The following is a 72,089-nucleotide window of genomic DNA, read 5'->3' on the forward strand; positions in this document are numbered from 1 at the left end:
AAGGGGTTGATGCCAAGGATTCGCCATAGACCATCCGGCTTCAGTCCCACGGCTGGGGAAAACCTCCGAAGAAACCAAAGTCCAAAGGGGGATCCAGCAGCTCCGGATCAGCAGCCCAGCGAGTCTGCCGACTGAGCTACATCGATGGCTCTACTAAAAGTATACAATACATAGCCAATCAGATTATTAAATTTACAAACGCAAACGATCATTCATAAGTTGAGCTATATTATAATACAAAACAATTTAATTGAATTTAAGGCATAAACAATTCACCCAGTTGTGATATACAGAAATTGATAATACATATCATGCAAACTACTTCAAATTACAAACACAAACAATTAATCAGTAGAACTATATAGATTACTATTCAATTTAAAGCATATACAATTCATCGGCCAAAACTATACAAATATATAAAATACAAAGTAGCATACTTTCATTAAGCTATACACTCAAGCTGTTACACTTACTCACTTACTTACTGGCTTTTAAGGAACCCGGAGGTTCATTGCCGCCCTCACATAAGCCCGCCATTGGTCCCTATCATGAGCAAGATTAATCCAGTCTCTATCATCATATCCCACCTCCCACAAATCAATTTTAATATTATCTTCCCATCTACGTCTCGGCCTCCCTACAGATCTTTTTCCCTCGGCCTCCTAACTAACACTCTATTTGAATTTCTGGATTCGCCCATACGTGCTACATGCCCTGCCCATCTCAAACGTCTGGATTTAATGTTCCTATTATTATGTCAGGTGAAAAATACAATGCATGCAGTTCTATGTTGTGTAACTTTCTCCATTCTCCTGTAACTTCATCCCTCTTAGCCCCACATATTTTCCTAAGCACCTTATTCTCAAACATCCTTAACCTATGTTCCTAAGTTTCACAGCCATACAGAACAACGGGCAATATAACTGTTTTATAAATTCTAACTTTCAGATTTTTTGACAGCAGACTGGATGATAAAAGTTTCTCAACCGAATAATAACAGGCATTTCCCATATTTATTCCGCGTTTAATTTCCTCCCGAGTATCATTTATATTCGTTACTGTTGCTCTAAGATATTTGAACTTCTCCACCTATTCAAAAGTTAAATTTTCAATTTTTATATTTCCATTTTCTCAAAACCTTATTCCTTTGCTGTGGTCGTGCCAGAGAATCAGTCCCATTCCGAGGCGTATTTGAAGGATTCGTAACAAGCTTTTTCTACGCTGATGGGTTGTTAGCCCTTCGCCCAACCCCCAAGCTGGAGGACCACCCCTCATCGGCTGTCCGCGACTGCTTATTCAATATATTCACAGCTACCAATATATGAATTACGCTGTTATATTTTGTTTAATATTTCAAAGCCACCGGCGTAGCTCAGTCGGCTAAGGCGCTTGCCTGCTGATCCAGAGTTGCGCTCAGGCGCGGGTTCGATTCCTTCTTGGACTGATTACGTGGTTGGGTCTTTTCCCGAAGTTTTACCCAACCGTAAGGCGAATGTCGGGTAATTTTTGGTGAATCCTCGGCTTCATGTTGCAAATACCATCACCTCATCCACGCTAAATAACCTAGTAGTTGATTCAGTGTCGTTAAATACCCAACTAAAATAATATTTCAATACTGATAGGTATTTTTTTGTTCATAATACGGCATGGCATGTTGACAATTTAAAGTACGGTATGCAATTTTTTTCTACAAAATATACAGGTTTGAAGGTTGGCAATAATATCAATGTTTCGACTTTCTTTCTGAACACGCCCTCTGTTTTGAGATTTTGAGATAGAAATACATACCCCTGTACTGTTAGTCTCGCCTTCAATTAAGCTGAGGGACTGTGGTTTCCACTTTTGCCAAAATTGGTGGAGGAAAAATATACAGTCCCTCGGTCTGATTAATGAATATAGACACAATTCAGAAAGTAGAAGTTTCCTTTAAGTATTTTTGTGCGAGATCGTGCGTATTTGCTTGTTTTCCGCACGGAACCAATACTCGGTAAGTGTGAAATACCACATTCAGTATTCCCGACGTAACACACATAACAATTTCCCTCTTCTTACCGCTTAAGCGCGACATTCATTTTACTGCTTTAGACTTTTAACATATTATTTTTAGAGACCTTTAACATAGTAATAATTATAAATTGGAAACTTACCACTGCAATTTCACCTAAATTGCAATGTTAATTACTGTTTTTAAATATTTGCAAAAATTAAGTAAAGTCTACTACTCCACGAAACTTATTGCATTCCTGATACAAGTAACATTAAGGAAGCCCTGAAAAAATCAACGAGATTCCAGATGCCGATGTTATTACTGCAATATGTTATATAAATAATATTGTTAAAATATTAAAATGAAAAATAAATCATTACATAACCTTACCGTTTGTTTTAAGTTCGCATTTTTAGACTGGGGGGGGGGAAGACAGACGTATATCACGGCCTGCTGGAGTATAGTAAACACAGAAAACATTTTATAGCAACAATGTTGAAAAAAGATATTTTGGTTTTCCGAAGTTGCCGTCATTAAACAGAAACCAACATGGAGATTTCATTGCAACTAATTAGAAATTCGTCTTTGAGGTATATAATAAACGATCTTCGCACAAAATAATGTACGATACACGAGCGGTATGTTTGTTTTCATGTTGTCGGAAATTAAAAAAGCTCAACTACGTTTCGCTTTTTCAATCTTTTCTTCGACCATGAAAAGTCAACATACCGCTCTTGTAACGCATATTACTATTTCCTGTTTCCGTTCTTGCATTCAAAACTTCGAGGAATGTTTCACTGACGATCCAATATCTATTCAACCCTAAGACTTAAAATTCAGCTGTTCACTGATTACGTCTTTGAGAGACATATCACACCAGATGCTCTATTTCCACCATCCATTGGGGTCGATTTCGCAGCTACAACTAGAACATGAAAAAAACTTTATAAATAATATCAATATAACATTGATATGTTTAATTTGTTATTGAAATTAAAAACAGGAAATATTGACAATTTACGATCTATTTTAACTATGGAGTTACATAATTTTGGACCAAAACTAATACTGTGTTTTAAACCTGCAGTTTTGAAAAATTTTTGGTCTCTTAAGGATAAATTAACGTTTCGTCTAATAATTAATACATTAAAAATTTTAAGCCCAATTTATAGATGAGAAGAATTCAAAGTAAATGATTAAAGACAGGAAAATTAGTATAAATTGACACACAAAATGAACGTATCGTAGATTTATATTAAGTTAGGATTTATTTTGAAGAAATTAATTTCCCTGACATGTCTCTATTTGTGAAATAAAAAATAATTCCTTTAGCTGCAATTGGATGGCATGTCAGTAGGCAAATAGTGTTGACACTGATTTGTGTGCCATATATCCACTCTACAAATAATTGTTTGAAAATTCGATAAAACAAATTAGCGAGGAATGTTAACTTCAAAATCAGACCGACACAACAAACAAAACAGCGACATATTGCACACCAGTAGATAACGTAGCCCGTTATCCAGGTCATGTCCCATTTTATAAATTGCGTATTTCCTAAGTTTATTTTTATTCTATAAATGTAGCTGCTACAATTTGTATTGAAATGTGGTTCATGTACTGAGCGTACGATGAACAACTGACAGCATTTAACGAAAATTATTTTGTTTGGAAAATTATGTGATGGAGTTTTGAGCATAGTCGTAAACTGAAGATATATTCAAATTTTTCACCAGTAGCAGCAGTTACAGATGATGCTCAGATTCCAAATATTCCCGGCCCTATGTCGATATGAATTATTCTCATTTCCTACGTAATGAACTCATTCCTCAAGTTCGGTAGGCAGTCTGTAGGCCTAATTATATTTCTGATTCAGAATGTAAATTATGTCATTTTAAACCCCGGTGATATTTATTTATTTATTTATTCATTTATTTGTTTTTTTAATTATTATTTAGTTATTTATTTATTCAGTTGTTTAAATATTTAGTTATTTATTTGTTTATTTATTTATTTAGTTCTTTATTTATTTGTTTATTTATTTATTTATTTATTCTTCTTTATTTATTTATTTATTTATTTGTTTATTTATTTAGTTATTTATTTGTTTATTTATTTATTTACTTCTTTATTTATTTGTTTATTTATTTATTTAGTTCTTTATTTATTTGTTTATTTATTTGTTTGTTCATTTATTTAGTTATTTATTTAGTTAGTTATTTATTTATTTATTTAGTTTTTTATTTGTTTAATTATTTATTTAGTTCCTTATTTATTTGTTTCTTTATTTAGTTCTTTATTTATTTATTTGTTTATTTATTTATTTAGTTCCTTATTTATTTGTTTATTTATTTACTTATTTATTTATTTGTTTGTTTATTTATTTACTTATTTATTTGTTTATTTATTTACTTATTTATTTACTTATCTATTTATTTAGTTATTTATTTACTTATTTATTTGTTTATTTATTTACTTATTTATTTATTTGTTGATTTATTTAGTTATTTATTTATTTATTTAGTCATTTATTATTTGTTTGTTTATTTATTTAGTTATTTATTTATTATTTGTTTGTTTGTTTATTTGTTTATTTATTTATTTGTTATTTGTTTGTTTATTTATTTAGTTATTTATTTATGTATTTGTTTATTTATTTATTTAGTTATTTATTTGTGTATTTATTTATTTATTATTTATTTACTAAGTTATTTATTTATTTCCTTATTTATTTACTTATTTATTTTAATTTAATTATTTATTTATTTATTTATTTTTATTTATTTATTTACTTACTTATTTATTTTTATTTATTTATTTACTTATTTATTTATTCATTCATTCATTTATTATTATTTATTTATTTATTTATTTTTAATTATTTATTTATTTACTTATTCATTCATTCATTCATTCAGTCATTTATTCATTCATTTATTATTTATTTATTTATTTATTTATTTATTTATTTACTTATTTCTTTATTTAGTTATTTACTTATTTCTTTATTTATGTCTATAACAGGGCAAAGTCCCAATTTGTACGGCATTTGAGTAATCACCATTGGTTTAGATTTTTAGTCAGGTTTGGGACCTGATATGTAAAAAGAGATTTTCTGCAGGAAATGTAAATTATGTATCAGCTCAACTTAAAGGTCCCGTGCCGTAGCTCCGTGGTCTATGTTATCATGACAGGGATTCACGTTATAGAATGGGCGCTTTTTGCAGTCCTTAATGGGAAAGGAATTTTGACATGAAATTTCTACAATCATAGCAAAATCCCAAACTTATTCTTTTTCTTTTTTCGTTAAGCAACGAAACATTCGCTGCAAGTATTGCAACTAAGGTAAAGCTGTGTTATGTCTTGTTGCAAGTTTGTCATAACATAAGTAAGTCCCAATTCACGGTTTAATAATTGAAATTCCAAAGAAATTGCTAGAAATTGAACAAGCAATCCGTAATATGTGTGAATGAAATCTTATGTTCATGTAATTTCGAAGTCACACATAGGACTTTGAGGATGGAAAACGAAATGATTTTCACATTAAGCTTTCAGGAATAACTCCCTGTAAAGTTAATTTGAATAATTTCGAGGGAAAAATTGTTCCGGGGCCGGGTATCGAACCCGGGACCTTTGGTTAAAGTCACACAGAGTTAGTGTGCACTCAAATGTTGGTTGCTTGACTGTTGTCAGCCCACTTTGAGGTCTGTGGATATAGAGGGAAAAATTGGATCAGTGTCGGGTAGAGTTCCCGGGTAGCTCAGTGGGAGAGCGTTGGTACGTTTAACCAAAGGTCCCGGGTTCGATACCCGGCCCCGGAACAATTTTTCCCTCGAAATTATTCGAAATGATTTTCCACTGCGAAGCTTGAGTTGGTAGCTGGTAGTGCAATTTCTTTCAGATTTGAGAACTGGCATTGTTTGAACTAGAGGAAACATGGTTAGAAACATTCTTTAAACATTACACAACTGAAATAAACTTCCTTGTATCGGTACCGAAGGGTGGGCCTAATGTTTCAGTCGCAGTAATGATAGTAACGTACTCTTCATTACAATAAGTAGTGTGAATCATTTATTCCACTGCAATGTAAGGTAATTTTTGATAGATTATAAGGATGATTAATTTTAAAATATTGCTAAGTTCATAGTACGACTTGTCTAGTTAGATTTTGTTCCAAGTTCACCATATCTTTCATCGAACTTCTGTCTTGCAAATTTACCAGGTATCTCATCATTCACATCTCCCATGCTTTCGCCCAAGATGCCAGAAGGATCAGTGTTTGATAATCTTCTGCCCATATTCTTGACTCTCTCAGCAGTGCCTTTCACATGGACTATTGCACCATGAGGAGGTTTCCATTTGTGCAGGATGATGTTATCCTGGTCAACGTTTCTTATGCGTCGTACATTAAACGTCATGCTGTTTTCCAGTATCTTGTGGTGTGATCCCTGTTGTACGAATGATGGTGATAGGAAAATATCTAAAAAATGAAAGTGGATTTATATCGTTTTGTCATTAATATATTTAGAGACGTAGTCACTTCAAAAATATCAGACTTAATCCTAAGGAAATATTTTTGCAATGCCCGGAAAATTTTATTGTTACTATTGATGTTACCATTTCATCAAATTTCTGGACGTAATATGATACAGAATTTAATTATTCATCTTGATTACATAACTTTTAACACTGTATAATTTCGGAATATGTATGATAAGACTTTTTTGTGTTAAATTATAACGGACTTTGTTTACATGTCCCGACTTATTTTGGCCACCGGCGTGGCTCAGTCGGTTAAGGAGTTGCCTGCCGGTCTGAAGTTGCGTTCGGGCGCGGATTCGTTCCCCACTTGGGCTGATTACCTGGTTGGGTTTTTTCCGAGGTTTTCCCCAACCGTAATATGAATGCAAGGTAATTATGGCGAATCCTCGGCCTCATCTCGCCAAATATCATCTCGCTATCACCAATCTCATCGACGCTAGATGTTAATGTTATGTTTTATTTAACGACGCTCGCAACTGCAGAGGTTATATCAGCGTCGCCGGATGTGCCGGAATTTTGTCCCGCAGGAGTTCTTTTACATGCCAGGAAATCTACTGACATGAGCCTGTCGCATTTAAGCACACTTAAATGCCATCGACCTGGCCCGGGATCGAACCCGCACCCTTGGGCATAGAAGGGCGACGCTAGATAACCTCGTAGTTGATACACCGTCGTTAAATAACCAACTAAAATTAAAAAAAAATCGACCTATTTATGGGTCATCTTCAGAACTGGTCGTTGTAGGTCTTGGCGCCTCTTGTTCTTTTGCATTGAAACTTAAATTGAAACAGAACAAGAGGCGCCAAGACCGACAACGACCAGTTCTGAAGATGACCCATAAAAAGGTCGAAACATGTGAACAAGGTACGTACGTTAGAATTTAACACAAGAAAGTCTTATCATACATATTCCGAAAGAATTTAATTTGTAAGCCAAGAAGTTTGAGCTCTATAATCATGAGCATTTGTTAAGCAGAAGAACAGTTTTTGGCATTTTTGGACGAAAAACATTGAGTGAAAATTTCTGAAAAATTTTATGCAAAATTTGACAGAGCTAGAAATTTGTGATGACTTATTTCAGTTATGGTATTCTGAAATTAAGCAATGATCACGTTCATATATCGCACTGGTACTACTCTGGAATTAATTGTACATATCATACATTCTGGAATTTCTTTAGAAACTTAATACCATAATTATTATTTATTGCAGGAATTGTTGATGTGAAATGCGAAAATGTGTATTGATATTTTTTTCATGTTTTGCATAACATCTTTAACTGTTAAATGTAAATAAAATATATTAATTTTTATACAATAGTGGAGCTTAACCATTGAAATATGAATAGAAATTTATTGGTTGTTTTATAATAACACGCAATAGCACTACATACTGTATAATACATCCGAGCATGTTATGTCTTATAAAATGTTCAAATATCATCCAAAGAGCGCAAATAGCCCTTGTAGCTGACGCGCCCTTTTTAAACCCCACAACCTATCTCATCTGATTGCATTATTGATTCGCTTCCCAACTTTTTGTTTGTGCTGTTGTCACTGATCACATGATTTGTTATGAGAATCACATGATTCTGCCTTCGTTCTCATCTGAAATTTCTGTTATCATAGCTTAGGTTACATGAGAGGAGAAATCTGCACTCACTTTCTCTCCTATATCGAATTATGCACACTTCACCCCCCTATTATTTATTCGCTCGTTTTCATACTCTCTCTCTCGCTATCATAATATTAATACTCGATCACAACGCGATAACACGCTAGAAATTCCACTTCACACATCATCTCTGTATTCCTCATCTTTCACTGTTGCTACCTCTCGTCACTGGAACTCTCTGCCGCCTGAAGTCAAGGGCTGCCGAACATTGAAATCTTTCAAATCCAAGTTAGAAAATTATCTTATGACGAGTTGCCAAACTAACTTACTATTATGACAAGTGTTGTATTGCATGTTTCCACGTATTCACATTTTTTTATGTTCTAGTGATATTTAACTTATTTTATATTTTTGTTTTCATATTTTCCGATAATGGTATATCTCTAATGTGATAAGTTGAGCTATATATAATCATAATTTTCCTTACTGTGTGTACTTAAAAATATTGTGTTCATTGTATGCTTTGTACTGCACTATTTAATTACTACTATTAGTATTATTATTACTATTAGGCCTGTTATTATTATTATTACTATTATTATTATTATTATTATTATTATGAATAATTGTCTTATTTTTTTATACTTTGTATGCCTCATTTATTTTGATCTGCTGTTCACATTTTATTATGCTTTTTTCTTTCTTTCTCTATGTTATATATTATGTCTGATTTTTTCTTACTTGTTATTTACATTTTATTATTATTATCTTATTCAGTTTTGTGTATAAAATTGTAGTGTACTTTGTAAATTTGTAGTGTTTTTGTTACGCAGTTTTTACTCCTGGTTGAGTGTTAGAGAAGGCCGTATGGCCTTAACTCTGCCAGGTTAAATAAATCATTATTATTATTATTATTATTATTATTATTATTATTATTATTATTATTATTATTACACAGCGCCAACAATGAGGCTATGCCGGGATTTTCATGTGTCTTGTGCGAGAGACAAACTTTGAACAGTTGAAGCATTGACGAAAAGGTTAAGCATAAAACAAACAAAAAACGTAAAATATGAAAGTTCTGTTAATCCACTGGAAGTTCCAGTGCACTTGAAGTTCGGTATCACGAAACAAATTGTAAAAGCGCTGGACCAGAATGGTTCATGCTTCAGATATCCCAGAGATCAGTTGCAACGCTATCAGGAGCTGAAGTGAAAGAGGTGTGTTTGATGGACCACAAATTAGGAAAGTTACAACAGACTCCACCCACATTCGCTGACAGCGTGGAATGCACTCAGGGTTGTAGTTACGTGGGTCCTAGCCAACACATCAACCCTTATGGAAACATATTACACAAATTATGACTGGTTAGATGCAACATGAATATAGAACTTTTCTTCTCATATTCTAATTCATCATATTTATTTATTTATTTTATTTATTTATTTATTTCATCATTTATTTATTTAATGATTTATTTATTTGTTTACTTATTTATTTTATTTATTTATTTTAATTAATTAATTATTTTTAAATTGATTTATTTATTTTTTATTTATTTATGTTAATGTATTTATTTATTTATGTTATTTATTTATTTTTCTGACTGTATAACACTGAATATATTCAATATACTGAATATTTACTTATATATTTATTTATTTCATTTATTTATTTATTTTACTAATTTATTTATTTTATTTCAATTGTTATTTATTTATTAATTTATTTATTTACTTATTTATTTTATTTATTTATTTATTTTGTTTATTTATGTGAATTAATTTATTTTTTTAATTAATTTATGTATTTTTATTTTTTATTTATGTTAATGTATTTATATATTTATATATTTTTATTTATTTATTTTATTTATTTATTTTCTTTATTTACTTATTTATTTACTTGTTTATTTATGTATTTATTTATTTTTTCTGACTGTATAACACTGAATATACTCAATATACTGAATATTTATTTATATATTTATTTATTTTATTTATTTATTTATCTATCTATCTATCTATCTATCTATCTATCTATCTATCTATCTATCTATCTATCTATCTATCTATCTATCTATCTATCTATCTATCTATCTATCTATCTATCTATCTATCTATCTATCTATCTATCTATCTATCTATCTATCTATCTATCTATCTATCTATCTATCTATCTATCTATCTATCTATCTATCTATCTATCTATCTATCTATCTATCTATCTATCTATCTATCTATCTATCATATTAATTTATTTTATTTATTTAGTTATTTACTTATTTATTTATTTCATTTATTTATTTATTTTACTTATTTATTTATTTTATTATTTATTTTATTTATTTATTTTCTTTATTTATTTTATTTTTTATTTATTTATTCATTTATTTATTTACTTATTTATTTATTTTATTTATTTATTTTGTTTATTTATGTTAATTTATTTATTTTTTTAAAATTGATTTATTTATTTATTTATTTGTATTTTTTATTTATTTATGTTAATGTATTTATATATATATATATTTCTTTTTATTTATTTATTTTATTTATTTATTTATTTTCTTTATTTACTTATTTTCTTTATTTACTTATTTATTTACTTATTTATTTACTTATTTATGTATTTATTTATTTTTTCTGACTGTATAACACTGAATATACTCAATATACTGAATATTTATATATATTTATTTATTTTATTTATTTATTTATCTATTTATCATATTTATTTATTTTATTTATTTAGTTATTCACTTATTTATTTATTTTAGTTATTTACTTATTTATTTACTTATTTACTTATTTATTTACTTATTTATTTGTTTATTTATTTATTTATTTATTTATTTATTTCATCAATCTTTGTTCACGTCATGGCGGATTAGATGTATTCCAGTTCTTAATCCGCCATCACTCTCTATACAAATATAACACAGACTAATACATAATGAACCTATAAGTATCCTCTGTTTACAACAATAATAATAATAATAATAATAATAATAATAATAATAAATATAGCTCTTGTATTTAAAACTCTTAGTTTAGCTTTTTCATTTTTATGCTCAATCTTTTAAGAATTATTCTGTTAACTTCATTGACCACTCTTCGTAGTTTCTTATCGTGTGACTACTCAACATTTATAACTCCATCTCCGTTAGAGCTTTGACTTTCTCTTTCCATCTAATTTTAACTCTAAAAAGTAATTGTCCTAATTTATGCAGATTGCTGGCATTTAGGTGACCGTTCATTTTTTATAAGCTACTATAGCGTTTATTTGCAGAAATTTTTTATCCACCCAACCGTTCCTCAAATCATTCGTTGCCTGACACTTTAGCGCAATATGCACTGCGTCTTAATTCATCATATTTTCCCGAAAATGTAGAGACCTAAGTCGAGATCAGGGTGAGAAGCCCCATCAGGATATACTGAGAAAATACCTGGGCCCATGGGATGTGTCCTTACTGTCGATCGTTAAAACGAGGAACCCCTAACAAAATAAACGTAATTTTATTCAAAACTATGTTGGGTCGTTACAAAGTAAATCTTAACCCCTTTCTCAGCATATACTCATACTTAAAAAGTGTGTAAACATATATTTCATATTAAATCAGCCGTTTCCAAAGCATAACATACATTCTTATTTATTCGCTCGTTTTCATACTCTCTCTCGCTATCATATATTAATACTCGATCACAACGCGATAACACGCTAGAAATTCCACTTCACACATCATCTCTGTATTCCTCATCTTTCACTGTTGCTACCTCTCATCACTGGAACTCTCTGCCGCCTGAAGTCAAGGGCTGCCGAACATTGAAATCTTTCAAATCCAAGTTAGAAAATTATCTTATGACGAGTTGCCAAACTAACTTACTATTATGACAAGTGTTGTATTGCATGTTTCCACGTATTCGCATTTTTTTATGTTCTAGTGATATTTAACTTATTTTGTCTTTTTGTTTTAATATTTCTTGATAATGGTATATCTACTCGTATAATGTGATAACTTGAGCTATATATAATCATAATTTTCCTTATTGTGTGTACCTAAAATATTGTATACATTGTATGCTTTGTACTTCACTATTTTATTATTATTATTATTATTATTATTATTATTATTATTAGGCCTACTACTATTATCATTATTATTATTATTATTATTATTATTATTATCAATAATTGTCTTTTTTTTATAGTTTGTCTCATATATTTTGAACTGCTGTTCACATTTTATTATGCTTTTGCCTTTCTTTCTGTATGTTATATACGGTATTATGTCTGATTTCTACTTAATTGTTATATACATTACATTATTATTATTATCTGATTCAGTTTTGTGTGTAAAATTGTAGTGTACTTTGTAAATTTGTGGTGTTTTTTGTAACGCAGTTTTACTCCTGGTTGAGTGTTAGAGAAGGCCGTATGGCCTTAACTCTGCAAGGTTAAATACACTATTATTATTATTATTATTATTATTATTATTATTATTATTCTATTCGTAGAAGTAGCACAACTTTAGCGTTGAAAAAATGTATGAAGACTACAATAAATCATAAAAAATAGGCGTTTATGCATAAGTATAAGCTTAATCTGAATTGTTCCTTGGCTCATAAATGATCACTGATTTTGATAGTTATGACTTAGTTCCTTAAGTGAATATAATGAAACTTGCTGTGGTGAGAGTCCAATCTTCCTTCGAAACTTTTTTTTTCCTTCCAAATTAAACCAGTTTCTTCCACTTACGTACTTTAGCCTCATATTGCATAATATCCCCCTCCATATTTTCTTTTCCTTTATTCTCATCCCCAGTTTCCTATCTGGTTTGGCAGTAGACAATTTTTGTCCTTAAATCATCACTCTGTTAACTCAAATGTCCAGTGTGCCAGTTCCAACAATGGACACTCTTATAGTGCTTATGAAGGTTTGTTTGTTTGTTTGTTTTTTTTTTAGTGAAGTCCGCACAGCGACTTCGTTTTCATAATCCATTCTTCCCAATTACTTGTGGTGTCGAACCAGGTAGATGAATTTTTAAAGGCTATAGAATAATGAGCATGTACCAATTATGATGATAAATAAATCTCTAGTATCGATATTGCTTTTGTTCCTTCAGACGGTAGTGGATAGACAGTCGCTGTAATAAGTACCGAATCATCCTAGCATTTTAAATAAACTCAAGTCTAACTTGTCGTTTAATTTACATAGTTAAAAATTATGTCTCCATTGTCGATGTTCGTTCGTTTTGACTATACCAATTTAACGAGCACTGTACAACATGAGTTATTTGCTCTGAAAATCTGCAAAGCTGTTTTCTTCTATCCTGTACATTGTCAGTGATAATCTATACTAATAATAAATCTGTAGCCGAAATTTTTCTGGTAATTTTCGATTTTCCAAAAATAATTGGTCCTAACATATATAATTAACCACCCTGAAACAGAAAATCGCTTTTTTGAAATTTTTGTTTGTATGTCTGTCTGTCTGTATGTTTGTTACCTTTTCACGCGATAATGACGCGTAACTTAGATTTTAGGCTATATGGCATTCAAAATACATTATTTAAAAGGGGGGTTATAAAGGGGCGTAAATTAAATAAATCGAAATATGTCGCTTATTATTGATTTTTGTGAAAAATGTTACATAACTAACGTTTCTTCAAAAATAATTTGCGATAAGTTTTATTCCTTGAAAAATTTTGATAGGACTGATATTTAATGAGATAAATGAGTTTCAAAATTGAAATAACTGCCATCTAAGGCCGTGTAATGAATTAAAAAACAAATGACTTCGTCTATAAGGGGCCTTGGACAGCAACAATCGAAAGCTATGAAACATAGCCTACAGAGAATGTTTCTGTGTTTGTATGAAGTAATATCGGAAGCTAAATTAACCGGATAGTAGGCCTATAATTAATTATTATTTCACCATTGGAAAGTGTAGTTTCTCTAGATGGACATAATGCTATAATGTTATTACAGTAACTTCTGATATAATATAATGTAATATAATATAATATAATATAATATAATATAATATAATATAATATAATATGAAATATTATATAATATAATATATAATTTAAGTTATTTGAAGGGTTCACAACCATAGTGGGCCAAGCGCCATTTACTGAATACGTAGAAAACAAGGGTTAAAATTAAGTTATTACCATAATTCAATGGAAACCTATAACAAGTAAAATAAAATATACACATTAAATCTAAATGATGTCAATCTTCATTAAACTATGGTTGCATGTAATAAAAATTAAGAAACAGGTTAAAGGAATTGTCATTGCACCAAATGAGTGTCTCTGGACCAAAATGATCGCATTTTAATTATTTGGATGCAATTTAAATTAAGTAATATATTAAACGATTTATCCTTCTATCAAACACGAATGTTCCCTGGATCGAACGTCCTATTTTAATTATGTAATTACTTTATATTTATTTCTAACGGGTGCAGCGTAGCGCACGGGTACGGCTAGTACATAAATATTTAACTTGTGAAGAAATTAATAACGATCCTAATAATCAGTGTTTTTCTTATTATTCACAATAATGTCGAGAAGTGCTCGATATGAAGTTACTTTGAAGGCAATAGATTCTAAGTTAAGTATGTTTGATGGATTATTATAAGTTCAATGTTTCCACTTATAATTGAGAGAGAGATAAGAATGGTGCTTAAAACATTATGATTTCCGCTGTTTTGCGTGCAGGGAACTGAATATCTGAAGCGAATAATAATAATATCAATCTACCTTACTGAAGCGTTTCCACCTAAATATGAATATTGTAATTTTACTCACGACCCACATTGCATGTCGGGCCTAAATTGAATCCGACATTAAAAGTATAAAATCACAATTCATGCCACAGTTTTTGACACCCACTCACATGACAAAGCCCCATAAACATAAATTGCGTGTATAAATTGAAGTTGGAATTATTGCATTAACCTAAAACGCACAACAAATTCTCGTTTTATCAAAGCGGCCAATAGGATGTTTCTATTACAGTGGAAGTGGCGAAGTGACGCTGCAAACACGAGTAACCCCACACCCATGAATAGAAAAAACCAACAACTTTAATCAAATGTACGCAATGCAACAATATTAATTACTATGACAATCTGGAATAGGTGCACACAATGTCATGCTTTTAGTAGTGGAAACGTGTCTTATTGCTACTTAAAACTAAACGTATAAAATTGGAAACACCTTAAAATAAAACAGTTATGGAACGCTATAAACATAGCAAAAGGCAACGCTTTAAAACTATTACCATTGTTAGTGCTACCACTACTAACGTGACTATTCTATCACTACCACTACAAATGCCGGTGTCGTTATCAACATCACAGCTGTCCCTATTACAGACGTGGACAAATTATTAGCAAAATTTAAGATTTTTATTATATACTTTTACAAAATATGATTTTTCAATTTAGACTACAGTTGACATTTTTGTGTATTTCCAAATTATTAGCAAAATTGAAGATTTGTATTGTATATTTTTCAAAATTTAACTCCTCAATCTGGACTACAGTTGATATTTTTGCATATTTACAAATTATTAGCAAAACTGAAGGTTTTTGTAGTATATTTTTACAAAATTCGATTCTTCAATTTGTACTACAGTTGACATTTTGGATATTTCGAAATTATTAGCAAAACTGAAGGTTTTTGTAGTATATTTTTACAAAATTCGACTCTTCAATTTGGACTACAGTTGACATTTGGGATATTTCGAAATTATTAGCAAAACTGAAGATTTTTGTTTTATATTTTTACAAAATTTGACTCTTCAATGCAGTTGACAATTTTGCTAATTTACAAATTATTAGCAAAATTGAAGACTTTTATTATATATTTTTACAAAACTTGACTCTTCAATTTAAACTACAGTTGACATTTTTGCATATTTCTGTCTACTGTAATGATGGAAATATCCAAAATTGTCAAATGTAGTCTAAATTGAAAAGTCAAATTTTTTAAACAGAATTATCATAAAAATCGTCCATTTTGTTAATAATTTGTCCACGTCTGTACTACACTGCCACACTTATACCACTACATCAACTGTCACCATTACAATCACATCCGGTCAGAGATACCTGACCTGTACTAATCTATAGTGACCGATAATTTGTTCGTGTAAATGTGGCTTCGTTAGTTATTACTTTATTAGTACACAATTTATATCAGGTCATGGTAAATTTGGAGCTTATTTTGAACGATTCAAAATTAAGACTGGAGAAGAATCGATGTGCTCGTGTGGAGATATTCAGTCGGTTAAACATCTACTGTTTGAATGTCCTATATTTTACATGCAAAGACAATACCTTACTGTCCATGCTCTAAACTGTAAAATAACCTATGAGCAACCAATATGCACTGTTTTTCAAAAGCACTGTTGCTACAAACGTTTCGTCAAATTCATACATCTTATATATTCAAGGTTATAATTTCATCTTTATCATCATGATAATCCCAAACATGTATTAGACTAGATGGTCTGTTAAGGTCTCACGTCAGTCTAACTCTTAGCAGGGCGACCAACAAATTTTCTTTCACGAGGAGCGTACTGCAGGATTTGTTTCCGTATCAGTGTTCTATCCATCCTTTTGAAATGATTAACATATTGTAATATTGATTCGACTTTGAGTTATTTCAGGATATCATTATTTCTTTCGTGGTTCCATTTTGTGTCTCATGAAGTCCATCTCGGCAGCGATTAAAACTGTCGGGCAAGAGTTCTTTTTTAACTGCGATTCGTGTATAACTCTAAATAAATGATGGTTTTAAAATTGTATTTATTATGCATTATGTTTTTATAAATTTGGTAAATTTATTTTGTATATCAAAGTCATGTGTAAGTGATAATGAATGTCCAAGGTATTTAATATTGTTCATCCTTTCCAATTATCTGTTACTGACGTACATCTTGCTGTGTTATACACATATATAAAATATATATATATATATATGTATCTGTGTGTGAGTGTATGTATGTATGTATGCATGCATGCATGTGTATATTTATAAATATATGTCTACATGTTGTTATATTATGTCTACAAATGTACATATTTTAGCGAAATGTCTTAATATGATCTACAAGTTCAACATGTCTATTCATGTTAAATTCTCTAGGTATTTCGATTATAATTTCAAGCCTTCAATCAAATTAATGTTTATTCACCGTATGTATCTATATGTTATGTCTCTACATACGTAAGTAAGCATGTATGTATGTATGTATGTATGTATGTATGTATGTATGTATGTATGTATGTATGTATGTGTGTATGTGTGTATATTAGCTAAGTGTCATAATATTATCTATAAGTGCAACATGCTATTCATGTTAAATTCTCTATGTTTTTCGACTGTAATTTCAAGGCATTAATCTAATTAATTTATATATGTTACACTCTTACAAGTGTATATTTATTGTATTGTAGTCTGTAAGTTTCAATTTGTTATGATTAGTTTAAAATATAACCCTAATATACTATATGTCAAATAGGGTTTATAAATGTGGAATAAATACTACTACTACTACTACTACTACTACTAGTTATTACTTGCACGGATAGATGGGGTAAATAGCAGTCAGTTTCATAAACTGCAAATTTGTAAAATAAATATTCTAAAATGAATACATCTTGATTATACAACTTTTAACACTGCATTACTTCGGAATATCTATTAAATAACTCTCGTACCTGGTTTACATGATCGACTTTTTATGGGTCATCCTCAGAACTGGTCGTTGTTGGTCTTGGCGCCTCTTGTTTTGTTTCCTGTGAGGGTGTGTTCGTGTGGTGTAATGTAGAGTCAAAGAGTGTGTGTGTTCTGAAATTGAGTTGTGTGTTCAGAATTTCAAGACAAAGTATATGATTATGTCTCGTGACCAGAATATTGTACGAAATGGAAATATAAAAATTGGAGATTTATCCTTCGAAGAGGTGGAAAAATTCATATATCTTGGAGCAACAGTAACAAATATAAATGACACTCGGGAGGAAATTAAACGCAGAATAAATATGGGAAATGCGTGTTATTATTCGGTTGAGAAGCTCTTATCATCCAGTCTGCTGTCCAAAAATCTGAAAGTTAGAATTTATAAAACAGTTATATTACCGGTTGTTCTGTATGGTTGTGAAACTTGGACTCTCACTCTGAGAGAGGAACATAGGTTAAGGGTCTTTGAGAATAAGGTGCTTAGGAAAATATTTGGGGCTAAGCGGGATGAAGTTACAGGAGAATGGAGAAAGTTACACAACACAGAACTGCACGCATTGTATTCTTCACCTAACATAATTAGGAACTTAAAATCCAGACGTTTGAGTTGGGCAGGGCATGTAGCAAGTATGGGCGAATCCAGAAATGCATATAGAGTGTTAGTTGGGAGACCGGAGGGAAAAAGACCTTTAGGGAGGCCGAGACGTAGATGGGAGGATAATATTAAAATGGATTTGAGGGAGGTGGGGTGTGATGATAGAGACTGGATTAATCTTGCACAGGATAGGGACCGATGGCGGGCTTATGTGAGGGCGGAAATAAACCTTCGGCTTCCTTAAAAGCCATTTGTAAGTAAGTAAGTAAGTTCAGAATTTCATTGGGATGTGTTTTTGTGTGTGTGTATATATTCCAACCAAAAAACCAGAAACTAAACACACTAGAACAATATGAAATATACTAATCTGCAGACCTAATACAGAATTTTTGATCCTACATATCACCACTGTTAACTGAATATTTTTAATGACAGCTGTGTTGCCAATGTTCTTATTAGAATTGTTATTAATAAAGAATGTAGTCTATTTTCAGGTGATCACTTCGAACTGAAGTTAAATAGAAAACTGAATAAAAGAAGCAGTGACTGAATAAAGGAATTATACAAGAAGACTGAATCGGTCCGTTTCTTTTTAATATGTTGATGGATATTTTAAGAGATCTCTAAAAACGCCATGTTATGCCACGGGCCGAGACAAGATAGATCTTGTATGTTATTCCGACCATATCGATTTCACTAGTGACTCTGAAGATAGTTTACAAGTTATATCATATGAACTAAATTTATTATGTAAGAAATGTGAACAGTTCCCACCCAAGCGGACCGAGGTTTGATTCGCGGCATGGGAAATAGAAGAAATTTATCTTCCGTCCACGGGACTGGAGGTTCGTCCGTTATCTTGTGATGTCCTGTGACGTCTCTGAGGTGGCCCTGCGTCATGCCGATTTCATGACGACGAAGGCCTCCGTTTGTAAATGTCTAGTGTAAGATAAGATGAGTCTTCTTCACATAAGCGCAGTTGTATGTATGTATGTATTTATTCACACTGCAATTGGTATATACCCGGTGGCAGTGGTAACTAATTACACTAAATAACGACAATAATAAACACAATTAATAAAAAATACAATTAATAATAATACTAATAATTACTAACAATAATTAATAATAATAATAATAATAATAATAATAATAATAATGATAATAACAGGGAACATCCTAAATGAAATGAAGCACGATCAGTTAAAATAACATTTAAAGTAAATCTAATTTGTACCTTAAACCTATGTTCGAACTAAAACCCACGAGCATGATATGTTCATATCTGCACAAGTACCTTTCAACATTACACTCATTTCGCTGTCAACTCACTCACTGCACTGGAACTACGACACATTTCACTGATTCTATCCTGATTTCACTAACACTTCAAAAACATTTCACTGTTCAAATACTTTGCACTGCCACTATAAACTATAAAGCTTCAATGACAGGAACACGTTTCACCTACTCAACACACTTCACTGACACAACATAATTCTTCACTGATACAACACTTCAATAACAAAATATCAATTACACCCTTTAAATACTGTGTATAATTATCGTCTATTAGTAAACTCCTTAAGCCTATTTTTAAATATATTTTTGGTTGTTGGTAAAGCCTTTAGTAAGTCTGCAGGTAAACCATTCCAGTCCCTGACAGTACGATTGAGAAAAGAAAACTTTCCAGTGTCCGTCCTCTGTCTTCTTTCCCTCAATTTATAAGAGTGGTCGTTCCTTGAAGAGTAATTTGGCGGCTGCAACCTATTTTTTATTTCTCTGCAGACAGGCTCAGTTGTGTGTAAGGCAGACTAAATCGGAGGTTAAACTGATTAATAAGGAAAGAAATAAGAGTGAAGAAAGAAAAAAATTAATGTGAAATGAGTGTTAATGCGACAAACTGTATCCGAAACGATCCTCCACTGCAAAATTGTGTCAGAAAATAAATATCATACAGGAAGCACGTTGGAGACCTGAAGTTCAAGGCACGGCGGAATGCCAGATAATTCTACTTTTGAACATATCACCGTGAAAGCCTAGAACTCGTAATCATAATCTAGTTTCATATGCATGCGAATTGTGTGGGAGTGATTTATGAGAGTGCAGGCTTCGGTCTAAACACGCACGGAATAATGCCTCAAGTCATCTGTTTAAAAATACATATTTATAGGCTGATAAATACTTTCCTGAGTTGAGTTCTCTTACAGGCTTGTAGTCATATGCAAGTGGCGCTTGCTGAACCCCAGTTCTTGGAGATACAGAGAGGGCAAGGGGTCGGTACTAGAGGGGTCTTTTGATAGGGTGGGCACATTCAGGACTAGCTCATTGCCGCGAACGTGCTTTATTTTAATTGGAGAAAATGGCATTAGTCACTCGCTTTCTCTTATTAGAATGGATCATTATTGCAATGAAGTTCTTCACTTTTCAATTTCTTTTCTAAAGAAATACTTCACTTTTTGTGTGTACCATGAATGGGAAAGATCCTTCGTTTTAACATAATATCCGAACTCCCACCTTTTTGTAAAATAAATTCTTCCAGGAAGAGTAATTACAGTGGTGTTAAAATTTACTGAACGTCCTGCACAGTTCTTTTTAACAAACTTATGAGTTTGTTATGTAAAGAATGTTGCTATATAACTTTTGTTACAAGTTAAAGGGACAGTAAATAATTAATTAATAATTTAAAAAAATAGTTTCTGATTCTAAATTTTTAAGCTCTTAAGGGGACACTCAACTTAAAAATTGGAGAAAAAGTGTCATAGAAATAAAAAATTAAATTTCTACACTAATTTACTTGACAGAACTAAATCAATACGCAGAATTCTTCCCCTATTCATTGAGAAGGCACAGTGAAATGCACAAAGCCAAAAAATAAAAAATGACAATTAAAAGTGATATTTCAATAATTAATGATTGATTAAAAATTGAAATATTTTTATTTTGAAAAGTATTGGATCTAATGAGCTGAGATTTTGCATGTTACTTTCCATCTGTATATTAAACTTTTTCTCCACATTTGAAAAAGATTGGTCAAATAGGAAAAAAGTTCCAAAATATAGTTGAGTGTCCCCTTAAGTGCACTACAATTTTCCATCGATCGGTGGATTACCATGACAACCATGTCAGGATAAAAACTTGGAGAAAGATCTATTTTTATTTAGTAGCTGTCTTTATCATGTTTCATTATAACAACTATATAATTATTTAAAACCACACAATATCTTCAAGAACAGTGTTATGTTTCTATTTAATCTATCATTTTATTCTTCCAGTTTCTTAGTGATTCTTTCTGTAGTTTCTTTCTTACTTTTTTCTCTTTTGATCTTTCTTGTATCATATATTGAGACAAAACATAGAAAAACTCTGGACATGTTCATAAGAATTTGCAACTCTAGGATTTCGCGCATTGATATTACCTTTCGTATATTCCACAAGAGAAATTTTATAGCCCATTTATTCTACAGCCCAATACAAAAGAAACGTTATTACTGTCCTTAAATATAAAATTGAGGTTCGAGAGTGGCTAACGCTGATGAGATATCGTACTGAAGTTTTCTGAATCGGTGTGATATGGCTTCTGCTGTAGCCGCAACTGCTATCAAAGCTTTCTATTATGGAGATCGCATGTGTAAATCTGAAGTTATGTAATCGGCCCCGCTTGTATCTTAGAGATTTGCATTTACTGTTATGGACACGGGCTGGTGCTGTAGATACAAGTTTAATGCTTGTAGCTTTAGCGAGAGACTGGTATTAAGTGAATCTCTTCCTATGCATGCATACAATTTCAGAGATTTCAAGGAGCTATTTATATCATAAGTGGTGGAAATATAACAGCATTGCTTAAAATATATTATACATTTCAAATCGTTGTCTGTTATAACTAAAGGAATAGAAAAGACCTTATATTGTGAGGGAGAATTTTTAATATCTTCTATAACATTAACAAATTATTGAAGTAATAATTCCTCTGTACCTAGTAAAGGGTTTCATGATAAAGTAACCAGGTTGAATCGCCAATTTCAAACATAAAATGGCAATTTTTTTGCATTATTATTAAAATTTATGCACTGAATTTCGCTTGAAATGTTAAAATATAGAGGTCTAAAATGTAGATATATTATTTCACTGCATTGTATGGCATTTTACTGCATTATATTCGACTAAATTGTAATATATTTGAATACTTACAAAATTTTACGTGGCTTACCTAGGATGCATTGTGTGATAATAAGACGTAGAAAATATGAAAGTAAAAGTGAATTAAACAATTTTGTTAAAATGTTTAAACAAAATAGCAGCAAACGATTCACTTATTATTTCTTAAGATGTAAAGCTTAACCTGAAATCATGACAGCGACATAAACTAGGGCATGCGCCAAAACAAACTGTAGTGAAATTATCGCTCACCTGCTGTTCACGTTTCCCTGGTAACGAAATATATATTTTCAGATCTCGATGAGACGAGCTGCGACCCGTATTCAGGCAGCAGGTGGACATTTTGAACAGATCATCTAAGGAAATGTAAACAAAATGCATCAAAATAATTCCAGCAAACAGAGGTATTGGAGTGCACTATGGTCATACTTGCAAGCCCTACTCAGAAACTAAGCATCTCTGGATCCACGTTGATATAACCATTTTCTTCCATACATATGACGAAACAATATCTGAAATTTATCCCACTTTTTTCGTTACATCTTGTATATGTAATCTGAATTCATTGTACTTTGTTGATGCATAAAGTATACGGTATATATTATATGTATATACAGGTTGTTTCAAAAATACAGGGCATAATTTCAGGTATGTATTTCCCACATGTAGACAATCAAAATAGTTCATTACAACATGTGTCCGGAAATGCTTTATTTCCGAGTTATGGCCTTCACAACATTGAAATTCACCGGAACGTTTTTCTTTCCGTAGGTCGTTGCCGTCAAAGGAGACATTAAGAGGGTACTCTGACAGTTCATTCCGAGGCGAAGGTTACATTCAGTACTTGGATCGAAGGTTTCCTGATCGATCGATAGGTAGAGGTGGCCGAATTGCTTGGCCTCCACGCTCACCTGATCTGAACCCTCTCGATTTCTACTTGTGGGGTCATTTAAAATCATTGGTTTATTCGTCTCCGGTGCCTGATTTGGAATCCCTTCGGAATCTAATTGTGGCATGTTCTGAGGACATACGCAATACTTCTGGAGTTTGGGATCGTGTTCGCAGGTCAATGAGACATCGATGTGAGGTCTGTATTCAAGCAGGAGGTGGATATTTTGAACATCTTCTGTAATGACAACGACCTGCGGAAAGAAAAACGTTCCGGTGAATTTCAATGTTGTGAAGGCCATAACTCGGAAATGAAGCATTTCCGGACACATGTTGTAATGAACTATTTTGATTGTCTATATGTGGGAAATACATACCTGAAATTATGCCCCGTATTTTTGAAACACCCTGTATAATATATATGTCAAAATATTAGTTTTTACATTACCTCTTTCTATTGTAGAAACTTTACTGGACAGTGTCATGTCGACTAGTGCAGTAAATCAATTTTAGCGGGTAAGATTTTCTACTTGAAGCAAGTAAAGAGATAGGTTTGGAAGTAAATGAAAAAAAAACAAAGTATATGATTATGTCTCGTGACCAGAACATAGTGCGAAAGAGAAATGTAAAAACTGGAAATTCGTCCTTTGGAAAGGTGGAAAAATTCAAATATCTTGGAGCAACAGTAACAAGTATAAATGGCAATCGGAAGGAAATTATATATATATATATATATATATATATATATATACATTCGTCAGTTGAATGATCTGAGGCTTCCATATAAAGACAAAAATATTTGGAACTCTTACGAATAATCAAGTGTTTTAGTTCATATGAGAATTCTTCAGTGCAAATGAATTCTAGAAGGAAACAAATTAGGGTTAACCGAAAACAAACGTGATCATATATCTATGGGTTTACACCTAGATTCAAATTATATTGATGTGTTCAGAATGTATAATGGCCTAAAATGTTATTTATAGTTTCTTTTATACTCTTCTTGTTTATAACAAAACTCTTTATTTCCTACACAATATGTTCCAACGGAAAAGATGAACACAACATATTTTGTTTCAGAACAATTCATAATCCTTGAAACTGCAGTAAGATCCATGTTGTCTTGTTTGTGCGGAGATTGTTAAAGTTTCAATTTTTATATCTCCGAAATCATTCTCTATGATGATAGTTTGTATTGACCATACGACATGGAATGAACACAACGAAGCATTTTTCAGTTATGAGAAACAGAAGTACAAATACTTACTGCCAGATCAAAATGAAGAGCCATTGGGCACAATTATACCTATCTTATTTGAATTCCGGAACTGGTCGTAGCGCCCAGTACGTTTGTTGAATATTAGTTTTATTTCCTTCGTTAATGGAATCAGTTGGTAGCTCTGTTTGAACATTAATCGAAATCAAGTCGTGACTTTCTGTAGAGAGAGGTTTGATTACGTTTCACACCCACGCACCCGGAGGTTACAAGCCACAATTTCACCCGTCCTTGGGGAATCGGAGGGATAGGGGAACACTGAATCTGTTTCATGGGATTACTTGCGCCCGACTGCTAGTCAAACCGCATCACTCCACAATGCAGTACTCGGCCAGCTATTCCATTAGGCCCTCCCAGGGTAACCACGTAAATATGCGCGAAATTGATTCCCTTCGTGATGCGTGCCAGCTGACATGAGCGCCCACAATGCATAAGGCAAACAAGTTTCGTTTGTCTCCCTCTTTAATCCTGCTGTTGTGTGAACATACGCCTTTTTTTGTTACCTGTTAACGTTCCATTAACAGATTTTGAAGGACATGCTACAGCTTAAGTGGATTAGAATTACATAACAATAGAGTGATTACGTAGAAATATCTGTACGCAACGAGTCCCTAATCACAGCCGAATAAGAGCGTTGCTAATTTTCTAGTTTTATACCGTACAGTGTTTACACTCACGGTCTTACTAATAAAAACTCTATATACAGACGTTTAACTGTCTTATACAAAAAGAGTAGCTCGTTTATACGTCGTGTGTAAATTCCTTATACTTATACAATGAGTAGCTCGTTTATACGTCGTGTGTAAATTCCTCATACTTATACAATGAGTAGCTCGTTTATACGTCGTGTGTAAATTCCTTATACTTATACAATGAGTAGCTCGTTTATACGTCGTGTGTAAATTCCTCATACTTATACAATGAGTAGCTCGTTTATACGTCGTGTGTAAATTCCTTATACTTATACAATGAGTAGCTCGTTTATACGTCGTGTGTAAATTCCTCATACTTATACAATGAGTAGCTCGTTTATACGTCGTGTGTAAATTCCTCATACTTATACAATGAGTAGCTCGTTTATACGTCGTGTGTAAATTCCTTATACTTATACAATGAGTAGCTCGTTTATACGTCGTGTGTAAATTCCTCATACTTATACAATGAGTAGCTCGTTTATACGTCGTGTGTAAATTCCTTATACTTATACAATGAGTAGCTCGTTTATACGTCGTGTGTAAATTCCTCATACTTATACAATGAGTAGCTCGTTTATACGTCGTGTGTAAATTCCTTATACTTATACAATGAGTAGCTCGTTTATACGTCGTGTGTAAATTCCTTATACTTATACAATGAGTAGCTCGTTTATACGTCGTGTGTAAATTCCTTATACTTATACAATGAGTAGCTCGTTTATACGTCGTGTGTAAATTCCTTATACTTATACAATGAGTAGCTCGTTTATACGTCGTGTGTAAATTCCTTATACTTATACAAAGAGTAGCTCGTTTATACGTCGTGTGTAAATTCCTCATACTTATACAATGAGTAGCTCGTTTATACGTCGTGTGTAAATTCCTTATACTTATACAATGAGTAGCTCGTTTATACGTCGTGTGTAAATTCCTTATACTTATACAATGAGTAGCTCGTTTATACGTCGTGTGTAAATTCCTCATACTTATACAATGAGTAGCTCGTTTATACGTCGTGTGTAAATTCCTCATACTTATACAATGAGTAGCTCGTTTATACGTCGTGTGTATATTCCTTATACTTATACAATGAGTAGCTCGTTTATACGTCGTGTGTAAATTCCTTATACTTATACAATGAGTAGCTCGTTTATACGTCGTGTGTAAATTCCTTATACTTATACAATGAGTAGCTCGTTTATACGTCGTGTGTAAATTCCTTATACTTATACAATGAGTAGCTCGTTTATACGTCGTGTGTAAATTCCTTATACTTATACAATGAGTAGCTCGTTTATACGTCGTGTGTAAATTCCTTATACTTATACAATGAGTAGCTCGTTTATACGTCGTGTGTAAATTCCTTATACTTATACAATGAGTAGCTCGTTTATACGTCGTGTGTAAATTCCTTACTAATAATCACTACATACCTCGTGTATAACAGTTTAACTGTTAACACAGCTACGTCATAGTTTCGTCATTACTTCGTTACGAAACAGCGTATTCCGAATCTCACCGGTCCGGTGGCATCAATGACGTCACGTTGCAGCGAAATAAGGAACAAAACTGCTGGAAGGATCGATGGCTGTCATGGCGACTGTACAAGTTGTTGTCTGTGCTACGCTAGCAAAATTTTGCGAAATTTTCGTACTGCCATCTCGTTCAAAGAAAAGATAGCATAAACAATTTATTTCTTGAACCGGTAGTAATAACTGGTCCGTTGACATGTTCGCTCATAAGCCATTAACATATTGTTTTAACGTTGTGCTCATTACAAACAATACAGCAGAACACACCGCCATGACACAACAGTGCACGATGTCATTCGTCTGCTAATTCCCGCCCTATACAAGAACCAATCAGATTCACTGATGGCGGCTGATGGAGACTGCCACCACCTCTGCAAGCTGATGGCACGGGTGCGACACCGGTGGAGCATCAATGACGTCATCGGTGGAATTCGGAACACCGTGATGCCATCGGATTGCTCACCGGTGAGATTCGGAATACGCTCAAAGGTAATAGAATATCTGAGGTTTTATATTACATCCGGTAGAGCGCTCTGGTGTGCTGTGTTAAAGTATCGATAGTACAACTGGCTCTGATCGATTACAATATTATATTTTGGTCAAAGAGTACAAGCTAAAGCAATTTTATTCTACTTATTCCGTGCTCTTTGGTGTGTTCTTCTGTGGTTACAAGGCATCCAACATCATAAAATGACAGTCGATACGAACAGCTGTTAGAGGGGTGGACATTTTTTCTCTATATACACCGCTTAAACAAGGGGATTCGTGTATATAACTACAGCTAAGCAATTCCCATTATACAGTTACAGACTGTTTATACATCCGTCGCTTATGCATGGTTTATTAGTAACATTTTCTGTCTCAACGCTGCATAAGTCTCGTATAAAAACTATACACGGTTTATTAGTAAGACTGTAAGGAGTGACAGAAAATTAATTTCGACGTGAACCGTGTAATGATGATATGTTAACAAATAACAAGGAAATTAAGAAGGTTGTCCGAACATTAGTCTTAAAATTATCTCTTTCGATTGTAGAAACTTTTCTGGGCATTACATGTTGACTGGTGCAGTAAACCAATTTTAGCGGGTAAAGTTTTCTACTTGTAAATATGGGAAATGCCTGTTATTATTCGGTTGAGAAGCTCTTATCATCCAGTCTGCTGCCAAAAAATCTGAAAGTTAGAATTTATAAAACACTTATATTACCGGTTGTTTTGTATGGTGTGAAACTTGGACTCTCACTTTGAGGGAGGAACAGAGATTAAGGGTGTTTGAGAATAAAGTGCTTAGGAAAATATTTGGGGCTCAGGGGGATGAAGTTACAGGAGAGTGAAGAAAGTTACACAACACAGAACTGCACGCATTGTATTCTTCACCTGACATAATTAGGAACATTAAATTCAGACGTTTGAGATGGGCAGGACATGTAGCACATATGGGCGAATCCAGAAATGTATATAGAGTGTTACTTGGAAGGCCGGAGGGAAAAATACCTTTAGGGACGCCGAGACGTAGCTGGGAAGATAATATTAAAATGGATTTGAGGGAGGTAGGATATGATGATAGAGACTGGATTAATCTTGCTCAGGATATGGACCAATGGCGAGCTTATGTGAGGGCGGCAATGAACCTTCGGGTTCCTTAAAAGCCAGTAAGTAAGTAAAGTTTTCTACTTGAAGCAAGTAAAGAGATAGGCTTGAAAGTAAGTGCCGAAAAGACAAAGTATATGATTATGTCTCGTGAGCAGAACATATTACGAAATCGAAATATAAAAACTGGAAATTTGTCCTTTGGAAATGTGGAAAAATTCGAATATCTTGGAACAACAGTAACAAGGAGGAAATTAAACGCAGAATAAATATGAAAAATGTCTGTTATTATTCGGTTGAGAAGGTTTTGTCATCCAGTCTGCTCAGAAAAAAAACTGAGAGTTAGAATTTATAAAACAGTTATATTTCTGGTTATTCTGTATGGCTGTGAAACTTGGACTCTCACTTTGAGAGAGGAACAGAGATTAAGAGTGATTGAGAATAAGGTGCGTAGAAAAATATTTGGGGCTAAGAGGGATGAAGTTACAGGAGAATGGAGAAAGTTACACAACACAGAACTGCACGCATTGTATTCTTCACCTGACATAATTAGGAACATTAATCCAGACGTTTGAGATGGGCAATACATGTAGCACGTATGGGCGAATGCAGAAATGCATATAGAGTGTTAGTTGGGAGGCCGAAGGGAAAAAGGCTTTTGGGGAATCCGAGACGTGGATGGGAAGATAATATTAAAATGTATTTGAGGGAGGCGGGATATGATGGTAGAGACTGGATTGAACTTGCTCAGGATAGGGACCTATGGCGGGCTTATGTGAGGGTGGCAATGAACCTTCGGGTTCCTTAAAAGCCAGTAAGTAAGTAAAGTTTTCTACTTGAAGCAAGTAAAGAGATAGGCTTGAAAGTAAGTGCCGAAAAGACAAAGTATATGATTATGTCTCGTGAGCAGAACATATTACGAAATCGAAATATAAAAACTGGAAATTTGTCCTTTGGAAATGTGGAAAAATTCGAATATCTTGGAACAACAGTAACAAGGAGGAAATTAAACGCAGAATAAATATGAAAAATGTCTGTTATTATTCGGTTGAGAAGGTTTTGTCATCCAGTCTGCTCAGAAAAAAAACTGAGAGTTAGAATTTATAAAACTGTTATATTTCTGGTTATTCTGTATGGCTGTGAGACTTGGACTCTCACTTTGAGAGAGGAACAGAGATTAAGAGTGATTGAGAATGAGGTGCTTTAGAAAAATATTTGGGGCTAAGAGGGATGAAGTTACAGGAGAATGGAGAAAGTTGCACAACGTAGAACTGCACGCATTGTATTCTTCACCTCCGAGTTCTGTTAAAAACCATTTGTAAGTAAGTTATGTTTTCTCCTTAGAACTAGAGAAAAATTGTAACAAAGATCACAACATTGACCCTTATCAGAGTAGCGCCGATACCACCCGCAGTACATCCATTAAGAAATTTCATTTGTTCATTAATGACCCAGGCTATGGTTTTACTACAACATCCGTTAAACGGAATGAACAATGAGATATATTTTACTAGCGGGTGCATATTCATTTTGGTTTTATATTTTAAGAGGTTATTCCTGTGTGCATCGCAACATTTCCTGTAAGAAACCACCTTTCACAAATGTTTCTTCACATAGTCAATTCCAATAATACCTGTGACCTATTAATTAATATATGAATAACGTATTTTGATGTTTCTTTGTTTTAATGATTTATAACTATTGTCTTTAGAGGCAATTAATATTAGGTACCCTCCACAAAACGGACTTCATTTATACACCGACGGATCCTTGATTTCCAGAGAACAAGGTACCGGTGCAGGTGTTACGTGCTGTCTCTTCTCACTTTATAGATCTCTTGGGTATGGAACAACAAGTTTTGATGGTGAAATCATTGCAATAAGTGAATGTCTCAGGAATCTTCTATGCCACATCAGTAAATTTAAGAATGCAGTTATATTGTCAGACTCCGAAGCAGCTATTCTATCAATAGTCTCTAAACACACACCTTCATCTCAAACAGCAGAAATAACTAAAATGCTCTATCAATTAATATCACTCAATAAAAGAATTGTATTCCAATGGATACCATCCCATTGTGGAATCCTGGGAAACGAGAATGCGGATGCTTTAGCAAAGAAGGGCAGCACTGCTACTTACAGACTTGTTACTAAATCTACGTATTACTCTGTGAAGAGATTTATTAAATCTACATACTTAAGGCTGGTTCACAATAAACCGAAAATAGAAACGATAACGAGAACGGGAACGGAAATAATGTTAAAATAAATGCACTTAAATACGAGCATTCACAATACTTAGTTGTGAATGCTCACATTTAAATACATTTATTTTAACAATATTTCCGTTCTCGTTTTCGTTGTCGTTCCCGTTTCCGGTTTATTGTGAACCAGCCTTTAGACTTCAACAAACAAAATTTGATAACACAATCTCAAGGGAAAATATGGAACTATCTGCATCAAAATCCACAGTTAATTCCCGATTTACCACGAAAATCGTCTGTAGCTGCATTTAGATTGGCAACAGGCCATGATTGTTTGGCCAAACACCTACATAGAATTGGAATATATCAGTCCCCTAACTGCCCATTGTGCAACTCAAACCAAGAAATGGATTCGGAACACCTCAAAATCTGTGCTTCAGTGGCTGGCCATGATAATATCTTTGAAAAATATTGGAGTGCAAGAGGTCAAATGACTTTATTGGCAAACGCCTGGCATTAGAAAACAACAACAACATGATTGATAACTTTAAATAAGTGGGACTGTGTTAAAACAGTCGTAAGTTTCTAATTTCATCACCAGACGTGCTTGGAAAATATTAAAGCGAAACTTTTTGCAACGAGTGAAAGCTTAAGGAAATATGTTGAACTTAATTCCTATAATTCCTGAAATTAATTCCATTAGGCATTCACCTTGTATTACCTGTTCAATTGTGTTTGATCACTTTCAGGACGACTAACGGCCTATCACAGGCGATAACGCGTCTATCTACTAATGTCATATTGCGTTCGGGCGCGGGTTCGAAACCCGCTTGAATTGCTTATGTGGTTGTTTTATTTCCGAAGTTCTGTCGAACATTAAGACGAATGTTAGGTAACATCATAGCGATACCCGACCTCATCTAGTCAAATCCTTTTTCACAACTGTCATTGATGCTAAATAACCTGGTAGTTGATACAGCGTCATTAGATAACCAGTAAAAATATTGAGGATGTTCTGAGACTAGATATCATTACCGCATAACGTCATCAATTTATCAAAGCTGAGGTAGTGACTACGTCATTATTGCGGTACGGATTGTGAAAATATTGTGAACAACAACAACCGCAGCCTGAACCCCAGGGCTCTCTATTATGGCCTGAATAACAACCACTGTATTGCGTGGTTTTAGCGGTCGCATGATAACAGACGTCCCATATATTTATAATCTGCTACGGATTAGATCATTATATTTATACCTAAATGTAGTGGATGGATTTCATTTGTTTATCATTAATCCCATTTGCTGTCTCGTTCTGTAGCTCAAGCGGTAAAGTGACCAGTCTTCATGCAGAAGACCTACCGATGCCGTCGGACAAGTAGAAATGCATTTTCACCGTAGCTACGGAATGTAAGTTACTGTGTTACAGTGCGCAATGATCTTACGTCATGCTTATTTATTTATCAGAGCTTCCTTAATTTAGAGGCTGCCACTAGGCAAAGCATACAAAACAATACAAGAACAAATAGATGATGAGAGCTAAAAGAGTAAGAAAAAAGGCAAACAAATACACAAACAAACAATGGCAGTTTACAGAAGAAAAAAAAATTCAAGTAAAGAATCAATGAAAGCTAAGAAGGAAAAAGAAAAATGGTAATGGTGCATCAATTTTTTCCATACACTGAATTAGAGTCCATATACGTGGTTCCGTAAAAGTTTGACTGACTAATTATGAGGAGGGCCAGTTCATTCAGAAAAGATTTGTGCAGTCCTAGGGTCTTACAGAATTGAGAAGAGAAAAAGTAGTAGACATATTACATTACATGTAACGGACCTTAGAGAAAACTCACTACCGTTATAGGTTGAAAACGGTGAGGAAAGATTAGTCTATATATATATATATATATATATATATATATATATATAATTTGAACTGGTAATGGAAATTACGGGAAAACGGCTGGACGGATTTTAATAAATGAGCCCTCATTTTGAAGCTTGGAACTCAAAGTTTTTCGGAAAAATAGTAGTTTTCATTGAAATGTCAATTTTTCAACATAATTTTCCTATTTTCCAAAATCCATCTGTCGTCAGTTTTGAGAACTAGCTTATAGCATTCATGGCCGACTTGATATACCCTTCGCTGTTTTGTAAAGGAGAAGCGAAGCGAGCATCAAGTCGGCCGTCTTGCATTTCAGAATAAAACAAAACACACACTACAATAAACAATATTAGACGAAGGCCATGATCTGCAAGAATGCTGACATATTTACAGCTCAAATTAAATTGGTTATTAAAAACTTAACTTACTAAAAATAATTTACAGATTCGGTTCTGCGGTGTGTAATTTTCTGGGTACAGCTGTGTATTGGATATTAAAAACTGCAAAACTTGAGGTGGTTTGAAGACATTATTACCATTAGAAATGAAATATTATTGTAGTTAATGCCATGATGTGATTATTTTTCATTAATTATACATATTAATGCTATATTGATGATATGAAAGTGAAACTTTTGGGGTTATATAAGTAGATTTACAGAATAACTCTAATTAGATTTTTGATTTCTATATTTTACTGAGTGGCGGCTATATAGTATATGTTACTGAAAGCTATAAAACTTACGTAAGATAATAATATTATTAAAAATCAAATATTTTCATAGTTATTAATCAAGTGGGGTTGGGTCTTTTTCATATATTTAATGGCGGCGTGGTGTAGATATTTATATGCGTGCTTCTCTTCAGTATTGGCTTTAGAGGGAGTAACTTTCATTGTTATGGAAGCAAATAACTTTCAGAATGTCTGGTATTCTTCATTGAAAATAAATCTGAAAAATGTTTATTTGAACGTCTAATGAACTTAGTTTGCAGCATTTGCTGTACAAGCCACTAGTTTTAATATATTATGACACAAGTTTATAATATTGTAATTTATGCTCGACCATGCCGAAATGTAGTAATTATACACCTGGTAGCAGCCCTTTAATGGATCTCATTAAAGTACACCTATTCATTAAAGTTCAGGTGTTCCACCAATCAGAAAATACCATTGTAGCAATATGAAAGCGCAAGTATCGATTATTCTCGGATATACAATCGAAAGACAACTAGCTCGAGATTAGACAATATTAAACTCAGTCGAAAAAAACAACACACAAATTAACATGAATTCACCGTCATCTTCCAGCCTTTCACAAAGCACATTCCCGCAAATTCATTTCACCAATTGCCGGAAAAAATCAATATGGTCGAGCATAAAAACTCGTATGAAACTTAACTATAATGGTAATGAAGACGCTCATATGAAAATTATGAAACTCGCTTGCACTCGTTTCATAAACATACTCGCGTCTTAATTACTATCATTATAGGCTCGTTGCATAATGTACTATTATGACACTAGTCAATTTTTAAGGAACGAGATAAGCGAGAGTATAAACGTGTTTCATATGTTATTTTTTGTACAACAGCACTGTAAAACAATTAAGAAAGAAATGACATCAGATTTGTAATGATGGGAAGTTGGATATGGTTGCTATGACAACAATTATGTATAAAATAATATTATAGCATGACAAGATGTTTCATAATATTAACTTTGACGTCTAATTTATTTTGACTTAATATTCACTTCTTATTATGCTTCTCCCTTTATTTCTATATGTTATATACAGACATGGGATTCTAGGGAAAATGCCTATTTTGTTTCTTTAGGAGAAAAGTAAAAATAATTATTAATATTTGTGTTTCATGGAAATTGAAAGGTATTCAAAGAGTTTTATAGTGCCCTAAAAATGCCCTAAAACGGTTATTAGAGCCTAATTTGTTAATATTCGCCTAAAAATCCCTAAGTCACTGTAAAGTTTCGCATTTTACTCTTACTTTTTATAATTTATACATGCATTCACTGCGAAATTTAAGGCATTTAAAAAGTGGAAAGTTTGCTTCACACCGGCCATGAAACCATTGATAAAGGAAACAAAATGTATTGAATCTCACGACACTCGCAATAGATTTCACCGAATTTAACATGTTTGGAGGCATAAATGCCGACAAAGAACCAACCTTAGTTTTGAAGCAGGCAACAATCACAACATGTGCTGCTACCGATTCAGAGATATACTATACTATAAAAATGACTGTTTTCGGTCTGAAACCGATTAGCTGTACTGCCCTTCAGAGTGTCATAAAATCACAATTTTTGGAGAAAGAGTGTTTTTGAAGTATTTATGAAAAGTCGTAAAACTGCGAATTAGTAGGGTAAACCGTTACAAAATATTTAAAAGAATGGCCCTCCTAGTGTTAACACTACCAGGAAATGCAACAATAAGTGGAACTTTGTATTTTTGTCCAATTGAATCTCAATAACAACGGTTCATTTGAATGCTCGTTAACAGTTGCTCTTTCCCTCACCTTATTTGTGTTGAGAAGTTTTGAGCGGTAGGACGTTTTCCTGTGAAGTTTAACGCGATAATGCCGAAAAATATAAGTGCAAAATCTACATTGATCCGGCAATGGCTAACAGAATATTCAGAATTCACTTATGATGGAGAAATAATATTCTGCAAGATTTGTAGCAAACAGGTATGTAACAATAGTTGAAATATATAAATTCTATTAATTTTAATGAGTAGGCCTATAATATTTATACATTGACTGAGCTATCCTGAGGTATAATTCTTTTTAAGACCACTACACTTTAACCTTTTAAATTCCGATAGTTAAAGTATTTGCAGGTCATTAAAATTTTGATTGTTCGAACCCACTAACTTTGTGATAGAAATACGGCAATACAACAATTAGGATTTTATTTTAATTCAGTTTACTTTACATTTTTAGATTTCGCAAGAAAAGAAGTGCCACCTAAAGCAGCATGTGCAAGGAGCGGCTCATAAGGCTAAAGCTCAGCAGAAAAATCAACTGCAACAAACTTTACTAACACAGCCTACTTCATCCAATCTCAGCAGCAATTTCTATGCTGATTTAACCAGAGCGTTTGTTGCTGCTAACATTCCCTGGAATGCAATTGAAAATCCGGTTTTAAGGCAGTTTTTACAAAAATACTGCAAACAAAATATCCCATCTGAGTCGACCCTAAGAAAAAATTACTTAGACAGAATATACAATGAAACTTTAGCTTCCATTCGGGAGGATATAGGTGATTCTTACATATGGGTCTCTGTGGATGAAACCTCAGATCCTATGAATAGGTATATAGCAAATATGGTAGTAGGAAAACTTAGTCCTGATGGACCTTCGATTCCACACCTCGTATGTGTTAAGGAACTTTCGAAAGTGAATAGCCAAGCCATTGCTTATTTTGTAAATAAAGGCCTACAGTCTTTATACTCAGGTAATATAGACGATTCTACAGTTCTGTTGTTTTGTACTGATGCTGCCTCATACATGGTTGCTGCAGCTCCACTTCTTAAAACATTTTATCCTAACCTCACGCATGTAACCTGTCTAGCACATGGCCTTCACAGGGGTTCTGAAACAATCCGGAATGAATTTCCTCTTGTCAATTCGTTTATTTCTAACACAAAAAAATGTTTTTGTAAAGCCCCATCCAGGATTTCAATATTCAGAGAGAACTTTCTAGATATCCCACTCCCACCTCAGCCGGTTGTTACACGATGGGGAACCTGGATTCAGTCAGTGGTGTATTATTCTAAGTATTTTAAAGAAGTGGTCACAGTTATTGATAAATTACCTGAAACTGATAGTGCAGCGTGTGTGAAAGCAGTGAAAGATTGTCTGAATGACTCACGAGTGAAAAACGATATTGCCTACATAACATCAAACTTTTCTTTCATACCTGCAAGCATTGAACAATTAGAACGTGAAAAACAATATCTTTGTAGCCATATAGCAATAGTAAAGGAAGGTCAAGTGAACATACATTCTGCTTTGGGCAAAACTGGGAAAAAAGTTAAAAATAAGTGGGACAACGAATTAAATAAGAATGTAGGATTTTCATTGTTGGAAAAAGTATCAAGAGTGATATCGGGGGAAAGTGTAAATGTTCCAGTAAGTATTGATGTTTCTATTGTACCTAATTTAAAATTTGCGCCTCTCACATCAGTTTCGGTTGAAAGAAGTTTTTCTGCTTTCAAAATGATTCTCAGTGACAAAAGGCAAAGGTTAACTGTGGAGAATTTAGAAAAAATTCTGGTGGTGTACTGTGCAGATAATTATAATAAAGTCTGAGCATGGAACTGAATTTCAATAACTTAAAATGTGTAATCTTGATATCAATAATCATTATTTCATTAGTTTCAATATATTAAATTTGTGCAGCTCTGTTTATAAATATAATGTAGTATTCTTTTTTAATGTTTAAACATACTTTTTTGTGCGTATTTTAGTGTATGACTAAAAATTTCAGTGAAAGAAATAAGTATGATACCTTGATGTGCCTAGAATGCCTATTTTCATTAAAATAGAGCCTAATTTTACAAATTTTGAGCTTATTTTAGGCGCCTAAAACTGCAATTTTTAGTGCCTAAAAATCCGATGTCTAGTTATATACTATGTCTCATTTGATTACGTTGTATTATGATTATCACTTACAATTTTTTTTCTGTGCTATATTTTGTAAATTTGTAGTGTTTTGTATCGCAGTATTAAAATTAAGGTCTATTAATACAAAAAAAGCTACTAAGTATAAAAACTTATTGAGCCTTGCATATTAAATTATTTCACTTTGACGGTCTAGTTGGCATAATAATATTTTTAAGACACTAGTTTAATAATGTGACATATTATGCACTTATGTGAAAACTTGTATAATAGTTAAACATAATTGTATTTATTGTTTTTGTAATGTTACTGCATGGAAAAAATGTAGGTTAAAAAAACGCGTACTATTCATAAAATGTTATAGTTGTAATTTTATACGAGAGAAACCTTTGTTATAAACTAGCTTTAAAATATTAAGTAAACATTCTGAAAAGTATTTTAGTGAGATTTGGAGTAATGAAGTAAGATTTAACAACAGTAATTACATTTTAATTTCAAGTATGTAGAAACATTCAAAATCACTACAGAATTTCGCGTCTACACTCCACTACAATGGCTTTGAAATGAATGATTGCTCCTGAGATGATTGGAACATACTATGTTTAGAAGAGCTCACATCAGAAAAAATAGTGTTAACCTAATATTACATTTATTAAAATTTGTTATACTTATCACTATTATCACTGAGTACTAATGGGTCGAGCTTCCATTAAGATACAGTATCTCTGTCAATGGCAGGAAGAAGAATTTATTTTTATTTTATTGGGTTATTTTACGACGCTGTATCAACATCTAGGTTATTTAGCCTCTGAATGATATGAAAGTGATAATGCCGGTGAAATGAGTCCGGGGTCCAGCACCGAAAGTTACCCAGCATTTGCTCGTATTGGGTTGAGGGAAAACCCCGGAAAAAACCACAACCAGGTAACTTGCCCCGACCGGGATTCGAACCCGGGCCACCTGGTTTCGCAGCCAGACGCGCTGACCGTTACTTCACAGGTGTGGACAGGAAGAAGAATGACCAAGGCTTATGAACAGATATGCCGCTTATTTGGTGCTAATACCATTGGCTAATATTGATCTTACAAAGAATCGAGACGTGTAAGATATTACACGTGGTATTATAACCAAATGTATCTCATTTACTATTGCTTCAGGAATATACCGACCTAAATTTATTTTATTACTTCTGTCTGGGAATCCGCTTTTAACACATTAACATCAAGAGCGGTAATGCATTCGTTCTTTCGCAAAGTTTAACCATTAGATCCCTTACTGATGCAACTACAGTCACATCTCCTAACGCCCAGTGCTGTGTGATAAATCTCTTGTAATTATGGCAGGATGGAGTAAAATCTGGCCCCAGTAAGTACGCCTAATTTTTGTTGCAGCGTTTATTTACACTGAAAGTTTCATTGGCATAAGTTAGGGAAAAGGCAAAATCTCTCAGCAGATGCTGAATATAATGTTGACTATATTAAAGTGGCTAATATTAATGGATGCTACCCCCTTTCCATTACAGGAGTTTGGTGTTACTAGTGCAATATGTAAACAAATCATTTTACTAGCTATAGGAGGAGAGAAAAGTAGTGTATCCATTTATGTTACAGGGAAATACAGTATTACGATTTTCAGTTTGATCATTACTTTTACAGTATTTTATCAAAAAACAGTAGAATAGTAACAATTTTTTTCACAAACTCAACTCTTCAGGTGGTTATATACATTATGTAATGTCTACTTTATTCAGCATATTACTAACCTAATTTATTCCTGAGAATTTTGTGAGCACTTCCGTAAGAAACCGCAATTTCTACAGCTAACTTCTTGACCGACTTATTAGGACCTCGCTGCATCCTTTCTCTAGCATCTTCTACATCATCTTCTGTCACCTTTGTTGGGCATATTACACTTTTCTTCCTTTCTGTACACTCTGTTGCTCTAAATTTATCTACCAGATTAATGACATTTCAACGAAAATATTCCGTAATGATATAATCAGGAAATTGTGAAAATAACTGCTGTTCATATTCGGTTATATTGTAATTCCAGTTTCCATCATCGTCGTTCATACCTACAAACAGTAAAACAAAACTCTTGTTTAAATAATGCTGTTAAGTACCGTATGATATTATAGAGTATCGTACTTTCGGTAACTCTGATCTTCACTTTTGCTCAGTCCAATAAACTTCAATAATATAAGCTCTTTCTTGTATAGAAAATGCAACATATTTCTGAAACACACTGTACTCTGTACTGTTTATTTCACTGCTAGCAACAGCGGCCTTAAGTTTGTTTGACTGACGTTAGCAAGGACATTAGTGAAAGGGGTGAGAGTCAAGTACATTTAGAAACGCAGGTACAATAAAAATTGAGGTAAAAATAAAATGATGTCCCTGTATTATTACTAGTGGCTTGTGCAGCGCTGCAAACTAAGTTCATTAGACGTTGAAATAAATATTTTTCAGATTTATTTTCAATAAAAAATACCAGACATTCTGAAATTTATTTGCTTCCATAATAATGAAACATACTCCCTCTGAATGGTTTTTTATGCGAAATATTTTTTTCTTGAACCTATCCACCTTCAGTGTTTTAGTTTGAACGCGAAAACGCAAGTAACAATGTCAGGATGATCAGTGGGTTTTTCATGCGGGAGTAAAACAGTAGCTATTTCAGGTCATTGTGAATTGTAGGTGAAAGTTGAAAAAAAATTGTTAGGTTTGCTATGCTTTCGAACAATAGACATAGCATCTTAGTAAAGTTGCTGCATGTTTCGTAAACTACTTTGAAATGTAGAGGGTAAAATCATTTTATCCTGCTAAGAGATCTTGCTGAAATGATCGGGAGACTACAACATTTTGTAGGCCTCTTATTTTATCAGTAAGTAATACCTCTTGGTCTTTCCTTAGGAACCAAATTTTTGCGCTCTCTCGAGCCAATACTGAAAAGAATGACGCATATAAATATCTACACCACACCGCCATTAAATATATGAAAAAGATCTAACACCAATTGATTAATAACTATAAAAATATTTGATTTTTTATAACAATATTATTATCTTACGTAAGTTTCATAGTCTTTAGTAACATATAGGCCTACTATATAGCCGCTACTCAGTAAATTATAGAAATCAAGATCTAATTTAAGTTATTCTCTACATCTACTTATATAACACCAAAAGTTTCACTTTCATATCATCAATATAGCATTAATATGTATAATTAATGAAAAATAGTCACATCATGGCATTAACTATAATAATATTTCATTTCTAATAGTAATAATGTCATCAAACCACCTCAAGTTTTGTAGATTTCAATATCCAATACACAGCTGTACACAGAAAATTACACACCGCAGAATCAGACCTGTAAATTATTTTTAGTAAGTCTTAAAGTTTTTAATAACCAATTGAATTTGAACTCTAAGTATGTCAGCAATCCTACAGATCATGGCCTTCGTGTAATAGCCTATTGTTTATCGTAGTGTGTGTTTTGTTTTATACTGAAATGCAATTAGTTCTAAAAACTGACGAAAGATGGATTTTGGAAAATAGGAAAATTATGTAGGAAAATTAACGCTTCACTGAAATTACTATTTTTCTGAAAATCCTTGGACACCAAGCTTCAAAATGACGGGTCATTAATTAAAATCCGTTCAGCCGTTTTGCCGTAATTTCCATTACCAGTTCAAATTATATACAGAGTGATTTATATACATACTAGGTTCAAAAAGTTCCCGGAATTTGCTAGCATCATAGAAACAACGTACCTTAAACACTATTCTACAGCATTCCCTTCAAAATAGTTGCCTTCCGCAACAACACACTTTTGCCAACGCGTGTAGAGTTCCTGGAAGCAGGCCTGGAAGCCATTTTGTGAAACCCGTCTTAGTGCTCTCGTCGCGTTTGCGATAACCTCTTCAGCATTGAATCTCCGTCCTTTCAGATGACTTTTCAGACGGGGAAACAGAAAGTAATCAGGTGGTGAGAGATCAGGAGAGTATGGTGGGTGATCCAAAGCAGTTATGTTGTGCCTGGCAAGAAAATTCTTTACAATAATTGCGCGATGAGCAGGTGCATTGTCATGCATAAGGAACCAGTTGTTTTCTACCCACTTTTCTGGACGTTTCCTTCTCACTGCGTCCCAGAGGCGACGGAGGGTTTCTACGTACAATTATTTCGTTACAGTACGACCTTCTGGAATGAACTCATGGTGCATGAGACCCTGAGAGTCGAAGAAAACTTCCAAAATAACTTTGCTTTAAGTGTGCTTAAATGCGACAGGCTCATGTCAGTAGATTTACTAGCATGTGAAAGAACTCCTGCGTGACAAAATTCCGGCACATCCGGCGATGCTGATATAACCTCTGTAGTTGCGAGCGTCGTTAAATAAAACATAACATTTAAAATAACTTTGCCTTTGGAAGTGTCCCTAGGAAATTTTTGCTTCCGAGGAGATGTTTTCGATTTCCACTCAGATGACTGTCGTTTAGGGACTGGGTCGTACAAGTAGCACCAGTTTCATTTTGTTTAAGAAATCACCATCTTCATCAGCCATACTGATCATGTCCCCAGCAAAACACAGAACTTGATGTTTGTACTTTGCTCTGTGGACATAATTACAAAATGCGACGAACAAACAAAACACTATGATAAACAAATGCCTACAACTCAAAACCAATAGTTGCCAGTATCAACAAACTTTAAGGAAATGACATCATGAATGTTACCAACAAAACAAATGTATAATATCCCTTGTTATATATTAATACGAAAAATGGTAGTAAAATTCCGGGAACTTTTTGAACCTAGTAGTAGAACTGACACATTTCTTTCTTTAATTATTTCGTTGGAAATTCATTCAATGAACCAATTTTAGCACCAAATTAAGCAGAATGTTCTGGAGTTTCGATTCCTTGTCACTAGATGCGCAGATGTTTATGTTTTATTCCTATTGTTGGCAGCACTGACCCAATTTTAGCACCAGATTAAGCAGAATGTTCTGGAGTTTCGATTCCTTGTCACTAGATGCGCAGATGTTTATGTTTTATTCCTATTGTTGGCAGCACTATATGCGCAGATCTTTATGTTTTATTCCTATTGTTGGCAGCTGTTTTTGACATTTTGTGTCAACGTGAAAATGCAGTACACATTAAATCAACGACTCTTCCTTGTGAAGCAATACTGGATTACGAATTCAATTACAGCTACTCAAAGGGCATACCAGAGAGAATTTGGTGTTCGCAATCCTCCCAAAAGAAACACAATACTGGGACAGGTAAAGAAATTGGAAACAACTGGATCTCTGGTGAGTGAAAAGGGCAAGCATCGTTCATCTAGGCTTCCCACGGTTGTTGTTGACGTAAGAGCACGACTGGAGCAGTCACCCAAAAAATCATTAAGACGTTTGTCGCAGGAGACAGGGTACACCTACTCAATGTGTTAGAGAGCCTAAAGCCATATAGGGTTACGGTTGTTCATCAGCTACAGGAACCAGATAAGGATAGAAGATTGAATTATTGTCGTTGGTTTCAGACGTTCATTGTGCAAAATCCTGCCATATTGTCCATCACATGATTCACAGATGAAGCATGGTTCCATTTATCCGGTTATGTGACGACCGAATAATTTCCAGGAACCTGTGGCCACCGAGATCTCCGGATTTGACAACGCCGGACTTCTTTCTATGGGGTTACTTAAAAGACAGGGTTTACGCCACACGTCCCCAGACGTTGGACGATCTGAAGCACAACATCACACAGGAGATTCAAGCTATTGACAACAGAGTCCTCCAACGAGTGGCCAGTAATATGGAACGACGTGTTGAGTTGTGCCTTATGCAGGATGGAGGACATTTTCAACATTTGCTAGGGATGTAAATAATCTCCCAAAATTCCTCTACATTTTAGGTATAATAAGTTGTCGCTAGCACAATTCGTTTTGAAACAATTAATGAAAGAAATGTGTCAGTTCTATATAAATCACTCTGTATATAGATTATTATTAAATTAGATAAAATCCAATGAATGTCATATTTGCTTGCATTTAGAGGTTTGGTATGTTCTCCTCTTATAACTTAAGATTTTCAAAGACTTTTTTTTATGGGTATACGAGTATGTCTGATGTTACGAGTTGGCTCAATTTCTGCTGTAAAAGCGTCACGCCAATATAACTTGAAGCGGCACAACACTGGATCCTACATACCGCAGTTGTGCAGTTGGTCGGACGTCATGTGGCACTAAGATAAGGTCCAAGTGTTGACGTCTTCCTATACACTGCTATTGATACCAGAGCCGACAATAGATATTACTGATGACTATCTGTTGGAGCGAATACAGGTTCATTCAGAAGGCCCATCGACCTGTCCATGCCGAGCAGTCGAAAGCGGAAACATATCTGGCAGTATGCACCAGTACCGACATATTACTTATCGTTTGGATAACACGAGGCTATAATTATAATCCTGCCGTGGTTGTTGATTGTTATCGGGTCTGGAAACATAAATGTATATATACTGTACATATATATTACAGGATGGACGTAATGATTTTAAGAGCTTATTTCTCGGTTAGAGTACGTGTACAACAAAAATTCGAATGTCATATTAGTCCCAAGTGAATACCGTTATCAACAGTAATCTCACTAGAGGTTTTGATTTATCTAGAGCAAATCAAAACTCGAGTCGGATTTAATTGATTATTACACGATTAGAAGAAAGTATATAAAGATTAGAAGTAACGAATTACTCCAATACAATAAAATATTAATTCACTTACGGAAATACAACTGTCTTCAAATTTGTACCATCTCAACATTGTAAATATTACGCTAGTAGATGGCAGTAGTGTGTTATGAATAGCTGTTTTCTTATCAGTTGTGCCAACTATGGAATCTTCATTGAACTCTGTGGACGGTTACTGGTGAAGAAGGCTTTGTTGATTCAGTTTAATTTTTAATAAAATAGTTGCATTCCACTTCAATTATCCCGATCCCAGTAATCAACGTCACTTGACAGATGATTTTCAATAAATCTTAGTATTAAACAATCTCTGATACGTGATTATCCATAATATCATATAGCAGAAGCTATAACATAACCTAAATAATATAAACAAGTGTTAGAAAAGTTTTAATTAGGGATGATGAAATAAACAAGAAGCATTTTAATTAACGATGATGAATTAAAAAATAAACATTAATAATTTTAAAAGAAACAGTTATTGAAAGTACAATTTTCCAATTTGAATGTTTTAGTGGTTGGTGGTTCAGTTGATGTTATATTGGACGTGTGCGTAAAAGAAGTGAACTCGTTGGTGTACATGGTGTATCCCTCAACTTATTCAGGATCTCCGCATGGTGCTCTTCATTTATTTGTAAATAGGGATTCAGGGAAGATGCATAGCTATGACCAGTGACCTTTATTAATTCTTGTTCTTGAATGCCAATGCGAGTCATATTTGAAAGTGTTGTGCATCGACTGGAGTGGTTTGTAATTTTCTGTTTTTTGACGTCCAGACCAGTGCAGTTTGAAATGTTGGCAGACAAAGAAACAAATGCTAGGGTAGTGATAAAAATAAACAAATGCTAGGGACGCGATAAAATTAAACAAATGCTAGGGACGCGATAAAATTGTGCGATAACCAGCCATGATTAGTTGAAAAACGTCCTTTCGTACCGTTTTATTGGTCAAAAGTAGTGTGACGTAGAAAAAGTGTAATAGTCAGGAAAACATAATTTTATCCTGTATATTAACAATGTTTTATTCGATAAGTACCGTACAATTCTAATTTTACTGACATCGTTACATAAACTGATAATAGAGCTAGGGCATGTATCCACTGAAAAAGAAATCAAGTTAACTACGACGCGGAAGTTATACGTGAAGTCATACGTTATAAGCTTACTCGGGGCTACACAGTCTCTGGTATGACAGCAGAACAGACAGGTTAACGTTGTTTTGTAGTCGTTCAGTGTTCATACTCTATTCTACGCCTACGTGAACTTCAATAACGTTATAAACATCACTTGCTGCCACATTAAATACAGTACGTTATTGGAGAAATTTAATAGACAAAATTCCATTGAAATTTGAGGATCGTAATCGTTAAAGCAACACTGTAATACTGAAGATAGCTCTGCCAAAAGAACTGCACAATAAAACTGTACGAAAATGTATTATCATTAAAACAAATTTGCAGATGTGGTAAAAACCATTAAGAGTTTAGAAACGACAAATATTCGAAAGCCTGATGCTCTGCTACTTGTAGAAAAAATTCATCAGAAAAACTGATAGAGCAGCTCCTGGGTCTATAAAGAAAAACCGTTCTTGAAACAAATCCTGAATATGCTGCAGTGGTTATTAGAAATTATTTGCTGGAGTGTCACACAACACAATCTACTTTTGAACATGATCTACAATATTTTCTGTTCATCCCACCACATCATCACATCACGCTCTCGCCATGAAACAATACTAACAATACCATCCCATCCCATCGCACCTCCTCATACTCATAGCCCTGCCAAGACTCTGGAATTCGTTACCTGCTAGCATCAGGGACTGTCGAAATAAAATGTAATTCAAACGCAAACTTATTAGCCACTTGGTCAGTAATTGAGACTCGTTCAGACATGGTTTCTTGTAAATAGTCCTCTTAATCTACCACAAAATATTTCAATATCCGGTAATTTCATCACTATAGAATTTTGTTATTATAGGTTCAATTTGTAATTCAGTAAACACAAAAATATTCTTTGTTCTTAACTTCTATGATAAAATGTCTAGCTTTCATTAATCAGGTAATCTTGTCGTACTTTTAAATTTTTATTGTAATTGTAAATTTTATATTAATTGTAATTTTATTGTTCATATTATAGTTGTAATCCCCGGTAGAGGGGCAGAGAAGGCCTGACGGCCTTATCTCTACCAGGTTAAATAAATAAATACTAATACTAATACTACTAAATCATGTGGTATGAAGCAAAGTTTTTCATGTTATGAACATTGTTATGCTCGCACCTTGGTAGCAATCAGCGCTATAGTACGAAGAGTGTCTTATCGAAACTTATACCTGTCCTGAAACTAACGGGGTAAAATGCATGTCAATATCACAGACAGTATTTGCATTATAGAACAATCAAAATGTCTTTATATTTTGTATTGATTGTGTTTGTGACATTCTTAATACAGGTTTTAAACCGCCAAGAGAAATCCAACCAGGTGTTCAGTCCAAGTGAGATTCCAGTCTAAGTCTGAGTCCTGCCTGCTAACTCCATCTCATGATGCAGTATCAGTTTACGGTAGCATCGTGTGTTGGACGAAATTTATTTATTGCGTGCAACTTGCAAAATGATACGGAATAACCATCTCATTTTACTTAGCTATTATAATTCATGGAGTATTGGTATTTGTGAGAGTCCATACGCAGATTAATCTGCTTTAAGCACAATTTATAGCTCAAACAAAATCTGTAAATTTATGGCGGAATTCGTAATAATATTTTCTGAATGTTTTGATCCCTTTTTCTATAATCTTCATATCGAATAGCAGTCGACTGCTCCATTTCAGACTTGCAATAGAGAATGAATTTTAAATTCCCTGGGTTAGCTATAATTGGCAATACAGATGCAAAAATGTTGTATTATTTTCGCAGTTAATACCCATTTTTACTTAAGTAATTCTGATTTATTACCCACGGCCCTCCGATTCGGCATAAAACTGAACGAGAGCAAAGGTAGCGACTGTGGCATTGGTGTTAATTTTTCATTTCGATAAACTACGTCATCACGGGTCTTCTGCATTTGAATTCACGAAGTCTATAAGTGAGGCGGAACTTAGGCCAACAAGCGTTTAGAGAACCATGAGACGAAACATTTTTCTGTGGTGCAAATGAAAACAAATATTTAGATTGGCCCTGATACTTTTCATGTTGCCGACGCTCTGACTTTACATACTACATTATAAATTTACAACTTTCTAATTGTTTTGTGGACTTAAATTTTTACAAAATTTTCTTTCTTTCGAACCCAGAACAACTGGCATGGAAGCATGCACGCTAACACAAATCCACCACGGTGAACCGCATCACACAGCAAACAACTAACATGAGTTATCCTACGTATACATTGTTAATTCGGACACAATTGTGGGTAACACTTATGGGTACTGCTACTGCATTCTGTAACGTTTTGTGACAAATACCGGCGTTTAATGGATTATATGAATTCATTATCTATACTAATAATAAGTCAGTAGCCGAAATTTTTCTGGTAATTTTCGATTTTCCAAACATAATTGGTGTTAACATGTATAATTATTCATCCTGAGACCGAAAATCGCTTTTTTTTTTAATTTTTGTTTGTATGTCTGTCTGTCTGTCTACCTGCCTGGATATTTGTTACCTTTACACGCGATAATGGCTAAACGGTTTTCGATAAAAATTGAAATGTAAATTAAGTTCGTTGTAATTTAGATTTTAGGCTATATGGCATTCAGAATACTTCATTTAACGGGGCGTGAATTAAATAAATCTAAATATCTCGCTTATTATTGCTTTCTTGTGAAAAATGTTACATAGCCAAAGTTTCTTTAAAAATGATTTCCTATAAGTTTTATTGTATGCAAAATTAGGTAGGTCTGATAGACTTTTAAAATAACAATACAATACGTTTTCACCGCCGCCTCAGATTGTAGCGTTGTTGTTCCTGCAGTAATTCCTATGTGCGAAATATAAAATTTTTGAGTAGGAAGAAAAAACACATTTATTCATTCCATGGCAATGGTACATAGGAGATCGTGAATTCTTACATTTTCGAAAGAAAGAAATATAATTACATATCACTGTTTATGATGTATCACTATTTAAGTTATTTGAAGGGTTCAGAACCATAGTGGGCCAAGTGCCATTTACTGAAGACGTAGAAAACAAGGGTTAAAATTAAGTTATTACCATAATTCAATGGAAAGATGTGGCAAATCCTATAAAGTTTACACATTAAAACTAAATGATATGTCAATCTTCATTAAACTATGGTTGCATGTAATAAAAAATAAGAAACATGTTAAAGGAATTGTCATTGCACCAAATGAGTGGTCTCTGGACCAAAATGATCGCATTTTAATTATTTAAATACAATTTCAATTAAGTAACATATTAAACGATTTATCCTTCTAACAAACACGAATGTTTCCTGGATCAAGCGTTCTATTTTAATTACGTAATTACTTTATATTTATTTCTAACAGTGCAGCGGAGCGCACGGGTACGGTTAGTAATTAATAATCTACTGGATATTTTTGTCTTAGCTTCATTCGGAGACAAATAATTTCTTCTCAAGCTATTATTATTGATGTTCAAGGGAAATCAGTTATTGATTTATAGACATTGAAAATTTCAACTCGTTTTATAAAAAAGAGTTTTGATTGCTTCTATACATGGCGGTGATTTGAATTTCATGAAAAAGTAGAAGCGGTATAATGAACTTTCTTCCACTAAAATTAAATCCCAATATTACGAATTGTAATTACAATTTCTCTACAGTACTTTTACTGTTGATGAGATTGATATGAATATTTTATTAGGAGCGAGATTTCCGAATTCACGGTGTATCACTGAACGTGGCATGTGGTAATCGTTACATTTTGTTTCATGTTTTAAATGTCAGTCAATTTTTATTTTCAGAGTGCTTTAAATTTTACGCCTTTCATGAAAATTTCATTACTCGGTTCAATAATTTTTCCAATTAATTCAATTTAAATTTAACTTTAATTTCTGTTCTGTGTACTGTTCACTATCGGGAACGTCATAGAGTAACATTAAAATGTCAGTGTCTTTTGCACTAAAATAAATTAAAAATGAATAAATAATAATAATAAATTATCACAATCATATATATATATATATATATATATATATATATATATCTCAGAAGGTAACTCGAAAGTGATCCATTTAGGTTTCAATATAATTTAATTCAATTCAATTCAATTCAATTCAATTTATTTGGCCATTAGATATACAGTATTAGGCTTCGTCAGAATACATTGAAAAACATATAAATACATTTTTAAAAAACACTAATAAAAGAAACAAAATTTAAATAATACAATGAAAACATGAAATAATTTGAAACTTTTAAATTAAAGAAAACTAACTAAATTATTGGGTATCATCAGTGTGGTTTTAGGCGTAATAGATCAACTATTGACCAGATATTTTGTATTCGACAGATAATGGAGAAAAAATGGGAGTATAAGGGTGCAGTGCATCAGTTATTCATATATTTAAAAAAGGCATATGACTCGGTTAAGAGAGAAGTTTTATATGATATTCTTATTGAATTTGGTATTCCCAAGAGAAAAGTTCGATTAATTAAAATGTGTCTCAGTGAAACGTATAGCAGAGTTCGTATAGGTCAGTTTCTGTCAGATGCGTTTCCAATTCACTGTGGGCTAAAGCAAGGAGATGCACTATCACCTTTACTTTTTAACTTTGATCTAGAATATGCCATTAGGAAAGTCCAGGATAACAGACAGGGTCTGGAATTGAACGGGTTACATCAGCTGCTTGTCTATGCGGATGACGTGAATATGTTAGGAGAAAATCCACAAACGATTAGGGAAAACACGGAAATTTTACTGGAAGCAAGTAAAGGAATAGGTTTGGAAGTAAATCCCGAAAAGACAAAGTATATGATTATGTCTCGTGATGAGAATATTGTACGGAATGGAAATATAAAAATTGGAAATTTATCTTTTGAAGAGGTGGAGTAGTTCAAATATCTTGGAGCAACAGTAACAAATATAAATGATACTCGGGAGGAAATTAAACACAGAATAAACCTGGGAAATGCCTGTTATTATTCGGTTGAGAAGCTTTTATCATCCAGTCTTCTGTCGAAAAATCTCAAAGTTAGAATTTATAAAACAGTTATATTACCGGTTGTTCTTTATGGTTGTAAAACTTGGACTCTCACTTTGAGAGAGGAACATAGGTTAAGGGTGTTTGAGAATAAGGGGCTTAGGAAAATATTTGGGACTAAGAGGGATGAAGTTACAGGAGAATGGAGAAAGTTACACAACACAGAACTGCACGCATTGTATTCTTCACCTGACATAATTAGGAACATTAAATCCAGACGTTTGAGATAGGCAGGGTATGTAGCACGTATGGGCGAATCCAGAAATGCATATAGAATGTTAGTTGGGAGACCGGAGGGAAAAAGACCTTTAGGGGTACCGAGACGTAGATGGGAGAATAATATTAAAATGGATTTGAGGGAGGTGGGATATGAAGTTAGAGAATGGATTAATCTTGCTCAGGATAGGGACCAATGGCGGGATTATGTGAGGGCGGCAATGAACCTCCGGGTTCCTTAAAAGCCAGTAAGTAAGTAAGTAACTAAACTGCAATTAAACACTTATTTATTAAAATACAATTTTCAACATATTTGTGTTGAAAAACTCAGGAACAGAATAAAAAGAATGATTTAATAACCAATTGTAAAATCTGGTTTTGAAGCTATTGATTGGTAATTTATAATATTGACTTTGGAGCGTATTATATAATTTCATCCCCATAATTAAAAAGTTTGTGTTGCTCTTTGTAATCTGCAGTATGGAATATTAATTTGTTCACTATTTCTAATTTCATGATCATGTGTATTGGCCACTAATGAGTAATTGTCGATATTTTGTCGAGTGTAAAGTACTAGATCATATATATACAAATTTATGATTGTTAAAATCCGAGATTGTCTGAAAAGTGGCTGACGTAAAATTCTAAAATCAAGACGCTTCCAATTTTGGTTCCATTTCCCAGATTTACTTTTCCTAAAGCCAATTTGGTTAGTACTAACGAGATTTGAATTTTCAAAATAATCATAAATTTGATTGAAAATTACATATTCAAATACCTTAGATAACGAGGAATGATAGAGATTACCCTCAGTATTTGCAAGTCTCTTTTCATTTTCGGTTTATAATTTGCCTCTTGGTTTAGAATTATTATTCTATCTGTATAAGTCACGTGCGTGACCAATTCCTCTTGATTGTAGCTTGTTACATAAAAATTAAATTTTTAGATAACGTAATAATATCGAGCTTTAATCATCCTTTTGTTGGGTGCCTGTATTTCTCTTTGTGTTGATTAGTTTACTATGTTATTTTGCGTAATTTTACTTCGTCATGATCCGTTACATGCCATACTTTTCCAACTATTTTATTTAATTCTCGTGCATTTCAACCTATTTCGTTACGTCATCAAAGTTCACCAAGTTCCGTTCAAAAATCCCACATCAGGATAAACATATTTTAAAATCTGTAGTGCTCGGAAAAAGTGGCACAAGTCAAAAATGATAATTTTACAGGAGAAGGAAAAAAAACTGTCATCACACTGGTTTATGTCGGTTTGATTTTCTTCTATATGAATTATTGTAATGGGAGAAATACTTATGTCTCTTTTCCCAAGCGAGCAGATGTTCCGTAAGTTGTCAATAAATTAATAAAAAAATGTTTGTGGAAACTGACTTGTGCCATATTTCCCAAGCATTACAGAGATATGTAGTGAAGCCGTTGAAGAAAATAAATTTTGTAATGGAAGAGCAACACTAAAAATGTCATTAATATTTATTATTATTCAATCTTTAGTGTGTGGAACCTTAGAGGCATACATAAATTCATTAGCATAGGTCTTACTTGTTTACTTACACACTTAGCTACTTATGACTTTTAGAGAACTGAGTTTCACTGCCGCCCTCACACAAGCCCGCCATTGGTTCCTATCCTGAGCAAGTTTAATCTAGCCCCTATCATATCACTCCTACCTCAAATTCATTTTAATATTATCCTCCTAACTATATTTCGACCTCTCTAAAGGTCTATTTCCCTCCAGCCTCCCAACTAACACTCTATATGCATTTCTGAATTCGCCCATACGTGTTACACGCTCTGCCTAAATAAAAGATCCGGATTTAATGTTCCTAATTATGTCAGGTGAAGAATACAATACGTGCAGTTCTGCGTTTTGTAACTTTCTCCATTCTCCTGTAACTTCATCCCTCTTAGCTCCAAATATTTTCCTAAGCACTTAATTCTCAAACACTCTTAACCTCTGTTCCTTTCTCAAACTGAGAGTCCAAGATTCGTACACAATAACCGGTAATATAACTGTTTTATTAATTCTAACTTTCAGCTTTTTTGAGAACAGACTGGATGACAAAATCTCCTGAAACGAATAATAACAGGAATTACCCATATTTATTCTGCGTTTAATTTCCTCCCGAGTGTGTATTTGTTACTATTGTTCCAAGATATTTGAAATTTTCCACCTTTTCAAAGAATACATTTTCTATTTTCATATTTGCATTTCGTACTATGTTCCGGTCTTGAGACATAATCATATACTTAGTCTTTTCGGGATTTACTACCAAAGCTATCTCTTTACTTGCTTCAAGTAAAATTCCCGTGTTTTCCCTAATATTCTGTGGATTTTCTGATAACATATTCACGTAATCGGCATAGAAAATCAACCATTAACATAGCCCTACAGAAAGAAATTCATTGGAGTGATATCGGGTGAACAACACCGTTGTGACCAATCCGTTGACCTGGAAAATCGTTCTTGAGACTGCGTGTTGGGGAGCACTGTCCTGTTGAAAGAATAGGATACTTAAAGAATATTAATCACTCGGCAATTCTTTCCTTCATCAGTACAGAGTAGACGCACAGACCTCGTTTTATGCGACACCTCGCCTATAACGTCAAATATTCTGTGGCCCCAACTAATTTCCCATAAGACATATTATGCTTTCCTATCTTGCTTAATACGACAAACGCATATACGTCTACCTCGCATAGAACGTCATTTTCAACCTCAGTTTGGAATATGATTTTCTAAGAACCAAAGTATTTTAAGAAATATTTTGTTGAAATCTGACCCTGACAAATTCTTTACAGTCTCCTTCTGTCATAGACCTCTGGAATGCAGGCGGATTCCCCACCCCATTGTAACCTTCCCGAATTCATGCGGTATTAGATCAGTTTCGACAGGAAGTTTTCATTAAGTGTACGCAATTTAACGCAGTGTGGCCACTAAAAGAAGTGTTGACACTTTAGAAGTCATTAGAATTATGAACATGTTCTATGAAGCTAGGGAAGGGAGCAGTGAAATTGCAACTGAAATTATGAACACAGAACGTAATTTAGCCCTAGAAAGTGTGTATTGGGCAAGTAGAAGACAACAGAGTAAAATGACTGATTACTTCACTTCTAAGTAAAGTAGTTTGATGAGTACTGAAAAAACTGTTTTAATACAGAATACTGTATTTATAATTGTAGATCTACGTGTATTTTATTTTTGTTCATTGTAGGCTTAAAAGTCAATATATAAATCTGAAATAAGTCTAATTAAGTTTGTTATTTTCCATTTTCCACCTCACTAGATTGATAATGTGAATCTCGGTTACTAGGACACTCGTTTATAACAACATAATGTTTAAGGTCCCTTGGATGTCGTTATAACCAAGTTCTACTGGTCCACACCTGTGGAGTAACGGTCAGAGCGTCTGGCTGCGAAACCAGGTGGCCTGGGTTCGAATCCCGGTCGGGGCAAGTTACTTGGTTGAGGTTTTTTCCGGGTTTTTTTTCCCCTCAATCCAATCCGAGCAAATGCTGGGTAACTTTCGGTGCTGGACCCCGGACTCATTTCACTGGCATTATCACCTTCATATCATTCAGACGCTAAATAACCTAGATGTTGATACAGCGTCGTAAAATAATCCAATAAAATAAAAAAAAAAGTTCTACTGTATCTCCTATTCCCTCCTGAACTCTTATAAACTCATCTTCTTGATCTTTTTCTGTTCTCATTTGTCCTCTTTTAATACATGATCTATGCTTCTTTCTTATTTCGTTTCGTCTTTGTTCTCCCACCAATTGCATCCTATTTCATTACTTTCAATCGCATCCCGGCATCTCCTGTTACGCAGGTAATATTCGAAGCGACCGTTCCTCCACTCTTACACAGTTGTGTCGCATTTTAGACAGCGCTTACTTCCCTGTAAATGCAATAACAGTTGAGACGTGCCCTTATATGTAAGCTCTGAAGTGAAACTTAAATAAACTTTTTAAACTCCCAATAGGAGCAGGAAACCCCACACAAAGTTTACCGCCAATTATTTCTCCTGCGTTTGAGCATAGAAACTTTCAGGGTAACACAAATAAAAATTCCTTGCTCCCATCTTGTGGGGGGTTGTTGTTTCCAGCCGGGAGTGTGGTCTTCCACAGTAGCATCAGGTTGCGAGAGGAGTAGAGAAATTTCACTTTAACATTCCATTATCCAGCTACAAGTCTGTCTGCATTCTTCGTATGTCCGTGAAAGTAAGCGAAAAACCCGAATACGAGAGACGAAACTTTTCCCATCTCTACCCGCCGATGCAATTGCTACTTTAAAAAAAGTAGATCATTTCCCTAGTTTCAAAAAGAAGTTACTTTGCCTTGTCAATCTAATTACGTAACCTACTGATACATTTTTGTTTTTCAAATAAACAAGATCAAGTGAGTAAAGGAAAGTTTACTTAAGGAGGAAAATAAAGAATAGGCCAGTGATGTCAAACCAAGCGCATTTTTCGGACCTTGATTTCGTGCGAGGGCATCAAGCGCTAAGTATGGAAAGAGGAAGGGTTGTGTATATCGATAAGCAGCCTGTTGGATTAAGAAAACAGTGGTGCACAAACTTCAAACGGAACGTGAAATTTTATGTCGTTATTTTATATGGCTTCTTTCTGTTTGATATTATCTATATTGTCTGTAAAATAAAACTACTAACACCAATTTCTTAACATTGCAGTTGTGTTTTAAATGTTAGTAACATAATAAAGAGTTAAGAAGGAATATTCACACAAATTCCATAATAACTACAACTATACTGTACTAAGTGAACTAAACACACCATTCATAAAGACAGTTTTATCCCAAAGAAAGACACTGAATATGACATGATAAGTTGGAATTGATATTGATGGTACATTTCGTCTTATAAAACTAATCATTAAACCAAACAAAACAATATTACAGTACAAAGCAAAGTTACCTAGGTACTGAATATGTTTTAAGTGTAACTAATATTCCATAACAAAACTCTAATCGTATTATGCTTTTAACGTGATATTTGTGAGCAACTTCCTATCATCAGCATATTAAATTATTTTCTAGAAATCTGCCGAAGCTTTAGAGCTGACATTTTTTTACAACACATGGGCACGTATCTTTCGCTTATGATGTAACAGTAGTTACTTTGTTAATTCATTGCCTTACAAAAAATTTCCACGCAATATTTTCAAAATGTCCAATACACTATCTTCAGTAATACATATTTACGGTATATTAGATTTACGAAAACATTCTGTAAGTCTACTAAATAAATAGGCCTATACTGAAAATTTCACTTTTCTATAAGAAAAGTTGAGAAAATATTTCTTTTGAATAAAAAAAAATCAAACTTGTGAAAAATGAGAATTAAAATTAAAACTCATATTCTTATAATGCACTTATACTTATCAGGCAAATCTAAAAATTACCATGGATACAGTTTTAATAAGTTCTCTTCCCTTTATCTATTGAATCAGTGCTGGCCATCCCTGAATATAGCTCGACGAAGCGGCATATACTACTTCTCTCTCTCCTGAGCTCTAAAGCGCGCGCTTGCTGCTATGGGCATGAATTTACATGACTGGTATAGGCTATAACATATTGATATCCTGATAAAAGCTTTAATTTTGTGGATATTCTTATTTATTTTAAGAATGCATGTAAGTTACAGCAGGCCAAAGTAATGATGTGCAATTTAAACATGTGCCCAACACAGTTGGTGCGTTGTAAACATCATGTAACTACAAGAAGCAATTGAATCTGCTTGCCCGATCAGAATATAACCTGCTTTCAGCTAATCCACAGACATTAAAACCCGAATCTGCCTAGCGGTACCGTATGGTACCACAGGTACATATAGTACTTTCCAGTCGCTGTGTTGGCAACAATGATTACTTTTACAATTTCTCACTGTTTAGTTTACTCACTGACATTCCAGTCCTTGTTAGGAAAATAATATTTTGAAGTTATTTGGCTTTGAACAAATGTTGAAGAAATTACAAAAATTCGCCACATGTCAGAAAACCAGGCAGATTAGGGGCACTAAAGTACAAATAAATCAGAACGAGTGCATTTTTGGTAGAACTTTGAATTTGAAATAGAACACACAAAGATATTATATGAACTACATAGTAAAAGTGAGTAGTTTTCTAGATATCAGCATAAAAGTTAGTTCAAACTATATTTTATCCCCCCCCCCCAAAAATTGAAGAAAATTACAAACAAATTTTTATTCCACATCAATGGTTCGTCACTTCAAATGTAAATACATAATAATTTCATTACGCGTTTTATACAGGGTGTTTCCGAGGTGGTGTTACAAACTTTCAGGGATGATGGCGAAGGGCACATGTATCAATTTGAGATAAGGAACCCTGGTCCGAAAATGACCGAGTCGAAAGTTACAAGCAAAAATATTTCCGTGAAAATGAAATAATTGTATTCCTCTGTACATCTTATTTATGTGTATTTATATGTACATCTTACACATACTGTATTCATCTGACGTTGTTTACGTTGTCTACTTACAGTATTCCATTCAGTGCGCTGTCTGAGGGGTGGGGACAGGAAACTACACTAAAGCAATGCAGATAGCGTAATGTGTAACGGACATGGTCGGTCCTGATATGCACGTCTGTAGACAGCAGTGTATGTGTACAAGTTGCGGTGTCCAGTCGATCAGTCCTAGTGAAATGGAAGGGTACACGAGAGTTGAATATGCAGACCTGATTTTCGAATATGGATGAGCCAATGGGAACAGTAGACAAGCTCACAGATTGTATCGCGACAAGTATCCACGTAGGAGACATCCAGCCCATACCATCTTTCCACGATTGTTCCGAAGGTTAAGGGAAGGAGGGCACGTGGTGCAAATTACAATTCCATTTCCACACAACTATTTTTGCTTGTAACTTTCGACTCAGTCATTTCCGGACCATGGTTTCTCATCTCAAATTGATACATGTGCCCTTCGCCATCATCCCTGAATGTTTGTAACACCATCTCGAAAACACCCTGTATAAATATCGACAACTACTCGTAGATAAAATTCCTAACATTAAGCAAATAATATTTACTATTTCTTCTCAATCCATGTATTTATATTATGTACATTTTATATTTTTTGCTTTTCTGTGTAACATTTGGAAATTCAAATATGAATTAAAATGTCAAACAAAAACATAATAATAATAATAATAATAATAATAATAATAATAATAATAATAATAATAATAATGATAATGATGATGATAATAATAACAATAACAATAACAAAACAAAGAAATTGAATTATATGAGTTTCATCATTACACTATAGGTTAAATAAAGTCCCGTTGTGAATAAAGTTTGAGAAACATTTCTGTAGGCGAACTGTGGTAAATAGTAAGGTATAAAAACTTAACTAGTAATTCTGGTTGGTTCAGTTTTAATGCACTAAAAGACTCAATGAATGATTGTGAATTTATCACGTGGTTTAGTGTGCTTCCTACATTAATTTGTAGCGTATTCGAAATAAATTTAGTTATATTTTAAGTAGGGAATATATGGAATATACAATGCTTCTAAGTGGTGTCCCTACTTTGTGGATTGTTGGAATTCTATACTTTCTAGGGAAAAAGCTTCCTGAGGGATCCATTTCTTAGTTTCATCTGGTAGTTCGGACTGTTTTATGAGTGATGTAGTTTTCTTTCCACTTTCTTAGTAAGTCTATTTCTAATTGTTGTTCTGAGATCTGCTGAAAGATTAGATACGTTTCTGACGTAATTTATGTTAAGTACAACCGCGGAATTACAATTGTCAGAAATGATTGCCCATGCATTCCACTTTCTTAGTAAGTCTATTTCTAATGTTGTTCTGAGATCTGCTGAAAGATTAGATACGTTTCTGACATAATTTATGTTAAGTACAACCGCGGAATTACAATTGTCAGAAATGATTGCCCATGCATTCCACTTTCTTAGTAAGTCTATTTCTAATGTTGTTCTGAGATCTGCTGAAAGATTAGATACGTTTCTGACGTAATTTATGTTAAGTACAACCGCGGAATTACGATTTTCAGAAATGATTGCGCATGCATTTCACTTTCTTAGTGGTCCACACCTGTGGAGTAACGGTCAGCGCGTCTGGCTGCGAAACCAGGTGGCCCGGGTTCGATTCCCGGTCGGGGCAAATGCTGGGTAACTTTCGGTGTTGGACCCCGGACTCATTTCACCGGCATTATCACCTTCATCTCATTCAGACGCTAAATAACCTAAGATGTTGATAAAGCGTCGTAAAATAATCTACTAGAATAAAAAAAAAACTTTCTTAGTAAGTCTATTTCTAATGTTGTTCTGAGATCTGCTGAAAGATTAGATACGTTTCTGACGTAATTTATGTTAAGTATAACCGCGGAATTACAATTGTCAGAAATGATTGCCCATGCATTCCACTTTCTTAGTAAGTCTATTTCTAATTATGGTTCTAAGTGAGATGTGCTGAAAGATGAGATACGTTTCTAACGTAATTTATTTTAAGTACAACCGCAGAATTACATTTCTCAGCCATGATTGCCCATGCATTCCATTTTCTTAGTAAGTCTATTTCTAATTATGGTTCTAAGTGAGATGTGCTGAAAGATTAGATACGTTTCTGACGTAATTTATTTTAAGTACAAACGCGGAAATACATTTGTCAGCCATGATTGCCCATGCATTCCACTTTCTTAGTAAGTCTATTTCTAATTATGGTTCTAAGTGAGATGTGCTGAAAGATTAGATACGTTTCTAACGTAATTTATTTTAAGTACAACCGCAGAATTACATTTCTCAGCCATGATTGCCCATGCGTTCCATTTTCTTAGTAAGTCTATTTCTAATTATGGTTCTAAGTGAGATGTGCTGAAAGATTAGATACGTTTCTGACGTAATTTATTTTAAGTACAACCGCAGAATTACATTTCTCAGCCATGATTCACCATGCATTCCACTTTCTTAGTAAGTCTATTTCTAATTATGTTTCTAAGTGAGATGTGCTGAAAGATTAGATACGTTTCTAACGTAATTTATTTTAAGTACAACCGCAGAATTACATTTCTCAGCCATGATTGCCCATGCATTCCACTTTCTTAGTAAGTCTATTTCTAATTATGGTTCTAAGTGAGATGTGCTGAAAGATTAGATACGTTTCTAACTTAATTTATTTTAAGTACAACCGCAGAATTACATTTCTCAGCCATGATTGCCCATGCATTCCACTTTATTAGTAAGTCTCTTTCTAATTATGGTGCTAAGTGAGATGTGCTGAAAGATTAGATACGTTTCTGACTTAATTAATTTTAAGTACAACCGCAGAATTACATTTCTCAGCCATGATTGCCCATGCATTCCACTTTCTTAGTAAGTCTATTTCTAATTGTTGTTCTGAGATCTGCTAAAAGATTAGATACGTTTTTGACGTAACTTATGTTAAGTACAACCGCGGAATTACAATTTTCAGAAATGATTGCGCATGCATTTCACTTTCTTAGTGGTCCACACCTGTGGAGTAACGGTCAGCGCGTCTGGCTGCGAAACCAGGTGGCCCGGGTTCGATTCCCGGTCGGGGCAAGTTACCTGGTTGAGGTTTTTCCGGGGTTTTCCCTCAACCTAATATGAGCAAATGCTGGGTAACTTTCGGTGTTGGACCCCGGACTCATTTCACCGGCATTATCACCTTCATCTCATTCAGACGCTAAATAACCTAAGATGTTGATAAAGCGTCGTAAAATAACCTACTAAAATAAAAAAAAAACTTTCTTAGTAAGTCTATTTCTAATGTTGTTCTGAGATCTGCTGAAAGATTAGATACGTTTCTGACGTAATTTATGTTAAGTATAACCGCGGAATTACAATTGTCTGAAATGATTGCCCATGCATTCCACTTTCTTAGTAAGTCTATTTCTAATTATGGTTCTAAGTGAGATGTGCTGAAAGATGAGATACGTTTCTGACGTAATTTATTTTAAGTACAAACGCAGAATTACATTTCTCAGCCATGATTGCCCATGCATTCCATTTTCTTAGTAAGTCTATTTCTAATTATGGTTCTAAGTGAGATGTGCTGAAAGATTAGATACGTTTCTGACGTAATTTATTTTAAGTACAAACGCGGAAATACATTTGTCAGCCATGATTGCCCATGCATTCCACTTTCTTAGTAAGTCTATTTCTAATTATGGTTATAAGTGAGATGTGCTGAAAGATTAGATACGTTTCTAACGTAATTTGTTTTAAGTACAACCGCAGAATTACATTTCTCAGCCATGATTGCCCATGCATTCCACTTTCTTAGTAAGTCTATTTCAAATTATGGTTCTAAGTGAGATGTGCTGAAAAATTAGATACGTTTCTAACGTAATTTGTTTTAAGTACAACCGCAGAATTACATTTCTCAGCCATGATTGCCCATGCATTCCAATTTCTTAGTAAGTCTATTTCAAATTATGGTTCTAAGTGAGATGTGCTGAAAAATTAGATACGTTTCTAACGTAATTTGTTTTAAGTACAACCGCAGAATTACATTTCTCAGCCATGATTGTCCATGCATTCCACTTTCTTAGTAAGTCTATTTCTAATTATGGTTCTAAGTGAGATGTGCTGAAAGATTAGATACGTTTCTGACGTAATTTATTTTAAGTACAACCGCAGAATTACATTTCTCAGCCATGATTGCCCATGCATTCCATTTTCTTAGTAAGTCTATTTCTAATTATGGTTCTAAGTGAGATGTGCTGAAAGATTAGATACGTTTCTGACGTAATTTATTTTAAGTACAACCGCAGAATTACATTTCTCAGCCATGATTGACCATGCATTCCACTTTCTTAGTAAGTCTATTTCTAATTATGCTTCTAAGTGAGATGTGCTGAAAGATTAGATACGTTTCTAACGTAATTTATTTTAAGTACAACCGCAGAATTACATTTCTCAGCCATGATTGCCCATGCATTCCACTTTCTTAGTAAGTCTATTTCTAAATATGGTTCTAAGTGAGATGTGCTGAAAGATTAGATACGGTTCTAACTTAATTTATTTTAAGTACAACCGCAGAATTACATTTCTCAACCATGATTGCCCATGCATTCCACTTTCTTAGTAAGTCTATTTCTAATTATGGTTCTAAGTGAGATGTGCTGAAAGATTAGATACGTTTCTAACTTAATTTATTTTAAGTACAACCGCAGAATTACATTTCTCATCCATGATTGCCCATGCATTCCACTTTCTTAGTAAGTCTATTTCTAATTATGGTTCTAAGTGAGATGTGCTGAAAGATTAGATACGTTTCTAACTTAATTTATTTTAAGTACAACCGCAGAATTACATTTCTCAGCCATGATTGCCCATGCATTCCACTTTATTAGTAAGTCTCTTTCTAATTATGGTGCTAAGTGAGATGTGCTGAAAGATTAGATACGTTTCTGACATAATTTATTTTAAGTACAACTGCAGAACTACATTTGTCAGCCATAATTGCCCTTGCATTCCACTCTTTACATTAATATTAAATTTGACATTATCTTTTTTTCGTTTCAGGTAAGTAACCTGTGCTGAGTAGTCACATTGGAACATCTCCACCAAGATATTCAGCGCTGCTTCAATTGTAAGTACGCGTCATTACCTCTTACATGTCGTAATACATGTGTTATATGACTGAATATTTGTACTATCTGATATTAAGCCTTTATTTAATTTACAGATCTTTCACGACAGTAATATTTACTTGTGACTTTACATTCATTAAACATTAAATTTTCGGCATCGACTGTTCAAAATGGCGCCCAGCACCTCGTTACAAATTTGACGACGACTTAACATGTTTTATTGTATTTTTGTGAAAAGTTTCTGAACTCTCTTACGATGACAGCATGAATCTTGGCGATCAGATCCTTCTCGGATGTCACGAGTGTCTCGTACATAAGGCTTTTCAGGTATCCCACAAGAATACATCCGGGAGTGGGGTCAGGTGAACGTGAAGGCCATTGTGCAAGTCATCTTTTACCAATCCAGCGACCTTGAAGTAGTTGGAATACATCGAACAGGATACCTCCCTTCGTACAACCGGCGAGCAACCCTATCATTTTTTCCAACTTCCCCTTAAATAAGGAGCATGTCCGTGAATTCAGCGAACGTTTACTTCATTTCACTTCTGCTTAACTGCAGGCTGATGTGCTATTCACTCGACATGCAAATTAATTTCTTGTCCTCTTATCACAGCCTGGGTACTCGTTCTAAAAATGACCCTTTAATATCTATGCCTTGCCATAAAACAGCTCACTATTCTTCCTCTTTCACAGTATCAGCAATTCGTTTCTGGAACTCCCTACCTAGCTCCCTCAGGAACTGTCGAACGATATTGCAAGTTAAAAGTAAATTGTTTAAACACGTGACCAGTATTCATGATTAATTTTTCTTTGTGTGTATAAGTGTATATATGTAATTTCCCTCAGTGTTGCATAATTATAATTTATTTGAATCTATCTTATTTTTGTGTCAAAGGTACAAGTATTATATATATATATATATATATATATATATATATATATATATATATATATATATATATATATAATAAATGGGCATCATTAATAGAATTTTAAAACCTTTACTAGTACAAAAATCAACTAGTACTCTTCTTTATCAAATAATAGCTCGACCAGTCTTATGTTATGGGAGTGAAGCGTGGACTATAAGGACAAAAGATGAAAGCAGACTAACAGCTTGCGAGATGAGATTCATGCGCCGAACTGCTGGCTACACTAAATGGGATCGAAAGAAAAATAAAGATATCCTTCAAGAACATAATGTGTCATCAATACTGGACTATATCTCCAGATATCAGTTAAACTGGAAGGAACACGTCTCAAGAATGGTTTCATCCAGGATCCCTAAGGCAATAATGAAATATCGTCCAAATGGGAAACGGTCACTTGGTCGACCTATGAAAAGATGGCAAGAAAATCGCTTTTTCAGGCCGTAACAGTTCTTTTGGGACTAGTACTTAACAGGATGATGATTATGATGATGATTATTATTATCATTATTATTATTATTATTATTATTATTATTATTATTATTATTATTTATGTTAAATATGGCCGAAAAGAAAGCATCATTTATTTATTTATTTATTTATTTATTTATTTATTTATTTACTTATTTATTATTTTGCTAATAATTGTAACATAAAATATAATATATACAGAAAAACTTTAGCTCGCCCCTGAAAGAGTAGAACTCGTGCTCAGGGGCGGATTCCTGAATTGAAATTAATAATTATACAATACAATTTGTCTTATGTCTACTGTGCAATTATAGTATATAAATTTAAATTTACGATTTTTCAATTTTTATAAAATCCATACCTAACTTTTTTAATTTAATACTAAAACTATTAGAATTGACAAGATTAGGATATTTAAATATAAATTTGTTATATATTCTTGGGCCTACATTACTACTATGATTAAATACTGTAACAGTGTTGCATTTTGGTTCAAACAATCTTAAAGAATTCATACCTTTTGTTTCATAACTATGAGAATACAATTCAAAATTATTTCGATTTTTATGTATGAATTTTATTAATACCATATAATAAATTTGTATTACGTTAAGTACATTAAAGTCTAGAAACAAATTTTGAGATGGAAAATCAATAGGTTTATGAAGACATATTTTAATTATTTTCTTCTGTAATAAATAAAGTGGATTAAAATTGGATTTAAATGAGCTACCCCATCCTATAATTCCATAAATAATTACCGATTGAAATAAAGTTAAATATATTGTACGTAATAAACTTATTGACAAGTACCTCAATAAAACAAAATAATATACTATTTTACGTAATTTATTACAAAGGTAATTAATGTGTTGGTTCCATTTTAAATTATTATCGAAAATTATGCCTCAATACTTAACTTCAGAGGACTCTTTAATAATCGGACATTTACACTGTATAAGAAACAATCAGAATTATGTAATTTAATACTTAATATAGATGTAGGAGGTTTGTTACATTTTTCAGATAATGAGAATGGAATAATTATGGTTTTATTTTCGTTGATAGAAAGATAATTTATGTCAAACCATTTTTTTTATTAATTTAAGTCCATTATTTGAATTATTTTATGCATCATACCAGGTTTTTCCACCAAAAAATAAAACTGTGTCATCTGCATAAGAATAGTGAACACCATTGTATTGTTGTAAGTGAATTTTAATAAGTCATTAATATATATATATATATATTAAAAGTAGAACTGTGCCTTAGGGTACGCCTATATTAATAATTGAAGGTTCACTTGAATAATTGTCAATTTTCGTTATTTGAATTCTGTTATTAAGATACAATGCTTAGGCTTATGTCTGTTTACTAGTTAACGTAGAGGAAAAGTTGAAATGAGCGTTAGTGAAAATATTAAAATCGAATTTCAAAATGTTGGAATGGGAGAATGCTGGCGTGTTGGACACGCAACGAGCGTCGTTCACGTCTGTCACTCTCAACTGCCACCGGTCTGGTCGGTTTTATTCTGCTCTGTGAAGCTGCAGGTACCCCATGTGTCAGACGGGCTATGCCAAACCATACATTACAATTATTTATGAATAGTAGGCCACTGCTATCTGCGGGGGGAACGAACACGTTTAACCGTTGTCAAGCAGCAGTTTAACCAACTTTACGTTGCAAACATATTGTTCTCCCTGAATACCATATGCCTAATAATCATATTCATTATAACGATCACCTTTCACGGAGAATATTTCCCTCACTTCCAAAAATAATCGGAAATCATCCCTTTGTGTTCTGTGACTGTCTTACACCATACTAAGCATATTACTAAAAATTCTCACCATAACGTCGATATTTATTAACAATCGTAGAGTGAAAACAGGACACGTCACACTGCGTATTTCTTTAATTTGTTGTTCTGTTATTGTATTTGTATTTCTGGTGGTGTGGAAGAGAAGGCCTGATGGCCTTAACTACACCAGAATAGATAGATAGATAGATAGATAGATAGATAGATAGATAGATAGATAGATAGATAGATAGATAGATAGATAGATAGATAGATAGATAGATAGATAGATAGATAGATAGATAGATAGATAGATAGATAGATAGATAGATAGATAGATAGATAGATAGATAGATAGATAGATAGATAGATAGATAGATAGATAGATAGATAGATAGATAGATAGATAGATAGATAGACAGAGAGACAGACAGACAGACAGACAGACAGACAGACAGATAGACAGACAGGTAAGTAGATAGGTAGGTAGGTAGACAGGTAGGTAGGTAGACAGGTAGGTAGATAGATAGGTAGACAGGTAGGTAGATAGATAGATAGATAGATAGATAGATAGACAGACAGACAGACAGACAGACAGACAGACAGACAGACAGACAGACAGACAGACAGACAGACAGACAGACAGACAGACAGACAGATAGATAGATAGATAGATAGATAGATAGATAGATAGATAGATAGATAGATAGATAGATAGATAGATAGATAGATAGATAGATAGATAGATAGATAGGCAGACAGACAGACAGGCAGGCAGACAGGCAGACAGACAGACAGGCAGACAGACAGATAGACAGACAGATAGACAGATAGATAGATAGATAGATGGATGGATGGATGGATGGATGGATGGATGGATGGATGGATGGATGGATGGATGGATGGATGGATAGATAGATAGATAGATAGATAGATAGATAGATAGATAGATAGATAGATAGATAGATAGATAGATAGATAGATAGATAGATAGATAGATAGATAGATAGATAGATAGATAGATAGATAGATAGATAGATAGATAGATAGATAGATAGATAGATAGATAGATAGATAGATAGATAGATAGATAGATAGATAGATAGATAGATAGATAGATAGATAGATAGATAGATAGATAGATAGATAGATAGATAGATAGATAGATAGGTAAACAGATAGGCAGATAGACAGACAGACAGACAGATAGGTAAATATGGGTATGGGTATGGATATAGATATAGATATAGTCACACGGACTGGTTCCTTTCCTAAAAGAGCCATCACTTTAGATTTGTCAGTTGAAATTTCCATATTAAAACTTTCTGCCATTTGATTAAAGTTGTAAACCAAACGTTGTCAAATTATCTTCTGAAGTTGCCATAAACACAATATCATCAGCAAATAATTAGGTATCTATTTGGGACAAACGACTTATCCGTATACTTCCATGTAGTTTCAATCTCTATTCTTTAATAATGTGATTCATGTATATTATAAATAATACTTACTTACTGGCTTTCAAGGAACCTGGAGGTTCATTGCCGCCCTCACATAAGCCCGCCATCGGTCCCTATCCTGAGCTAGATTAATCCAGTCTCTATTATCATATCCCACCGCCCTCAAATCCATTTTAATATTATCTTCCCATCTACGTTTCGGCCTCCCTAAAGGTCTTTTCCCTCCGGCCTCCCAACTAACACTTTATATGCATTTCTGGATTCGCCCATACGTGCTACATGCCCTGCCCACCTCAAACGTCTGGATTTAATGTTCCTAATTATGTCAGGTGAAGGATACAATGCGTGCAGTTCTGTGTTGTGCAACTTTCTCCATTCTCCTGTAACTTCATCCCTCTTAGCCCCAAATATTTTCCTAAGCACCTTATTCTCAAACACCCTTAACCTATGTTCCTCTCTCAAAGTGAGAGTCCAAGTTTCACAACCATAAAGAACAACCGGTAATATAAACCTTATTTCTTTGCTGTGGTTGTGCCAGAGTATCAGTCCCACTTCGAGGCTTATTTGAAGGATTCGAAACAAGCTGTTTTTTACGGTGATGGGTTGTTAAGCCCTTCGCCCAACCCCCAAGCTGGAGGACCACCCCTTATCAGCTGTCCACGACTGCTTATTCAATATATTCGCAGCTACCCTCCATATCTGGAGGCCTTCTCCTCTATCCGCAACCTGAGGACGCGCCATGTCGTGGTGATAGGGACCCAAAATACATGGATGTTATAAAAAATAGAGGAGATATACTACAACCCTGTCTCACTCCTTGATTTATTCCATTCTGAATATTTGTTTTCAATCCAACCTGTACTGTCTTTCTCTTCTCTTTCACATATTGCATTTCTCCACTCCTGTCTATCTTGCGTCTCGTTTTCAAAATTTATCCACCCATCATAACCTAGACACACGATCACAACACTCCTCAATATTATCCATTCCCTCCCACCGAACATCCTCATATTCATCTTCTTTCACTGTGGCTGTTCCTCGACTTTGGAATTCCCTACCGAGTAATGTCAGGGACTGTCAGACATCAAACCAATTTAAGAATAGGCTAACGAGATATTTTTCTAACAATTATTGTCAACAATAATAGTTGTTTCAGGTTTCTCAATGTTTAATGGTTATATATATCATAGATAAATATCTAAATTATCTCATTATTATTATTATTATTATTACTATTATTATTATTACTATTATTATTATTATCACCATTATTGTTACAACTATTTCTTACCAGTGTTTATTATTATCACACTAACATTAGTTATCCAGTTTTCATTATTTACTTTCATGTTGTTTTTTGATCTAGATATTAATGTAATAACTATGTAAGCAAATATATTTAATTAGAATTAGAGTCTGGCTGGGCGGAAGAGAAGGCCTACTGGCCTTAGCTCTGCCAGATTAAATTAATAAATTATTATTATTATTATTATTATATAATTATTATTATTATAAATATTGTAAATAGCTGTTATTAATTGATTTGGTATAATATCATGTGCTAAAATATTCAATAATTTGTTTCTAGCTACTCTGTCGAAGGCTTTCTACATATCAATAAATGCCAGATGGGTTTCAGTATTAAATTCTCTATGTTTTTCGATGAATATAACGATGAGACTGGAAATGCCAGAAGGAACTGATACAGAATTTTACTGGTACGGTTCTAGCGGCAGGTGTAGGCATTGTGAACTGTGCTGCAGAGCATTCTGAGGTCGTCACAGCGTGGCGCGGCAGATATTATTATTGCTGTTTATGATTCCAAACGTAGAAAACCACTTCAAAAAGCTGGATTCTCCACAACTCATTTCCCACCGATCTGCGGTGTTCTTGATCTGTTCTCTCTGGCCCGGAGACTTCATAATATGGAAACGCACGATCCCACCTGCAATATGCATCAATTGCATTACCGGAAACGCAATTTGTAAGATTCAGAGTACACAGCTGCTATTTTCGACATAATATTTTAGGGTTATGATGTTTTAATCTTATATATAAAATCAATGTGGCTATGTATGTGTGTATATATATATATATATGTACTCTATAAAAATCTACACGCTTTGACCGATATTTGCCAAAGTTTTACATTTAACCTTCATAACCAGGAGAAGAACATAGGCTACATTAAAATCGGACAATGGACGTTAATAAATAATAGTAATATACGTTACAAGAGCGGTATTTTGACGTTTTCATGGTCGAGGAAAAGATTGAAAAAGCGAAACGTAGTTGAGCTTTTTTAATTTCCGAGAACATGAAAACAAACATACCGCTCGTGTATCGTACATTATTTTGTGCGAAGATTGTTTATTACATACCTGAAAGACGAATTTCTAATTAGTTGCAATGAAATCTCCATGTTGGTTTATGTTTAATGACGGCAACTTCGGAACACCAAAATATCTTTCTTCAACATTGTTGCTATAAAATGTTTTCCGTGTTTACTATACTCCAGCAGGCCATGATATACGTCTGTCTTTTTTTTCCTCCAGTCTATAAATGCGAACTTAAAACAAACGGTAAGCTTATGTAATGATTTATTTTTCATTTTAATATTTTAACAATATTATTTATATAACATATTGCAGTAATAACATCGGCATCTGGAATCTTGTTGATTTTTTCACGGCTTCCTTAATGTTATTTGTATCAGGAATGCAATAAATTTCGTGGAGTAGTAGACTTTACTTAATTTTTGAAAATATTTAAAAACAATAATTAACATTGCAATTTAGGTGAAATTGCAGTGGTAAGTTTCCAATTTATAATTATTACTATGTTAAACGTCTCTAAAAATAATATGTTAAAAGCCTAAAGCAGTAAAATGAATGTCGCGCTTAAGCAGTAAGAAGAGGGAAATTGTTATGTGTGTTACGTTGGGAATACTGAATGTGGTATTTCACACTTACCGCGTATTGGTTCTGTGCGGAAAACAAGCAAATACGCACGATCTCGCACAAAAATAAATACGATGGAACATTGACGTATAATATTAAAATGCAATCTTATACAGTCAATTGTTCTTTATTATTGTTTGTTGTATTCAACATCGACTTCCATGAGGCCATGGAAAAATAACACGACATGAAATAGCATTGTTGATACATCATGAAGACCAAAATCTAGACAATCTAGGTTGTGTGACTGTAGGCTGTATATATTTTCGTTTGGTTTTACTTTGTTTATAGTTTGTTTTTCTATTATTTTATTCGTATTTCTGGCGGTTTGGAAGAAGGCCTAATGACCTTAATTACGTCAGAATAAATAAATAAATAAACAAATAAACATATATTAAAAACAATTGAACGTAAGGCACATGATGAAACGTTTTCTTTTCGATGCCTGATCTACAGGTGATTAAATTGAGTTAACCCCGGCAGGCATTTGGCTAAGTAGTTCATTATTTCAAGTACATCAACGCTATAGAAAGATTCACCTTTTAGGGATGAGGAAAGGTCAGTAAAGACAATTCGTTTTCGTTGTCTGTAGTTGGATTTCCGAGATTTCCGAAAACCCTAACAACCAGTTTAATTAAAAATAGAAGCAGAAAGGAAACACAGGCGACGACGGGTGATTTCAGCTAGTGCTTTATATATGTTATATAGTATTATGTAATAAATGTAGCTTATTGTATTGTATGGCGCCATGTACGTGTTGAGTTGAAATTAAAAAAGTGTAAATATGTTGAACGGGTTGCATCAGTTGCATGTTTATGTGGATGACGTGAACATGTTAGGAGAAAATCCACAAACTCTTAGGGAAGGCATGGTATCAATATTCTTATTGATTATTTTACTTTTCGGTGGTTCAAATTGATAGAATGTATAAATAATAAACAGTTTTATGTCTGTCCTGAACATTTTGGAAAAATCACATACGTGGTATTAGTTCTAGGCCATCGAAGGAGTAGTTTGATTCAAACGCTTTTTCTTTAAACACGTTCAAATCAACTGTAGGTCTGTTTTCACTAAGGACCAATGACCTTAAATCTCCTCAATCTTCCAATAACGTCAACATTCATTATTCTGATTGTTCTTTTCAATTTGAATCTCAGAAGTGAAGTAGGAGACATTAAAATCGACCAGCATTTACGATGGAATAAACAGACTGTGCACTTGAGCAATTATTAGATATTAGATTAGAAATTAGAAAAGCCCATTACATCCTTAGCAGGCAAGGGCCTCCTACCATGGGTAGGGCAGCTCTACTTTTGCTAATCCCTGTGGGCCTTAGTCAAAGTTGAGTCACTTCACTTCACTTCACTTCACTTCACTTCACTTCACTTCACTTCACTTCACTGTTTTGTGTTCTACTGTTACTTATTCTAAATCTAATTTATGTCTTTCCACTTTTCTCTCTCCTATCACGTCAACGAAGTCCTGTGCCCATCTCCTTCTTGGTCTTCCCCTCCTTGGGTCCCAGACTGTAGTGGAGTATGCCCATCTGTCGGAGGGTAGTCTGGCTACATGTCCTCCCCATTTCCATTTCAGTCTTCTCGCCGTCTTGCAAGCCATTTCGATACCGCTTTTTAATCTCAGTTCTTCATTTCTTGCTTTGTCCTGTAGTTTCATCTCTAATATCTTTCTCTCCATTTTGCATATCTTATCTGTATCTTCTGTGCTTGTTTTTAGTCAACGACCAGGTTTGGCTGCCATATGTTAGGGTCGGTATGATACAGGTCCGTAGGGCTTCCAGTCTTAATTGTCTAAGAGCAGGAATTTGACTCCCCAGAATTTCCCCCTTGCTAGGTTAATTCTTCTTCGAATTTCTTTGTCCCTCTTTTCAGTTAGGCTGACTTGTCCCAATATACATATTGTTTACAGTATGAATGTGTGTGCTGTCTATCATTATTGGTGTCTCTATGTCGTTTGTCATTGATTTGGTCTTTGTAGGGTTCATCTGTAGCCCCGCTTTCTTTGCTCAGACCTGCTAACATTTCCTGTAGTTCCTTGGCGGATTTTGCGAACAGCACTAAGTCGTCTGCAAATCTTAGGTTTGATAGCATTCTTCCATTGATATGTATCCCTTTTCTCTTCTGGCTCCACTTTAGTTCTCTGAATATCGCCTCGAGCGTGCGTGTGAAGAGTTTGGGCGAGATGTCCGACTCCTCTTCTTGTCCTAAATATTTCTCCTTCAACTTCTGTCTTCACTCTCGCTTTGCTATTCCTGGATATTTCACTTATTATCCTTATGTATTACTTGCGCAATACATTAAATAAATTATT

This window comes from Periplaneta americana, chromosome 1 (genome assembly GCF_040183065.1).
Source record: "Periplaneta americana isolate PAMFEO1 chromosome 1, P.americana_PAMFEO1_priV1, whole genome shotgun sequence".
Lineage (NCBI taxonomy): Eukaryota > Metazoa > Arthropoda > Insecta > Blattodea > Blattidae > Periplaneta > Periplaneta americana.